Below are 72089 nucleotides of genomic sequence, written 5' to 3'. Positions count from 1 at the left end.
CAAGATGCTCCAGAGGAGATTGATTTGGATATTGGGAAAAATTTATTCACAGAAAGAGTAGTCAGGCGCTGGAATGGGCTGCTCCAAAAATGGTTGAGTCACTATTCCTGCAATTAGTGAATAGATGTATACATGTGGTTCTTGGTTGCATGGTTTAGTGGTGGACTTTGAAGTGCTGGGTTAACCACTGGACTCAATGATCTTTTCCAAGGTCTTTTCCAAGCTAAATAATTCTATGATTCTGATTTAGTGTCCATTTAATAACATTTTGTATCTTAGTGAGAGACTTCAGTCTCCAGTTCTGTAAATGCAAGCAATAAATTAACAGATATACCCAGGAAAAACAAAATTTGATTTACTACTCCAGTTAATTAGTAATTATGTGCTCCTAAGTAGTCCAGTGGATTTTAAAGGAATATAAGGTGGTATTGCTTCAGTCAACCCAGTGAACTTGCTTATACATTCCAATCAGGCCTTAATTTTCAAGATTAATAACTGTGTATACAGTATGATGAGGGGATCTGTGCAGCTGTCTAGACAGTATATCCTGTAAATGTTGGGATTTTTCCTCAGATAATGTCAGTTTTCACGAGGATAATACTTATTTGCAGGCATGCCATTGTATTGACCACATATTTGGGAACTTCTTGTCAAAAATTTGCTCCATCACTTGGAAGAGAAGGAAACTCAATTGTACTGGCTATCAGGTTAGGTAGAGTCAGAAACTGATAGGTCTCAAGTAACTGTCCTAAGACTGAGCTGGAAAGGCAATCCCTTTCCGAAGATCATTCTTCCCTCAACCAGTATAGTGACTAAAACCTTTATGTTTTTCACTAAGAAACTAATAATATTCCCCAGATATGAGGAAATTCAAATTCATTTTTCTACTATTCATTATACTGAATACTTAATTTCAATATAATTCAGAGGCCTGGGAAATACATTCTTTACCCAGGTTTTCATTGTTTTGAGGTAAGACAGTATATACCCATATGTGCCACATCCTTTTGAGGTGATCAAATTTGTCTGTTGAGAAATACAGCTACATGACCGAACTTTGCAATGTTTTTCAAATATTTCTGGTTCTGGCAAATTTTAATTATTTCTGTAATAAATATAAGCAACAGTCTTTTTTGCCACAACATTAAACTTACCTAAGTGTTATTTGCTCCTGCACTGGGAGGTGATTGAGTTAAAGCAAAGGGAGAGATTAGATTTATTCTAATTTCCAGGAAAATAGAAAGAAACTCACATTCCTATAGTTGTGTTGCAGTTAACAGCATGTACTGAAATAGAATACCATTATTTACACCTTTATCATGGAGGAGTGGTGTGATATACTACTGTTTGTTTCCTGCTCCTGCCTTCTTTTTGTTACTTATTCAAGGATTTTCTGTTACAACTGATGTAAGTGAAAAAGGAAAAAAATACCTTCTTTTAGTAGAGGTTGAGCCAAAGAAACAATGAGTTTGTGGTAGGAGCTTGTAAGAAATACTGATGTTTTTAACACAACTGAACGCCAAGTGACCTCTTAAGAATAAAGAAGAAAAATTTCAGCCATCCAGACTGTAAGAAAAAGAAGAAGGGGCATCACAGAAACTCTTAAAGTCTTTGTTTTATTCATGTAGGCATGGTTGCAGCTTTTAGTCATGATTAATGCATGTCAGTGATGCATCACTTTTAACATTATTTTTTTATTTAAGGAAACTAAGTAGTAAGTATTAAAAGCCTCTCAGTTCAGATTTTAAGTTTGAAAAAAAAAAGAAAATGGAAGCTAAAAGCAAAATGGCTACTGCTGGCATAGAAATGAAGACAATGTTCAGATGCATTACAGAAAGATTAACATGAGTTCCAGAGCACTACTAAGAACACTGCTAAAGTATTTGCATTGTGGGGTTTTTTGTTTGATTGGTTGTTTTGTTTCTTTTTTTTCCCCCCTGTAAATAGTGTTTATTAGTCAGAGAAAATATCCAGGTTATTTTCTTCCAGTGTAGAAGATGTGGAGAAAAGCAATCTTGCCTCACCTAACAGATGTGCTTTATGAAGGAGTGTGTAGGTTTTAGTGCTTGCTTTGTTCTATTAAGATAAACAAAGTGAGGATTTCTTCTCATAGATCCAGTAGAATAGCATATCTGAAAGAGTAAAACATTCAGTAATTTCTTCTCCATTACTTTATTCTAGACAGTCTGCATTTTCATTTCCTAAATGGTCAAGTTATTTTCTCTGCTTTTCCTTTCATTTCTTCTTCTCATCCTCCTTGGTCCTCTTCTGCTTTATTTTCCTCACATTTTATCCTTTTTCTGTTTTCCCCTACATTTCTTACAGAAATCTGCATCTCCCTGCTTAATTTTGTCGGGACCCAGTACATCTCTGGATGCACTGGATGTCTCAAAGCCCTGGCAGGGGCTCGGAGACCCTGGCAGGAAGCCAAAGACACCTGGAAATTCGACCTTAATTCATGGAGCAAATTGCCAACCTTAAATAAAGAATTACAGGTCACAAAAGTTTAAGTAGCATAGTAGTAGCAATCACAGGGTGAAGGGAAAAATTTTGGAGCACTGTACAGGGGGGTTTTGTATGTTGTACAGGGGGTTTGAAATTCTGTACATGGGGGTCAAGGGTTCTAAGATGGAGGAATTTGGGCATGCCCTGTCCTTCTTTCTTCTCCTTGGCATCCATGTTCAGGATGATGTTGGCATGTGTGGATTGGTTCATAGAGAAAGTGCACTTGCCAACAAGGGCAGAAAGTATTGGAAATTAAAGGTAAATATCTAATACATAGTTTTCACTATAAAAGAGACAACCGCCCCGTGGGCAGGGGAGAGTGCCCTTGGCTGTCTTGTTGATCAGACCTCGACTGGACAGACAGAAAAACTTTGTAGATAAGGAACAATAAACTCAACTGAAGACCAAAAGCAAGAGTCCAGACTCCTTCTTCGAGAGCGCGGCCTGCCCAGAACCACCTTTTCCCATGCTGGGGCAGAGACAATTCACAGCCGACCCCGGCAAATTTGGTCCTTTAAGTGATCTCCAGTCGTTTCCACCCTTATCTTCTCTTTCCATGACCTATCATGCTGAAGGCAATTAGACCACACAAGATGCAGCACTTTATCTTTATTTATTTATTTATTTATTTATAATATTGCAAGTAAAAGACCAACATATTAATATAGTCCACTGTGCAGAAAAAATGTGTTAAGTGTTATTATAACTCACATGAAAAGTCTGCACTAAAGACAAAATTTATTTCCCTTTGAAGTAGTTACAGAGTGGAAGTGCATGGCAACTGCGACTTCAGTAATGGTGATGAGCCATTCTTGAGAACAAGATACCAAAAATTAGATACTGGATAGCAGCTTTTAAGCTTGAAATCAACGCAAACCTTCTCTGGCAGTGAAAAGGAAAGCCACTGCTACTTTGGTCAGTGCTACCTTATTCTGTGAAACTGTCTTTTCTGAAGCTGAATGTGGGATAGTCCCTTCTTTGTGCTGCTACTTCAACACAAAGCAGAAGAAATAGAAAATAATATATACTGTGGCTTAAGTGGTAGAGCTACTTTTGCTACAGATTTCTCTGGTCGAAGTAACATTCCAAATACCTTCAGGGTAAGAAGGATTCGAGGATTCCTGCAGGAGTGTGCTTAGCTTTGCCTTAACCACTGCCACAAACTAGGTCCTTGCAAGCAGACAGCTCTTGAAGAATGACTGTCAACATAACACTAGGGAGTTCATGTCCTCACTATACCCCTGATAGCTTATCTACATGCTAACTCTGCTGCCAATGCGACTATCACAGAAGTGAGGTTTGCCCCTGGCTGTTTCTTACTCCTTTGAGGACACAAAATACATGAGCTTGTGTTCCTGAGCAGTAATGATTTTCAAATACTTGTATTCAGCCCACATACAAGAAGTTAAAAACCTATATAACTGTTTGTAAGTACCTGGAGACTTACGGGTTTATACCAGTTATTAAAATCAAATGCATAATTGCTGTTCTTGTGGGAGAATAGTCACAGAGTGGGAGTCTTATAAAATGGTCATAGAAACCAACTGCATATGTCGAGGGAATAAGATCCAGATCAAATTTAACACAATATAGACACTCAATCGTGGCCTTTTTATGCATGCAGTAATTGAAGATTAAGACAAAAGTCATGGTCTTTCAGTATGTATAATGTACAGTTTAAAAAAAAATGGAGACATTTCTTCAACTCCCACCATGGTGACAAACATAAAATGATTTGTCAATGTCACTGCAATGTCCCTGAAATTAACTCTTCATTTCACCCTAAATTCCTACTTTTCTGAGTTGAGCATAACAGCTCCTACAATCATTCCAGCAAACTGTTCTAAGAACTTTAGCATCCTTTACCTGTATGGAGAGAGAACATTAAATATTCAGTCACATTTATATCTTAAAAAAAATAAAAATTACTACCTTGTAATTTAACTGCAGCTTAGTGTTTGTCCTAGTCCTTGGTTTTGAAAAACCTTGTATTTAATGTTTGTATATAGAACAGAAACTACAGGTCAGAAACCTCTTCAATCTGAACTCTCCTTGTTTTGGCTGTTGGAAGTGGGATTTCCAAAGGGAAGTTTTCAAGGGAAGTTGTTCAGAAAAGGCTCACAAATACATTAGAGTTCATGAGAACCCCATCCATCCATCCATCCATCCATCCATCCATCCATCCATCCATCCATCCATCCATCCATCCATCCATCCATCCTCTGTTTCTTTAGTTTATTCCTCCCTTTCTTTAATAATCTAAAAAAAAATTAAAATAGGCAGGGATAAAAAAAACCTAGAACATGGATGGGTGCAATGCATTTGATGTCTCTTTTTGCTTAGCTTTATTTATTTGCAGGTACGTGTCTTCATCTGCTTATGGGTCATGACTTTTAACTCATTCAATCAACCAAATTGTAAGTTACCTTATTTTCCAGTCCAGAAAGTACAGGATTTATTTTATTTTATTTTATTTTATTTTATTTTATTTTATTCTATTTTATTTTATTTATTTCATTTTATTTGTTGCCTTTAGTTGGTTAAAATTGTAAGCTGGAACCAAGACAGAGAAATGTGTTTGTCATATCTTCCAAAGAATGGGAAATTAAAAACCTGCTGTCCTTGCATTCCTGCAGATAATAGATAGTTCCTTCTCTCTTGAAGAATTTATTAGCCATTACAAGTAATTTTAAAAATAAATATATGATATTTTGTCTGTGCAGTACTTCAGGACATATTTTTGTTGAGTGTCCCTAGGTTATATTATTAAAAGTAAATGTGGGAACCAAGCACAATCTGTCAGCTGCTGTGGGAATAAAAGAGAAGGGGAAAAAGGTGCTACAGACAATTCAGGGGAAGGAATGTTAATGAGGTGTTTTGATGTTTTGGAGCTGCAGACTTTCAACTACAGTCATTCAATTTCTCTTTCTTCCCTTTCCTGGTGGCTTCTGGCATTCCTTGACATAGGGACACCCATCTGGCTCAGCACTCTTCTCTGCGGTACAGTTAGCGTTGTTCTGCATGCACACCTTCTTTGTCTCAAAATCTCTAGGCAGAAAGAATGCTAAAGCTATTACTTCTCTGTCATTTAATACAATAGTCTTCTTCACATAATTTATTTTGCAAGCAATTATTGTCACTACACATCATTAGGTTCCAATCAGCTTCAATGTCCACTTTGCAAAATGTTATGTTGCCTTCCAATGTGGCAAATCTAGATTAATCCCATGGACTATGCAGTTGGAATAGTCCTAGATGCAGTATGAAATAAACAATAATATTTACCACTCTCTTTTCATATTCAAGACCTATTCTTCTCTTTGTGCTTGTGTAAGTGATGTTAACAGCTCATGAGGCAGTTGTAGATTTGAGCACAGAAGCAGCAAACCATGCTTGTGAGGACCACAAACAGAAGCAGTAGTGCAATTTAATACTGGGCAGTGGGATATTTATTTTTGTTCAATCTGCTGAACAAAAATTAATATATTAATATCTGTCTATACATGAAATCATAAATGTGACAGTCTTTGCAGACCAACAAAAATATTAAAACTGTGCCATTTGCCTTTCTGCTTTCCTTGTTCTGTCCCAGGCATGATGAAACCAAGACAGAATTTGGCATAGATGAGTAAGACAATTTTAATGTTTACTTCTTTTCAGCTATTTTCTCAGGGGACCTCCTTTACAAATCTGAGCAGGAAATGACACTTGCACAACAGGACATCATCATTAAACCATTGTTCTAGATATTGCAGGTTACTCACTCTCCCAAAGAAACTGAAACTCCTGCAGCTCCCTCCTAATGCTTCTTGGGTAGGGTATATATTACATTTTTCTTTGTGGTTTGAAAATCCAGACTTTGACTCCTATTACTTTGCTGTTTATCAATTAGACTTTTTTTTTCTTTTACCATGGGAATATTTAATAATTATTTTTTCCTCTACTTGTTTGCACATCTGGGTAATCACCATAGCAACTGATGTATGCCAGGTGTCTGCTCCAAAAGAGCTCCATCCTCTCAGTCTCTCTTACTAAATTCATTACATTAATTGCCAAACAGATATTAAATCAAACCCATGAGTGAATAAGAGATTAAAATTGTATAGTCCTTATTACAAACACTGTAAGCCTTTTCTAGATAATATAAAATAGATTGCAAATATTGAAATCACTTCAGTACAATTTTAACTAAGAAAAGGCTAAACTTGTACTTTGGAAAAATGCTACTGGACTTACTTGCCTAATATCTCTTTCCCACTCTAGTGAACTATTTAATTTTATTTTTAAATATCCTAAACTAACATTAAGATTGTACAGTTAAGAACTGAAATGTCAGTCAAATAACATAAAAAGCATTTAAAACATAATTAATCACAGAATCACAGAATAGTTCAAGTTGGAAGGGACCCAGGAGAATTATCAAGTTCAACTCTTAATTGAATGGCCCAGAGGGGATTGAACCTGTGATCTAGGCATTATTAGCACCATACTCTAACCAGCTGAGCTAGTCTTATGTTTCTGCATGGAAATTATGTGCTTGTATAAAAATGAATGTTAACCACACCATATACGGTTAATTACGTATATTCATTATTTTTAGCACTAGCTTCTATATGAACAGCATTAATTTTTGCTTTATTGTCTATATGTACAAATTAATTCAATAGAGTATTAAGATTCTGATTAATTTTAATTGTTAGATTTTAGTCCAGCATTTTTCAAACATTTATTAGAATGTTTGGTTTTCTTCTATTGTTTATCTATTTTATCTTTATTAGTGTGCTAATAATTTTATTTTCAGCTAACATCAGTTTGTCACAAATGTAATTCAAGAAGTTCAACTAGAACTTATGATTTCTTTTTCCAGTTTCTTATTGGCCAATATAAAGCCCTTGAAAAAGTTTCTTTTTTGAACATGCTATTTCCCCCCCACCCCCCAAACATGGTATCTTATTGTTTGATATACTAAGAATTTTATGAAATTACAAGATTATATGTTGCAGGCAATTATCCACATAACAAAATAAATCAGTTGTTTCTGCATGTCAGAAGGTAGCTTTGCATTTTTAACACTCTTGCTTTGTAGCTGCTATTTCTAATAATAATTTCTTATTATAAATTACAGAAACAATAATTTATAGTGATCTTATGCATTCTGACACTTTCAGATTGCATCTGAATGGTGGGACAGGCAGATACCACAGTCCACCCTGGTCACTGTGGACAATCAGTCATTCAGATCAGAGCGTTGACTGAACAGACCGTGTGCTCAGCCGTATCATTTCAGAGGCTGTGGGAGGATAACGCAAAGGTAGATGTTGGCTCTGTAGAAACAGGACACAATTTGAGAGTCTTCTGGATTTAGGAACTTGAATTCTTTAAAATGACTCATAAGATCATTTGATGAAAAACATTGACATTGATAAATAATGACCAATTAATGACATGAACGAAAAATACACTTCTGTAGACTCCTGATCCCAGTGAATTTATTTTTTTTTTTTTTTTAGCAAATGGTTTGATACTTATGGTGGGTATTGTAATACCTTTAAAACTTCCAGATTTGGAACATTTAGTATCATGGTTACAAATGTTAAATGTGTTCCACTTTGGACCTGAATTTCCTGAATATATGTTCTTCATACACAAAGAAATGACACTGATTGTGTAAAACAATGTTTCATTGAAAATGTCAACAAATTTACATACTAGACTCAATAAAAAAATTACTTCTTAGATCTGTATTAAACAACTCTGCTGAATGATTTTATAAAGGAACAAAATTTTTGTATGTTTTCTCAAAGCCTTCAACATGAACTAATTGCTTAGATATGATAGATATTTCAATTCTGGACAAGGTAAATCTTAAATGGTATAAATTCAGGCTAGTACTGAAAACCACCATGATACATTAACAATAGCTGATTTCATAAAAAGGCTCCATTGGTAAACAACTGTTCAAAATACAAGAGAATAGAAAGAAAAGAGTACTGATTACATTGGAAAATTAGGCTGATAGTGATTCAGCACTTTTGATTAACATAAAGAAATCTTTGTCCTTAATGACAGGTATTTATTTTATTATCAGTATTCCAGAAAGTCTCAAATACCACTGTAAAAACTTTACTTAACTTTTGAAATTATTCCTATAGTCATATATTACATAAATGTGAAGCCCTTTTAGCTTTTTGTCATGCTTATTTTAAGACAGGAGTACAATCCCTTAAGCATATAGGAAGATAATAAATGCATAAGTATTAAACTGTATTCTTCATTTTAAGTAGATGTTGGTTCATCAACAAGAGTTTTCTTTATATTGGCAAAGAAGTTTTAGTGAAATTTCATATGAGATTTTGTAGCAATACATAATCCCATTTCAAGTCTGAAGCTATTGATAATATTTGGTTTTATTAAATTTGTTGCTAGGCTTTTTTTAGCATGTTTAGTTAATGAAGATCATTGTCTCTCTCCCTTATCCCTCTATGATTCTATAATATCTACCTTCTTCTCTTTCTTACTTTTTTCCCTTTTCTTTCCCTCTCATATCCTGCCCAGTGAACAAGCTTGCGCACACAGAAAGTTGACTTTGCAAAAGAGTAATGCAATTTGATAGACAATCATAAATGAAATTGAAAGGCATTTCTGATTATCCCCACTCCTTTAATAAAAGTTAATGTCACATGTTATTCTAGATTTATAAAACTGTAAACAGTAGCAGCAAACTGCTTCTATTATGTGCAGTACATATTCTAGAAAATTAAAAATTTTATTTTGATTGTCATGTAATATGATTAGGATTAGTTTAATTAAATGGTGTTTGTTTTTTCTTTGCTTTATAGAAAAAATATGTCATTTTCCAAGGGATCATTTAATTCTATCATCTGCATCCCATAACTTATCCTTCTTTCCTAGATTTGGAATAACTTAGGGACTGAATTTTCCCTCTGACAAATTCAAGATTATCTTTTAGTAGAGACACAATTTTGTCCCAAACACAACTTTTACAATAAATTGCTATTTTGTCACTGTAAGAAATTTGTATTACACCACAAGACAATATTTCTCCTACTAAACAAATCACAGGCTGTTTTGTTTGGGGTTTCTAAGACATGTTTAGAAAAATACCTATAAGGTCATAAATAAACAAATCTATTTCACAGTAAAACAACTTAAATTTGTATATTTTTTACAAATGTCCTCATTTACTGCAGCATAAAAGTGTCCATACAGGTATATATCACACAATAGCCATAATATCCCATCTCGATTTCCATCCTAATTCCATTTCCATACAGACTTATCTTCAGAAACCTTAATAGTATGTCCATTTTAGTAGAATTATTAATGGGTTTCCCCACAATATTTCTATGAGTCAAGGATATTCTTACAAGAGTAGTCTGACCTGAAGTACATAGGACTGCGATCTAAGATCAACCATATAATTTTTGCTGTTCAAAACTAAACCCAAGCATGTTTTTCGTGTTAATACTTTTTACCTCTCACATTATTCTTGATATTACCTCAGGATCTATGAAATCAGTAAAACATATGTCTTTGAAAACTAGAACTATACACTGCCTAATTATTTTAAACTCTCTAAATTAGTGCATTAAATGAAAAATTTCTTTCATTTAGTCTAATGACACATGGATAGATTTTGAACAATTGATTTTAATAGTGAAAAGGGTGAAGATTTCCTTCACTCCACTGCCTCCTACCAACATCAGAGCATGTTTTATCTCACTTCAATGCAATGAGCACCTGGCCACAACAAAAGTTAGTCTAAATTAAGGGGAATGGCTGATCATAGTCCTTGGTTTTGGCAGCATTTCTGGGGACAGGGAAGGAAACTGTTTGAGTTTGAAGATCTATTATCCATAAAGTAAATGAAATTTGTAATTTATTTTAATTTTCTGAAAGAAAATGGTGGAAGGAAGATATGTAGGGGATGGGTGCAGAAAATACCACCTACAATTCACTGTAAGACTCCAAGGCTGAGAATATACTTTATTTATCACTGCCATTGTGTCAGATATGGTTCCAGAAAACAGCAATTTAATGAACTGTGGGTTTGGTCCAGAAACTCAAGAACTCCTGTAATAAGCAAAGCCCTAAATCCATGTCAGTACCGCAGAGAAAACAAATAATGACACATAGGAGCCCCTATTTGTATGCATATTGCTGTTCAATGTTAGGCCTCTGTCTAGGGAGGGATGGGAGATTGTGAAAATGAATGAATTAATCATTAGACTGTGATTTTTGGTTCTTTGCAGAGACAGAATGGCTGATCTAAATAATCCTCAATAATTCATCTTTGTCAACTCCCGTTTGTTCTTTCTTTGTCTCCCTTACTGGGGTTCCCCATATAGCTTCAAAATGGTTAACAGAAGACAGAGTGAAAAAATGAAGATTTTGATAATAGAACTTGTCCAGAAAACAGAAACTCAAGGATAGAGACAACACAGGTCTGTGATGTGCCTACAACTATAGTTTTGCTACTCTTGATTGCAGTGCCAAAAGAGATTTTCCTTTGCCTTTGCCCAGGATGTATAAGAAAGAAGACTGCTTTTTCTCTTCATATTAACATTAAAGCTGGACAATATTGCCCCTTACATGCAATATAGGCCATGCATAAAATAACCTAATGCACTATAAATTTCCTAGATGAAATTTAAAGCATAAAGAAGTGTTCAATAAAATTTTAATGACATTCTAAGCATTAAGCAGACTCAGAATAGACTTCAAAATTCAACCTAGCTGTTTTCTTCAAGTGCAGCAGTGGAAAGAAGAAGTTATTTACTTTTTTTGTTTTCATTCTTTTTCTCCTTGCATAAATGAGGAACTGCCATACAGGATCTGTTATGAGACTGTGCAAACCTAATTATTATTTTTCTGAAGCAAATATGAATATCCCAAGAAGCTGCTATTTTGTAAAACTTATCATGTAGCGTCTAACAAATAGCCTTGAGGGGCTTCATAATTACTGACAGGGATATTAGAACTGACAGATTTCAGGTGTATGCTACAGAATAAAAAGGAAATATTATAGGCTTGGTTAACGATTTCTCATTTATATTTACACATTTGACAAATCCAGCAACTACTGTCTTACAAGAAAGATCTGGTTTTGCTACCTTTCAAATGAAGAAGGATGGTTCAAACTATTTTGTTTTCTCTACTAACAGGAGGGTACCTGACATCCTGCAGAGAGAGGCTTGTAAGTCTTATAAAGCTATTCCTTAAGAGGCTTCCAATGCATTTGTTGAGATACATTTCTAACTAATGGTTGACATAATGTTGAAACAACTTAGCATTTTATGTATAATTTTTATGGCAATGAATGTAAAACAGTTCTTCTATCCCACACAATTTTCTAGAATTTTACAGGAAGAAAATCATTACATATGCAAAGCATATCAAGTTATTTAATTTCTTATGTGACTGTTACAACACTACCCCTGCCTGCTACTTATTAAATAAAATGCAAGATAAAAAACCAAAAATAACCAGATTAGCTTGCCAGATGAACCTTAGCTTCTTTGCACTCAATATTGCACTGACCATTGGACTAGTAATTATTTCAGATCATTTCCAAAACCTTTTATTTAATGAGTTTTTAGTTTCAATAGTAATAATATTTTTCCCCATCTACACTATTTAGAGAGATGTTCCAGAGACTGACATATATTATTCTAAAACAGTTATTTCCTTAATATTCCACAGGTGCTGATCTGTGTGTCCTGCATGTCTTCTTTGCATTTTATCAACATTTGTAGTCTCAGTCAAAAATAACAAAATTTAACTGACTGTTGTAGCTTAGGACTAGCTGGCTATAGGATTCTGTGAGACAGTTAAACTTTTTTTTCAGTTTTTATTATTATCAATTACTTCCTTTCTGACTCAATATACCACTTTTTTATTTTCTAAGACTTTTTTCCTGTTTTTTGCATTGTTTGGTACTTCTCACTGCTTGTGAAAAAATACCAACTTGTCACACAAATGCATAATACAGTTGATCAAAGTAAAGCAAATTTTAAAGGTAAGTAATTTATATATAGCTTTGTCTATTATATATCTAGCTCTTTATCTATTAATCATCATATTAATAGAAAAAGAATGCCAGATGAAAGACCCTAATGAGTTGAAGTTTCCCATGGATCAGAAATCCCAGCTCACTATCCTTCAAAATCAGTATCCTTTTAAATGCTTCTACTGACTATGTTAACCAGCTTTTCCATTATAAAGAAATCTAAATATAAGGCTCAAGAGCATGAACTAGATCTCAGCAAGCAAAGAATTTACATTTTCCCTGATTAGCTCCTGGAATTTTCAAGTACTTTTCAAGGATAATGTGATTAGTTAAATATAAATGTGAATTACTGTTTCCTTTAGTATAGTAACATTAACTAAGTGCCCTGAAACTTACTGTGCTGGTTTTAATACCACCTGGAAGTTAAACTCCAAATAAGCCACTTCCCTAACCCATGCCTCTTCTGTTAAGGGAAGGACAAAAGCCAAGATTATGGCTTGAGGTAACAGGTTACTGAAAGCACAAAGAAATGGAATAAGACACTGACAATAACAATAGCAGTATTAGTAGCAAAAAAATACAAAAAGAGAAGGTGTTTTACCCCCAAAGAGGTGTTCACCCTTGGGAACAAAATAACCAAGTTGGTGAATGCCCCCCCAAACACATAGTCCCGTGGTTTTCCCAAACAAAGATTTCTACCTACTGTGACTGCTCCTACCTACTGCCCACATGGCTGCTGGGAACTAAAAGGCAAGAAGGGGACTAGAATTTCTCAGATATAGCCTGAAATAACAAAAATCAATGACAAACCTGTGCCTCAAAACCTGTTTCTGCTGAGCTGAGTTGCTCACCCTGTGCCTGTGCTTGACTGACACCATGATCTCTTCTTCCTATGTTGTTTACATTACTATGTATTGGAAATATATTTCAGGTGCTAAAATTAAGGCTATTAAATTATAACAGTGAATTACATAAATTTTTAAAAAATGCTATTTCATCTGTACTCAGATATGTGATAGCCTCATCTAGATATTTTCAGGATAATCCTGGAAATTAAACCATAAAAAATAGTTATGTTACAGGAATGCTAAATAGATACAGAAGTATTGCCTTTATATGTCAGCCATGGAAACTGTGTCAAAGGAAGCTTCAAATGAAAGCATAATTTTTATTTTCAAAGTATGAAGAAATGAACTAAACAAGTCCTGTCAAAATGTTGAGAATTATGCTATTTTTATGTTCTTCTGAATTTCTGTGAGCTCAGATTGTACATTAATAAAACACAGAATCACATTCTCCAGGCATTTCCCTGTTTTTTGAGCAAAACAGAAACTTTACAGCATGTCAGAGCAGAAAGCAGAGCTCTTTAATATTGTACTATTTTATCCTCCTCTCTTAACGTTAGGTCCAAATTCTGCAGGGACATGCACAGGTTTAGCTTTATGCACTGCGAGTTATTTCTTGGATTTGACAGGAAAGTGAATTCCCATTACATTAAAAAAGGCTTTCTCTTTTTGAGGTTCAGCTTGCCAATCTCTCAGACACCCATATTGAGTTTTCTGATCAAGGATTCATGAGTGAAAATAAGAAATAAGTTTTTTCTTCACAGTGTCCAGCTTTGGTGTAGAATTTAAAACTCCTGGATATCCAAAGCAGTCTGATTCAGCCATTTTGACCAGTGATGAATTTGCATGTTTCACAAACATCCTCTCTTGAAAAATAGGTTGATTATTTTCTCAAAATACCACACTGACACTTACTTGTGATTTCAATGAAGAAAAGGTTTTGACTAAACCTTTCAGGTTAGTTTCAGGTAAGCCAATATTACCGAGATTTATAATTAATATTACACTATTGTCAAACTTATTCCAAAATCAAGATGAATCCTGATCATCTTTAAGTAGAGACCTATGAAAACATTGATGTTAAATGGCAACCCCACACAGAACTTTTGATTAAAAATTAGGGACAAATATATCCATCACCCCAAATGTTACGCCTGGCATGAAGTGTGAGGACAGCTGACTTTGCAACACAGTGGTGCTTAACTTAAACTCATCATATTTTTCCAAGATAAAAGCACTGGCAATTTATTTTTACTTTTTCATATATGTACATTACTTTCCCTGTTCTCCTTTCTTTATTTTGCATTACAGAGTAAACTCATGCTTCCTGTTAACTTCTCAGCAGTCCAAGGAAGAAAATTATCTTCCAACTGAAAAATATTTTGATCAGTATTGATGTTGTAGTGATCCAGAGGTTTTTCCCAAACCTTTTTTCAAATCTGGACTTCACGCACTCCCTTACCTTGTATTTTTAATATGGAAAGTGTTTGTTTTCTGTATCTTAGGCTACTTGAATGATGATTCCTAGACTGGAAAACTCATATCAGTACAATACAATAACATAGAAAGATCAACATTATGCTGAAGAATCAGAAGAGCTGTATGCAAAAACTGTGTCAACAGAGACAGAACCTATATTTCTCATAACACAGCTAAGTTGAGGAAAAGTCCAAATGAAAGCTGGTAACATATGGTGTCCTTCAAAGGTCCATACTGGGACCCTTTAATGTATTAATTTATCACATACATAGTGAGATTGAGTGCACCCTCAGTAAGTTTGGGCATGAAACCAAGCTGAGGAATGGGATGCCATCCAGAGGGACTTGGACTGGCTTGAAGAGTCAGTGCATTCGAGCATCATGAGGTGTTGCTCGAATGAAGACCAAGTGCAAGTACCTGCACCTCAGGTGAAGCAATCCTCAGTATAAATACTGGCAGTGGGATGAATGGATTAAGAGTTTCCCTTTGGAGAAGGACTTGGGGAGTCCACTGTAAAAAAAAAAAAAGGATATGAATTGGCAGTGTGCTTTTGTCTTGAAAATAATCAGAGGGCTGTCACACATCTTTTATGTAAGAAGGTTTAGAGTGGCGGAGTTTAGTCTGGAGAGGAGAAGGCTTCAGGAACACATTATTGTGTCCTTTCAATACATAAAGGGAGTTTATCAAAAAGACAGGAATGACTACCAAGGCCTGTAGTGACAGGACAAAGGGGGAGCTTTTTTAAACTGAAAGAGTGGAGGTTTAGATTGGACATAAGTAAAAGCATTGTTATAAGTGTGGTGAGATACTGGAACAGGTTGCCAGGAGAAGCTCTGGATCACAGGAAATGTTCAAGACTAGGTTGAAAGTGCTTTTAGCAACCTGATCTAATGGAAGATATCCTCACCTTTATCAGGATGTTTGGCCTAGAAGATTCCCTTCCAACCCAAATCATTCTATGATTCTAAGTTTCTCTTAAATAAAATTAAGGAAATGGAAACATTTCTTTTACATTTACTACAATAAATTAATATGTTTAAGAAATCAAATAATAAGTACATCCAAAACTAAGCTCCATGTATGCCTGCTGTGAAAGAAGCCTACTTCTATGTAGTACACAAAAAAAATTTGAACACACAAAAAAATTCTATGTTTGAAAAACATTTTTCTTCTGTCAAGGTTAGTGCTCTGCACAGGATGTACAGAAGGATGAACTCTTTTCTCTGCAGTCAAACTTATTGTAAAACAAAGTTCACAGGAAAAAAGAAAAAGAGTTCCTTGAGGCTCTTCCAAAAACTTTCACCTCACCAAGAGGCTTCTCAGAAAGTAACACAAGTGACAATATCTGTGGGTCAGGACAGCATAAAGAGCATCAGAACAAGTGAGAAAAGAGTCAAGGAAAGATTAGACTTCAGATATGACATTTGGATAAAAGATATATCAAAAACCTCCAAGGAAACCACACACAGCCTTGACAGTAAGTAGGATTTTTTTTTACCTGAGTTTTCTGTTTATATTATTTTTTTTCACTGAAAGGTACTATTTTCATTTCCAGAGCAGCATTGACTATGACCGATGTGTTCTGAAATTATTTCTGCCTTCTAATTTGAAGAATTGATCAGCACAGTACATTGTTGCTGATAATTCAAGCAACCAACTATTCCTATTCCTATTACTGAGCTAATTACATAACTTTTGTCATTGTTCTCTTAATGAAGAAGAAAATATACTGATATTAGAGCACCTACATCCATCAGAGGACAGCATTTTCACATTTTTCATCCCCCTTTTTTATTTGATGGCTCAGCCTCTTTTTATTCTTCTTTCTGGTTTTCTTTTTTAGTTGTGGTTTTCTTTTTTCCTCCCCAAGAAAAATGGTTTTCATTCTTATTCGTGCATATGGAGCTAAGTGTAGTACACTTAATTATTTGCATAGGCTTTTGCTGTCACAGTTCATAAACAACGGATGAGCTATGACTCTCAGGCCACTTTTTTTTCTCACCTACACAAGTTGGAGAGCAAATCAGAAAGACAAATAGAAGCTACAGAGTCATGGCTCCTCTCCCTCCCGCCACACGCTGCCTGTTGTAACAGAACACCACATGGAAGGAGAGCTGCTGTATGGCTGTGTCAAGTAATTTGGCTTTGTTCTTACCACTGAACCATGAGAAGAAAAACATTCTGGGTGAAAATAGATTATCAGTGAAGCTTTGATGTAGTGCCACCATACGAGCCCGTACTCTGTTTATTTCTTGGTTGTCTCAGTATCTCATTCTTTTGGCTGCTGGTGCACAACATTTTACATAATACTGCAGTTTTTCATCATGTGGTAGCTTCTCCATCATTCCCTCTAGCCCTGGTGGACCAATGCAAGAAGACACATTGAAACTCCTGTGCCTGGGGGAAGCTGTGAAGGCTTGTTTCTCTTGCGTCTGTACGTAGTGCAGCACTTGGTGGTGTGCAGCAGCTGTCTCTCACTCCTGATTTGATAACCCTTTTTTATTTTTTGTAAAGCTACCTGTTTTCTTTGTTCAGATCCCTGGAGTAAAAACTTATACAACTTATATATATGTATATATATACATATACTTATCTATACTTACCCAGACATACACATGTGTGTGTGTATATATATGCATATACATATATATGTGTGCATATATATATATATGTGTGTGTGTGTATGTATATATAGATATAAGTTTTATATTCTTGACAGAGGACAATTGTTTAAACTGAACTTTCAAAGTTTTCATCTGTAATAGAAAATTTCTGCTAATTTTTGATCCTGTCCCTTTGAATAAATTTACCATTTTGTTTTATGTTTACATAAGCAGCTTTTTTAAAGCTCTTTCATTATTATGTTACATTATTTTCCTTGGCAACTTATTTTAAGTTTGAGATGCTTTTTGTATACTTATATACTTTTCTTATAGTATACTTTCGTATACTATATTCATAGTATAATATACTTATATTTTACTATGAATATAATATAAATATAATATTTACATTACTTTTTCAACTGTTTATTCTTCCTAAAGTGCTACCCAGGTAAATAATTCTTTCAAAACCCTATCCTGTCTTGGTTAACACCTCTGAAATAACGCAAAGTGCTGGAAGCACATTTCTAGCACAGTCTGGCTACTATATTGTTTTAATTGCATCAGGAAAAAACATGATGAAGAAAAGGAAGAAAAATTCAAAGTAAAACTGATACAAAGACTTTAATCCCTCTAAACTTTCCAATCCTAGTTCAGCAGGGGTGAAGCGATTTGACTAAAGAAACATGTATAGTCCTAATATTTGCTTTTCAGGCTGAGTCATAGCTGGATTTCCTTGTGGATTATCACTTATGGCAGTGTAAATTGGAATAATCCTTAAACTATCTCATGGGATACAATGAATCACCTAGTTTTATAAAATTTTACTGGAATTAATATAGTGCTATAGTGGAATTTAAAAAATGGTCACTTATAAACAAAGAACAAACTTATATACTATTAGAGTTAAATAGGGATGGGGAAGAATTTGCCAATATTAATGCAATTATGAGATGAACTGATGAACTGCACAGTTGATTTTTTTGGTTGCACTTTCTTTACATTTCTCTAAGAAAAAATTAATTAGAGTTAATTATTTCTGTAGCATACTGATGTCTTCTTTTGTATCCAGTGATCACACTGCAGGGTAATAGCATATACTTTGGATAGTGTCAAAGGATCGAAGGGTAGAGTTGGTAGCTATTTGAAATCAGGCTTTGGCCATCGAGTTGTAGAGAAGGTAAAAAAGTGAAACATCATAAGCAAGAATAAGAGTTTGCTCTAATTTAGTGACACTGAACTAACTGAGACTAAGCCCAAGAGCCTAAGCAGGAACCTGGTCTTCATGGTCGCAATAGAAAAAAACCCCTGTGTACAAAGTCATCTTATGTTAGTTCTGACCTAACTATTTAGAGGTTCCTCACAAGCTAATCAGTCTTTCCTGTAAGCAAAGCTTAAGGTTGCTTTACCTTAAGGTAAAGGTAAAGGCTGAGTCATATCTAGTTCAATGATGTGGTGATTAAGCAGATGTTACAAAACCGTACTTAAAAATACTAAAAAAAATTAATAAAAAGACAAAAAATAGAAAGAAAACAAACCTTTTAAATATTTTGCAATTTTCTTTCTCCTAGTTATTTCCAGTCCACTTTGTTCATGTGAGGCTTTGTTTCACTACATAATTCCTCAAGTCATTGAGAATCTATGGGAAATCAGGTTAATATGAACAGACTGCAGTCATTAAGAAATCACACTGTTGTGTTGGTGTAATCCAGGAGCAACAAATGTAGAAGAGTAAAACTCACTAAGTTCTGGTTGTAGGATGAAATGGGCTTATGCAGAGTCCCGTATTTGATTGCTGGAATTCCATCTAAAGTACTGTGTAACATTTCAGTCACAATTATGATAATCTATCCAGAACCCCTAAAAGGCACTTTTCAGTGGAATAATGAATGTGTAAACTGAAGTTTCAATCATCACGAGCAAGGAAAAATATGTACCAGTTGCATAGAAAATAGGTAAAAATATGAAAATAATCAAACAGAAAAATAGGTGAAGAAATAGTAATTTAACAGTACATGTTTTGACTGACCCTATACAATACTTCTCCACCCATACTTCAGATCAAAACCATGCCTTAAGGATAATACCTTCAAAAATATTCTTCCTTAAGGTTTGTGTGAATCTTAAATGAAATGCACATCTAATTCTTCCATCTTCCTTGCTTCATCTAGCCATCAGCTTGCTCATGATTTTAGCAGGTATTTCAGCTTTTGGTTGCAACATAACTTAATGAACCAGGTTTTTCTCTCCTTCCTTTTCATCCTCCAAGGAGCAAATGCATTCATGAGCAAATGCTTTGCTATACTTTGGAAATTAATTTTGCATGTTTCACCCGATGTTTCCATCACAGTTATATGGTGAAATTTCTAGTTTTAGTACATTATTTATGAGACTATCTAAATAATTTAAAAAATTTGAGATTCGGAATGGTATGACCAACAAGAGGACCCACTTTCAGTGATGTTAATTGCAAGACAAGTTATTGTCAAAGCTCTTACATGTTGTACCTCTGTTACACAGAACAAAATAGAGCTGGTCCTGGAATGATTGCAGTAACTTTTTAAGCACTGTTGGAAGTACCACATACCAGTAAAACACATTGGAATGAAGAATAATGGATCAATCATTTTGTGATTTGAACTTCTTCAGATGGTATTAACAGTTCCACAGTTACCTTAAGGAACAAACTTTTATAGTGACTTCAGGCAGCAGAAATGCCATCAATACCAGATATTGAGGTAACAACAGGAAACAATCCTCTGAGTTGTGTTGTTTTACATCTGTTGGATATTTATATCTGTTATTGCTTTATATCTGTTGGAAACCATGCATAGATGTTCAGATAAAATACTTCCAAAATACATTTGTAGGGAAACTGCTATAGAATTTTCATTAAAATATTTATTTGTTCAATAGGTTTTCCAGAAGATTTCACACCTCAGGTCTCAATTAAACTAACAAGAGCTAAATATACACTTTTTTTTTTTTTTTGGTACTTTCTGGTGATTGCAGCTCTTATCTTGCTAAACTCTTAAAAACTTGGATCTATTTAAAATCTTGTTATTTTTTTTCCACAGATACTGAAATGTAAAAGACATTAATTCAGACATAGTTCTATTTGAGGTAGATAAGTCTGTTTACATAAACTAACCAGAATAGGTGCTAAAAATTTCTTGTCTAGTCTAAGTAGCAGCAGTGCTGATATCTCAAGGGCACAACTACTTGACTGAAGGAGAAGAAAGAGTCTGAAACACTTTAAAAACTAGCCTAATTAAGTAAATTGGATGCAGAATTGAATTTAACTCTTGATGAATATTAAAAATAATCAAATGAACTTAAATATTTCTGAATCTTGTATAATCTGTAGAGTACAGAAGTCAGGTACAGCTGGCAGGAGGCTGGGTGATTACTGAAGATTCCCATGCGGATGCACATCATGTTTGCTTTGTCCTGTTGGGAAAGAAAGGTGGTGAGGTAACCCAGAATTTTCTGCCTGGAATGTCTGTGTTGAGTAGTAAGCAGGACAGGGATGAGGACCTTCTACTGACTGTTCTGTACAATCTTATTGAAAAGAATGAAACATACTTCTTTCAGTTTGTTGCTTTAGTTATTTGGTTGGGTTTTGTTCGTGTTTTCGTTTTTGGGGTTTTGCCAGGGTTATTTGTCAAATGGGTAAGATTTTTCATTCTGGTAAAGAATTTTGAATCTTTTACTAAATTTGCGTTCTGATAGATAGTCTGATAACATATGAAGGATTCCTTTTAACTTTATGCAGGAGTCAGTGCAAATCCATATGAAGTCTAAACTACTGCTGCCATTAACAGCACTATTAGAAGAATTCACTATAATTATTAGAGTAACCACATGTGCAACCATTGTAAATACTCTATTTTTTATCAATTATAATATTTGCAGTGTAATTCAAAACCACTACAACTTATGATAGTTTCATATTCAAGCTGAGGGATTCTTCCTACACTATATTAAACATATAAGTCTAAAATTTTGTACCAATTTGAGAGAAAAATGGCTAATCTACAAAACAGTTTCAATCTCTATCAATTCAAAATAAGACTAGCATGCACTCCTATTAGCATTCAATGTTTAGCTTCCAAATTTTAAAATTTTAGTCAGTATTTCTGCTCTTCTTATTTGCCAAACTCTTTCTGTTTTGCAGATGTCTTTCTGTAGGTTTTGTAAATTCTTTCTTTTTTACTTTATAATCTCAATAGTATTGTTGAAAAATCAGTAGTAGTATTAATAACTTTCTCTACTAACTCCCTGCCAGTTCCTACGATGCATCTGAGATGTTCTGATATTGATTAAAAATACTCTTTCTTTCATTTGCATCAGATTTGTCTAATGTTGTGTTTTTCATTCAGAAGTTACTACTAATCTATGTAACTTTTCAGAGTGTGTGATGATGATTAAAGATGTAGATAAAAAGAATAATGTAGTGCTTGGTTACAGCTTAATCAACAGAATCTAGTAGAAACATTTTAAATGTTGTGATTGATATTTTTTAAAACATATTTTAATTGCTGTTAGTCATACCGACTACAGAAGGACTGGCAAGAGCAAAGTTATACTAAGCCAGACACTGTACAAACTCAGAGACAGCCCTGATTTCAAAATCTTCCATATACCTGTTTTTCTTGGAAGTTTCTCATGATCAACTCTAAGCACAGTCTTAGGACATGACCACACTGTTGCATGTTGACCATGAACAATTTTATGACACTTCTAAGTGTACAGGCCTTGCTTGACTCATCTGAGAGCACAGAATGCTACCCAGAAGATGCGGAGTCTTAGTGAGTGATTAGGCAAGTAATGCTGCATCTGTGGTGGTGACAACACAGAAGTAAAAACTGATGCTTACAAGCACTTACATTAAGGGAAAATTAAAAACCTCAGGGTTTTTTTGTTGTTTGGTTGTTTTTTGGTGTTTTTTTTTTTTTTAACAAGGGTATTATGTTCTGTTAGTATAATTTTACAATGCAACAGAGAGCTGATCCTTAGAGTCTGAGCTTGTAAGCAAATGAAGCAATAAGTAGGAAAAGCACGAGACTTCTGAAAGATGTGAGAGGCAAAGTTTTAAAGGAATATTTAAGCATTATTGGCAGACATCCAAAAGAATGTGTTTGTGATGAATACATATAAATCTGGCATGGCTGCAGCATTAAATATGCTCACCTGTTATGTTTGGTTCTCAAATAAAAGAAGGAACAAGGGTTGAAGAATAGGACAAGGGTTTGGTACTGATTTGCAGACAACTGGTAGAAACTGAGATCAGTATAAAACAGACCCAGGAGGCAGACATAGTTTATGAAGTAAGAAGAATAATGATACAGATAATTAGGAGAATTATATTTGTTCCTCTTTCTCTAAAGCAGCAGATGCCAGCTGTTAGAAACTGAATATTAAAACTGGTGTCCCAGTAGTATGATCCTGTACAAAGGAACCTCAGTTGTAATATCATGAAACAATGTTCTTAAGAATATGAACATTCTTATATTTCTTCTTCAATACTTTGCTAAGCTTTTACCACAGCTAGAGGCAGACTACTGGATCCCAGCTGGGTCAGGCTTTGGTGAATTCTTTGAAAAGCTAAATTAGGATGCATATGGCTTTTTCTTCCCCCTGAAAAAAATCTTTCTTCCACAAGGAATTCTGTCACTTACAGTTTTTCTGGCAAACAAAAATGTTTTAACAATCCATATTTTAATTACTATTTGTTCACTTCATAATATGTATAATATAATTTTACTGTCTGAGAAAGGCATTTTTAAAATCCAGTCAGTAATAAATTCTTGTTGTATTCACTTATTGCTTGATAAGATCCGTTGCTTAAGAGAGAGAATCTCTCTTCTCTTCTCTTCTAATAGTAGGATTTCCATACTGAGAAAAAGGAAATATTAACTCATTTATGTGTTCAGGGATATATAAGACTCAAGCAAATATTGTATGTTCTGACAACAGAGCTTGAAGTATTGTGTTAAATCTTTGATAAGTAACTGTCTTTTTGAATCAATGCATTTCCAAAGTAAGAACTTAAAGAAAAGTAATTTTTTAATATACCTACATATCTGTATATACACAGAATATCTGTGTAGTGTGTCTTTCTTCCTATGGGTAATTATCTGTCTTGAATAAGATACATATGTGCACATATGCAGATGCTATTAATGTGTATGTATAGTAAATTTACCATGCTCTGATTAGCAATAGTTTCAAAGAGCCATAATTAAACACTGTCCTGAGTTCTATCCAAAACTCAGAGAAAACTAGACCAAACAGATTGATCAAACTAGACCTTTGCTGTCTCCTCACAAACAGTGAATCAGGTCCCTGTTGTGGAGGATGGAATGGAAAGAAGAGAGGAAAGGAGAAATGTAGGCTGTAATAATACCTGTTTTACCAATTAACATGAATTTAATGTATTCTTTCTTCTTTTATTGTGCAGAACCTGTTAAGTTAGCAATGTTTATCTTGCAGCAGTGTTTGACTCACTGCCAGCTGGTGAGTCAAACCTCAAAGCCCTGGGCAGCTCCCACCTCTCTTGTCCTCTGCGCAGGAGCAGGTCTTCAGCCAGTCCCTCACTGACTGACGTCATTCTTCAACATTTCTTCTTGCTGGTCAGAAGCAGGGCACAATAATGACATTTCTGGTCCTTAGAGAATATCACAGAATATCACACTACATAGGGTCTGCTATCTACACATTTCACAAGTGGCATTTTCTTTACTTAGGATGTCAGTTTACTAAATTTGAAGGCTGACATTTTTTATTAGAATGAAGGCTTGTCACAAGGTCTCTTTCACTCAAAACCATTTTTTTTCACCAATAAGAGTATGAGTTTTCTTCTACAGTTTTTATGATGACTTACTGTTTTCTCCTAAGTCTTCGGCCATTTGGTTTACATATTTGCATTGCTGCTAGTCCCATCTTGATATGGGTGGAGGCTGAGACTCTCCTGGGATAACTGGGAAACCCTGGAGTTCATTTCTCAAAAGGGTCATTAGGGCTCCTGTGTCTGGCACCGTGCTCTCTGCTCCTTCATGCATATATGTGTGTATGTGTAGGAGATTTTAATCACATAAACTGACATACCGATCTCCTTCTCAGCTGTTAAATTAAACTTTTTGTTTAGAAACCATTCAGATACAAAATAGAGGAAGACATTCCAAATGGTCTTACATAGCCTTGCAGTATCAAGGCAGGTGAAGGGTCCTGAGAAAGATGCTAGAAACAGATGTCAGAAAGAAAAGTATGACATGTCAAAATAAAAAAGTGAAGTGTTATGTTTTGATAAATAAGCATTATTTTTTATGAAAAGTTTTGGGAGTGCTCATTACGAAGCAAAAAGTTCCGGGAGTAATATTTGAAGGAATGCTAAAATGAAGGCTGAGTTGATGTACTTAGAGAGTATTAGTGTTTTAGTGGGATTCACCAGATAATGAAATATTCACAACGAGGCTTAGGAATGTCAGTCTGTTGGTTAAAGGTCAGTTGTGAATAAGTAGATAAAGGAGGCTAATTTGCAGTGATGGGATTAATTCTCCATGACTATGATGACAATCCACTGTTGTCATTGACTTAGTTATCTCTATGAGAACAATTTAGGAAATCTCTGATGAAAATGTTACACAGAATTTATAATAGGCATTAAAACTTTGAAAAGATTTCCAGGAGTGCTTAAGAGCAAATCCATGGCACCTTGATCCACGTTTGTTTCTTGCTTTGTTTTTCTCTTGCTACTGTTACAGGGCTTCTTGACTCAGCATTGTATTGTCACCCCTTAACATGCTAGTGAGCTGGCTCCTGTCACTCTGATGAGTGGTCAGCTGAGGATTCAGCTATTCTATTTAAAAGCAAGGCCTTCTTTTAACTTGCTGTCATTCTATATCCCCTCAAATATAATTTGAACGAATGCTTGTATGGTCTCTGTGCAGTATCCAATTCACTAGCTGGACTCTTTTTGGAAGATTACCATGGATCCAGAGGCTACAATGTACAGCCAGCCGGTTTTGAAGCAAAAGGTGCAAAAGAATTCTTATAGCTACAGTGAACTGACTACAAAATGCACAAGTATTTTGCAAGTGGTCTTTATTGTTCAATAGTGGAATAGAGGGAAACTAGGGCATTTGCCCGTGATTTCAGTCTTCCAATTTATGACACTATCTGTAAGCATTACTAGCTATACCAGTTGTCTTCAAGCCCTGTTCTTGGGGCACAATGACAACTCCATTTTCTCTTTTCCTTGCTGCAGTGTTCCAAAAGTCAACCTTTGCCATTCTTTCATCTGCTGTGAAGCAAAGGGTGTCAAGAGTTTGAAAGAGCACAGAAATATTCTCTTAGAACTTTCTTATCTCTGATGGCAATCTGAATTTCTGCTTCCCATTTGTTTTTTAATCTGCTGTGACTTCTCCATTTCACACTACTTTGAATTTCAGAGAGAATGTCTATTTGTCTTTTAAATACATCTGTTTTTCCTCTTGAAGTTTGGTAATTTATTTTCACTGTGAGAGTTAGGCAGACTGTTGCATATCGCATAGGGCTTTTTTTAGATGTGCATGTATGTAAGGCATTTTGGGAATTTGTTTTTTGTGGTGAATTGTTTAGATTAATTCTGACCTGACTCAGAGATGTGGGGTTTCTTTCCTTCTAAATTATTTATGTATATGGGTATGTACCCATTTAACACAAAAGATATTAAAGTCCCTCTAGAATGAGAGCTAGAAAAATTCAAGTAAATGTGGTTACTCATTTCATATACATGCCTGATGGAAGAAAATACTGGGTTTGGTTCTACTGGAAATATATAAGTTTATTGAAACTATAAGTGATCAAGCGATGAGAAGGTAAAATCAGATGCGAAATGCAGCAAACATTTTTTTACATTTATATTTTTTTACATTTATATTTTTTTATATTCTTATCCATGTGAGTTAATAGGGAACACCTATTTCTTTTTAACCCAAATTTCTATTCCCACTTGATTTACTACCATGATGTGATAAACCTTATATAGTGCTTGATATCATCACTACCATAAAGGTAGCCTTTTGTTTCTTTCATACCACAGGAGTCATAAATAAGGGACATTATTATTGGTCAGAATACAGGTTTTCTTCAAGAATAAAAAAATGGGATGTTATCTGGATAGGACATGTATCCCATGTTTGATGGTCTATTCACATATGAAATCTTCAGAATGGTCTATGAAACAGACCTTGTAAAGACAGTATACATCTGAATGTGAATAAAAGCTACTGGTCTATTATATCACTATTGGTACTGAATACTAAGGTGTTTGAAACCAAACAGACCCCCCAGGTCCTTGACAGCAACATACAATTGCCTTTGAGAAACTATGTAATTCTTATAATGCTGGTATTGCCTCTACTAATGACTATGCAAATGTGTTCTACAACAACAACAATAAGCAACAACAATAAAAACTCCTACTTTAACAAGAACAAATATTCTTTCTAACTTTTCTTTCTATAGTGCTGTAAATCTTTCCAAGTACACCAACATACACTCTGAATATTCTGGTTTTAGCTAGTGCAAATACAGATGAGCAACAATAATTTCATTTTACTGGAGTTTCATCACTTTACAGGGGCAGAGATTTTCATTCTCAGAGTTTCATAAAAAAGAACATCAGATTCAACATTGTGCTAAGCCTTCTGGTAATAATCACATAGAGCCTACCTGTATTTCTGTAGTTCGGAGAAAAATACACCTGCTTTCTGTAATATTTGATAATGTCTAACTTAAAATCAGCTAACAGGTTCATCTTTCTCTACGAAATTCTAACAGTTTATTTTTTTAAAACCTTAAATAGAAACAAATACCTTGCATGAAATATTTTTTGTGAAGAACAAGGAAATGAATTACCTTGTATTTAAACATTTTGTGAAATCTACATTTGCAGCAATAAAGTTAAACCCATTTTGATTTGCATCATTCTGATCTAATGTTACTTTCATGGGTTTTGTTCCCCATATATGTTGGTAATATATATTAAATATGGGCCATTGGTGTATTAGTATGTTAAATTCAGTAAGCCTTCCCATTAAGTAAATTTAAAATGAGGCATTTGTTTCTTATTTTCTTGAAATCTATCTTGTTGAAGAGAAGTGTTCTTTCGTAATTTATGTACATATTGTGAAAATTGATAAAAAAGCTGATAATGCAAACTGTATTTTTAAAACGGTCATACTGAGAATTTTGTACCCAGTTTTAATTTTTTCTATTAAGAGTGGTTGCCTTTTCAGCAATCCAGACCACTCAAGCTGTTTTGCTCAGTATATAATTACAGATACTTGTTCTCTGTATATAAAGTTTTCTTCAAGACTTTGAAACCCTGTTCAAATTTTTGAAAACATTTTTAGTTGCTTAAACCAAAGTTATTGATTTTTTTAAAAACTGAAATTACTCACAGAAACAGTCAGTCTGACAAGTTCTAATTTAAACTCCTCTTAAAATTTTACAAAATCAATGTATTTTATTGAGTTCTATCAAAAATGTTTGATTTCTATAATTATTTTCAACCTGACCAAAAAAAAAAAAATATAAAAAAGGTAAACAGCTGCACTATTTCTGATGAACTCCTGTAGTCAGACCAAGTTATAGTAATAATGTGATGATGAGGACAGTGTTTTGAAAGATGGTGCACATTTTTCGACATGGAATTTCTGCCTCTCAAACATTATCTTTGTGACTGCTTTGACCACAGAGTCCAATACTGAAGGAATCTAAAAACCCCACATACTACACATATACTCTCCACAAATTTATTATCAGAGATAGGATAGGTAGAATATTCAGGAAGAGGGAGATCTAGCCTGTTCCATGCTGGAGACTAAACACCCCTATGTATATTGGAGTACTTATGATCACTGTTCAGTGTAGTGTGGTCAGGTAATGGCAGCCCAGCTGCGCAGCTGTGTACCTTCCCTTTTTTCTCATTCTGTTTTCAAGCCCCGAATCTTTTAAATAGTACAAGTGCTGCTTTGAGACACTGCATAGCAAGTTTGCACTTCTGCTGTCTGTATTGGTCCTGTGCTGATCACTTGGCATCTTTTTGCCAGGGGCAGATATAACCAGAAATCAGTAGAACAGAAAAAAGGAAAAGGTTGGTTATGAACTTTGCTGTTACAGTACACAGTAATGCAAAACAATGAACAAATTTATAGTCTTTCTAAAAAGAAAGTTCTGTTTCCAAGCTTATTATGTTTTTCAAGGGTTGGTGATTTTGGTTTATTTTCTGTGAAAATGGTAACGCAAAAACCTCAGCATTATCACCCTCCACCTCCCACATGACGACAAGACTTACTGTCATGTACTGTCAGGACTTAGTTTGTCAACTAAAGAATGAAGGGAAAGATGGGGAAAAAGAGTGGTGATGTAGGCCATGTTGCCATATATTCAGAAAGGTTCGCTTTCTGATGAGACCTGAGTTCTCAAGCTAACATCTGCTCTGAACCAGTCTCTCAAAGAGTTTCAGTCTTTGTGGATTATGTAGGGTTTCTTGGAGCTAACCACCTGATCCAAGCAGTGATGTTCACTGAATGATATTTCTGATAGAGGAACGGGACATGTTGTTCCCAGGTAGAAAATATGTTGAGGGAAAAAAGGGAAGATGCCAGGAGTGTGTGTCTTCTCTGGCACTCCTCTTTAGCATCTACATATGGACCTGTAACTCCTTAGCAAGGACAGAAAGTCATACCAAGAACTTAAAAAAATAGGGACGACAAATTGAAACTTAGATGACACAGTATCAAGTTCCCTTGTTCTGTCACGTTATATGTATGCCTTAGACATGAGAAGGTCAGAGAAGGAAGTAGGGGCCCTGTGGATAACTAAGAGTTGCAGATCCTTAACATGACTAGCTCATGTTGCTTAGCTGACAGGAGGTGGGAGTCACGCAAGGAATAGAGGTAGGTTGGTATCAGATATATTATTGCCAATATTCATTTCAGCTTTTGGATGTTGGATTCTTGCACCTACCTTGAAGAGAGATGAGGTCAAATTTGTCTCTGCCTGACAGAAGTCTAGCAGATGTCCAGACTTATGTTGTTATAACAAAAAAATCTCCACTAATTTTTGTTCCTTTTGAGAAATGTGGCTCCTAGTGTAAAGCTTCTGAGATGCAGTTCACTTTTTAAATCCACATTAATCACTGAATAGCTTGCTGGTAATGAATTAGAGTCCTGTTTCCCACTGGAGCTGACTCAACCCTCACTGAGTGGTCTCATGCAGAGGACTGTCTGTGAAGGTCTGCTATTTCTACCCTTCTCTTGATCTGTTTTGATCATTGACTGGCTGAGATGGGAAAGGGATTTGTCATTCTATGTAGAATATTAAGCTAGATAGAACAATGGCTGGGTATGTTTCATTGTATTAGCTGCTGAAGCAGAAATGGGAACTGTTGTAGAGGAGAGTAGGGTTTAGAAAACCTATGTATTTAGAGGAGTCATTGAAGATATAAACATATGGGTTTGGACCTTGTGTTATGAACAGTTAAAAGGATTTCTCTGACCAAAGACAATGAAATCATACACCCCTAATTTCAAAGTGAAGCTGTGAAAAGTAATGACTTGGGATTATTTTTTTCTAAACTGTAGCTGATATGATATGCTAACTTCTTTGACAAAATAATTTATCTATTGCAATGACTTTATTTTTTTAATCTATTATATTTCAGTTAACTTATTAAATTTTAAATCTCTTACCTCCTCAACCATTTCTTCCCTATAAACTCATTCTATGCTAGAAGATGGAACCTCTGTGCTCTTTAAAATAACCATTTAGACTGGCAATGCAGAAGGTGCACTAATTAATATAATCAAACCCATAAGCCATTACTGCAAGCTTGAAATGGACAATTTAATGGACTGAGTTTTATGCACTTTCTAATGAAAGTTGACCCTTTTGGTTAATCAGAATTCATAGTAACTCAGCAATGTCTAAGTGTTGCATAAAATTCTTTACCTGAAGCTGGCAAATAGACTGCGGTTAAAAGAGGAGAAAAAGGGAAAGCACTAAAAGAGACCTCATAATAATAAAAAAGCCCTCATAAAAGTCCATCATATGCATTTATTCAGGTTAGATATGTGAGACTATTCAATATGCTTTAGAGAAGGAACTATTTCTGAAAGAATAAGGAAATCCATAGTTAGAAAGACACGAGTGGTATTTTAATATAAGTGCTGCAAGTCGTTAGTTCCTGGCCTATTAGAGCCTACATAATTCTTCCACTTAGACTTCAACTAAACAGCCATTAGTTAAGAAAAGTGTCCTAACAGCACTTCACATCCAAGGCCTAATTTCACGTCAAAGGTATAACTGGTGATATAGGAACATAAAGGGTTCAATAATGATTTATGCCTTTTAAGTACATTCGGTCATTTTTCATTTTCATTGTTGAATTTACTGGATGTTAAGACAAAGCATGATGGCCTTGTATTTTAAAGTAGTGGCATAAATATCGCCAGAAAGAAGTAACAAAAATGAGATAATCTTAAAAGTGTAGGAGGTTGCCCACAAAATTTTAAGATAGAAAAGCAATGAAGAGACTGAATCTGTGTTCCATTGAGGCAAAAAGAGGTGTTAACAAAGATCTGAATTTACTCATATTTGTTTATAAGTCTAAGCTTAACTTCCTTGCTATTTTCAAACCTTTATTTTCATCTGAATTAAATGAGATTAGTAACTTCTTTCTATTTTCTGTAAATCAAGATTTGTAAATGATTTATTTTAAGGTTTTGTTATTTTTTAATGAAAAGCCTAATTCTTTTATGGCCTTAAAAATGTAGGGGCAAAAATAGCCTAATGGTAACCATTTTATATTTTCAGATGAGAAAATAAATTAAAATAAAAATAGTTCTTTACTTCCTGATCACAGGAAAGAATCTCTGTGTTAAGAACACTATAATAATACTCAGACAGATGTTTGAATTTATAAGTACAGCTGTGGGTGATTTTGTGAATAATGTCATTTATACTGTGGTTCACATGCGACATGCACTTGACAATATTCTTCAAGATTTCCTTCACAAAAGTGATACCTGGTTTTAATAGAAAGAAAATTGAAAAAAACACACAATTATACCTTATTTCAGGATTACGTTATCCATATTTTCAATGACTTTGATAAATGGAAACTATCACCAACCCTATATGTAATGAGTATGTGTACAAAGAAATAGTTACTGACAGCCTGAGAGTGTCTTTTAGCCACTGCTTAAATGTTACAAAAATTTTTGTAGTATTGAATTTGTATTTTTGTTATATAAAATATTGTTAGAAGGAAAAGTCTTAGTGGGTTTTTTTGCTACTATTTGTGAAATAATGCAAAGAATTTACCCATTATTGTAATTGCAATAGTGAGAGAGTCCTGATGAATCTTTAATATTTCTTTAATCTTTCTTTGTAATTTTTAGGTTCAACTTATATCCATTCTTGTTTGGGGGGTGGGGGATCAGAGGTGGGTATACAAATAAAGAACTGACTTCTGAATTTCAGGGATTTACAATTTTCCTGCAAGTGGTTTACATTTCTGTGAGTTATTTTCTTAATGATTAAAAGTGTTTCAAAATTATTTACTTTTACTGAACCTAGATTCAAATTCTGAAAACTGGTGATTTGAGACTGATTCATTAGCCCTTCATATACAGTGTAAATAGAATTTACAACATTCCATTCCTCTAATGCACTGCTGTTGGAGGGAAGGTTCTAATAGGCTTCATTCCTTTGAAAACAGTGGTATTTACAGACTGTTAAGAACATGAGATCAATAGAATTAAATTATTAATCACCAGTGCTTAGAACAAGCACAATCAGATGCTTCCTCTTACTTTAGATAGTACTCATCACATTTATGCCAAAGACTTCTACACAAATAATGCTTTCCAGGTAATTCAATATTTCAGTTTATTTCCACATGAGAACACAAAATGCAAGAGGACAAACTGTCCCCTTATTAACCCACTGGATATGAAATATCTCTGTTCTTTTAATGGACTTCACTGATATTAGCTTTCTGTGAGGAAAGACAGATTTTGACCTCTTTGCTTTCCACAATTCAGAAATTACAATTAGTCAGGTAAGAAAGCTGTTGGGTAGAAAAGCTCTCTGACAGTTTGTGTAGAACCTGCAGACATCTTCAATAGCATCTCATAGTTCCTGAGGGTTTATAATTTGCAAGCAACTTAAGTAACTGCCAGTTCCTCCTCCTGTCTTCTGTTTCATGGAGTACTCATAAATATATGGCTGTAGAGTCAAAAGATATATGCAAGCATAACAGGTATTATCCTTTAGCAGTATTACTTTGTATTAGCCTGTTTCAATGTATTTTCATAAAGGAAAGGCTCTGTTTTAATTTTTAATTTTGTTTAAATGCATTTTTATTACTATAAAGAGCCTTTTGTGAATGCTATGTAACCTCTTTCCCTAAATAAAAGACCTGACAAACAGGACTTCTCTACGTAGAGGGCTCCTCAGCAAACAGATTGATTCTCTGGGCTCTGTGTTTGTGCAGGAGAGAGACAAAACCAATCCATTTTCAAGGAAAGTCAGCACAACCACTCATCTTGTTACACATTTCCTTATCTCAGCATAATTTCGCTCTTGGTCTCTATCAATATCTGTATTAAAGAAAACTGGCTAGTTTGTTCTTATCCAGGAGTCTTTTAACAAGTTCATTGCCAGCCCTGGCCAATCAGCACTTCAGGCATTCCTCCACTGAGTAGTTTGAGGCAGCAAGTGATATACCAAACCAGACATATTATTGTTGATTCCTGAGGAATCTGGTCAGTGTTTATTTAATTTAAAATTGTATTCCTAACAAACAGTTCATTTCATTCAAGTCCTAGAAGTAATGCAGGATAAAATATTAAGGAATGCAGGAGCAGATGACTAAAATACACAGCTTTGTATATGTTTTAATTCACAAATATATTTTATACTCCCTTCTCCACAGCAACAATGAAAGTATCTTTTTTATACATACATTTTTTTCCCCCAGAAATAGGTATCTATGGTTCCTTTTATAAACTCTTGGTGAGATAAAGCAGTCAGTGCATGAACCAGAAATGACAGTGATAATGTAGTGGGAAAAATTGAATTTTGAAGAAATGGATGCTTTCTCAAATCTGCAAGGCAAAATAGACCATCAAGCAATGCAAGTGAAGGGGAACAAAGCCACACACTTACAAGTAAATAAGTCAATACTGATCTAGTTTGTTGCTTTGTTAATTTAAGTATGTTACTTCATCTCTTCCTACCTCATTTTTCTTCTATGTATAAGAGTTGAATATATTAAAAATAATATGAAATAGCAATATAAATTGCTTTTTCAGGAAATCCTTTTCCTTCCTGAACTTTCTGTTTATGAAAGCTGTTAGGGCAGTGAATTAAAAAAGGATTAAATTCTGTCACAGTATAAATGAAATAAGAATTATATAATTAAAACAGTTGATCCAAACATCTGAGCACTGTGGACAAATTCTCAGATGCAAAATGCACTCTGAAATATAGATTTTTTTTTTTTTTATGTGAATCAATAATATTACTCAATGCAATGGTAAAGCATATTTAGAAAGTCATGCAGAAGCTGGGATTCCAAAGTACATCTTAAATCTTGGAGCAAAGTTAAGGACATCATCACACAGACTGAATTGCCCTGTTAATTCTAGAGAAGCCAGATTGTTTCCTAGCATCTTCAAGAAGAATTCAATCCTACTTATAGCTCTGCCATACAAAATGAGAATTTCTCTATAAAGATTGAATTTTACCAAAATGTGAAATTTTCTGTGGGCTAAATTTTGGTCTCCGACACAAGGTTAAATCCTCAGCAATAACGCTAAGATTGAGATAGGTATTGTTAGAACTAGAAATTTTGAGATTCAGTCAGAAGGTAAGTCTTCCATTCAGGTAGTTTTGAATTATTTTTACACCATGCTTTCTCCTAGAATTGCTGACATAAATTCATTAGCCTCTTTTCCTGGCTCAATTTATCATATTCTGTCTTTATGAGAAGCTGAGTGTGGCTTTGTTTGGTTTTGTTTGTGGGCTTTGTTTGTTTGGGTAATTTTTGTTTTGTTTTGTTTTGTTTTGGGGTTTTTTGTGGGGTTTTTTTTGTTTGTTTGTTTGTTTGTTTGGGGGTTTTTTGTTTGTTTGGTTGGTTTTTTTGGGTTTTTTTTGCTTGGTTTGGTTTGGTTTTGGTTTTGTTTATCTGCTTACGTGGTTTTGCTTAGGATTGTAAGAGACACTTCTAGAAAAATACTGTGCGGACCTTTATATAGTATCTCTTTCCTAATATATTAATCTTCAATCTTCTAAATGATTGAACTATCTGGAAGAATACTCACCAATATAAAATAAATGGATGTACTATGTGAGGAAGAACTATTGTACATTCTCTGTCAGCTCCCAACATCCAGCTGTTCTGTGTATCTAAATGATGAGTGAGTGGTGTTTGTGAGTACACATCTCTGAATTTCAATTTACTTTACAAAAATGTATAATGGGAACATAATGGGATGTAGATTTATTATGCAATTAGCAATTTTTTCTCTTAATGAGCTAGGAGAAGAGAAAATTCTCAAAAAATTTCTGTGAAATCTCTCAACTGCAACCAAAATTCTTATGAACACACCCAAATAAAGCATAGTATTTCTCTTATGCTATTATTTAAAGGAAACTAATTTACTAATTAACTCCAATGACTAGATTCTATTTCATGTATTATGCTTTAATTATTTAATTTAATTTAATTATAGTTGCTTATATATTGTATTTATTCAGGGTATTTTTCTTAATATCTTCTGTTCAAAATGTATTTAAATATTCCTTTAAAATTAAAATAGGATTCTCAGGCAATCTCAAAGGAATAAAATTATCAGGTATCACATCTAGTGTTGAAGAGGTGAGGTTAGAAGTTTTATAGGAAAATGTTAGTTGAAAATTGTCCAGAGTTTTTTATTCATATCTTATACAGAAATTCCTTAACTTCCATATTTCTTCAAAAAAAATTTTTACCCTCTCAGGACTGCACAAAAATGCTTAAAACTGATCTATAAAATGTGGAAAAATGTGAGGGAAAAAAACCCCTTATAATAGAGCTTTTGAAGACATCAAGTTTTGTTCTGTGCAGGCAGGGAAAGCATAATACTGAATGACGATTTGTTGTGTCAAAGAGACATTTTTGCATGTCTTGTTCTGCATTTTCTTTGAATTTAAATAAATGGGTGTTTGTGGGGCTTTTGGTGGTGATGGTGAAGGTGGTGACACTGGTTTTCTTAACCACCAAATAATTTGAGCCACAGAATAGTGAAGGAGCATGCCATTGATACTTTGTGATTTGCTTGGAAATTGTGCATTGATAGAAAGTATATCTTCCATTAACTGAACCCACACTGTGCATTACTTTGAAAGAAGATGTCTATAACCCATCAAGATGTTTTGCAAGGATTTTCTGAATATACAGTGAGATTTCTTGATTTGATAATCTGTGAAAGCTTGAAAAAAAGGAAAAATTAAAAAAATGAGGAAGACAAAATTAATGGCAAAGTCCTCATGCTTTAGGGAGACATTTTTCTCAGAATATTAATGTGTAAACTTTGTTAAATTAGTATTTTTAAGTGCTGGAAATATACATCAAGGTGAAAATATAGGCTTGAACACCAAGATAATAGATAATTTTGTTCAACATTAAACCTCCCAAAATGTGCAAGAATATTTGATGCCATGACAGTTTTAAACAACATTAGACTAGATTTATTAATCTATGTAGCTAATTAATCACTGCAAGTTATTTTTGAGACATTGATTTAGATAATAATAATAATAAAAATTAATAATAATAATAAAGTCTTTCAGAGTATCCCAAAGGATACTGAGGATATTGATATAGGAGAAATTACCCAAAACTTATGGCAACCATGTTCCTTAAAAATATACCAATACGTGTGAAAATTTTCCTTTAAAGGGCAACTCTACCTGTGTGCATTGCTATTTCTACTGCTGGTGCCTTTATTATCTTAAATTATATATATATATATATATATATATTAGAATGAGAAATTACTGATATGGTCATCTGTTCTTTCAAGTCCACTTACATTTTTTTAATAGGTTCCTTCTGTGGTATGCCTTGAATATTTTTGTGATAATAGCTATTTTGGCAGGTTATTCCATTATCTAATTGATGTAACCGTTTTACAGTGCTTTTTTACTTTTCGGTCTCCATAATTTCAGTCCTTTATTTATTCTATTTCTTACAAGGGCAAATTAAGCTAAAAATGCCTTTTTTATTATTTTTTTTAATAATTCCTGGAAGGTACTTATGTTTTAATCACCTCTTACTTATCTCCTTTGTAGGCTGTAAAAACTCCTTACTCTCAACCTCTCTTATAGTTCATGTTTCCTAAGCCTTTCAGCACTTTCACTGCTTTTGTGTCTACCCTAATGATGTCATTTTTTACAGTGCAGAGATGAGAATTACAGTGCTCCAAAAACACCCTGTGCAATTTTTGGTAGTACTTCTATAAATTTAAAAGAAATATTTGCAATTATTGGCAGGTAGTATTTTAATGTGTTTTAAAAGTATTAGAAAATGGCCAGTTCAAAATTTGCTGAAGGCAAATGTTGTCACCCTACTTAAAAAATTTACTTGAAAGCAATGGAGAACAGGTGTCTTGGTTTCCATTTCACTAGGTAACTCTTGTTGAAAGTGCTGTTTGATATACTGATCTGTTTCTTTGGGTGGCCTTAAAAAAAGCCAACAAACACCAAGTAAGAAAAAGCTTTCTGTCATAATACAGTTGCTTTGACGGAGCTTATCTTTCTCATTCATAGCTAATACATAAACCTCCTTGTTCATTACTGTATGAGGAGCCTTTGCTTAAAAAAAGACTACCCAATTTCATTGTCACAAATCAGGATTATTATAACTTTCTACTTGTAACAAACAGCCATTTACAGTGTTTTTACTACTCTTTAGACTTGCTGTGTTTTTATTGCTATCTAGGCTTGCTGATATCAATCCATATGGTGCTGTTCTTTTATCTACATGCTATATTACATGGGAATAAAGATGCACTTTCTTCCTATTTCTGTGCTGTTTGTTTTTACAGCGCCATTTAATTGTTGGTCAGTGTAAGGGACTGAAATGAAAGTACTGGTTTCTGATGTTTAATTGTTTTGCTCCTCAATCTCCTTACACAGCACATTACTAAGCTCTATTGAAATGAATCTTGTTTTGTATTGAATTAGCACTTTTCTGCAAAGCTGTTTCCCACCTGTGGGGAAGATGCCCCAGGCGTATAGTGCTGCATGGGGTTGTTCCTCCCCAGGACCAAAAATTTGCACTTCCTCTTGTTGAGCTTCATGAGCTTCCCGTCAGACTATTTCTCCGGCTTGCTGTGGTCGCCTTGGATGGCAGAATGACCCTTTGCCATGTCAGTCACTCCCCCCAGTTGTGTGTTGCCTGCAGACTGGCTGAGGCTACACTCTACGCCATCATCCAGGTCACTAATGAAGATGTTAAGCAGGACTAAACCTAACATATAGGCCAGGGGTACCCTGTTAGCTGCTGGCCTCCAATTAGATTGTGTGTCACTGATCACCTCTGGGTTCACTTTTCAAACAACCTCACTCATGTAGAAGAGCTACCATGAAGGGAGATCTGAAACACAGTCTTGGATCTCTGTCTAGAAATTTGCTTAGAAAAACAAATATCTTGGCTTCTTAATTTGGTTTAAAAATCTTGGTTGTCTTAAGGCTTTTTAGTTGGCTAATGAATAATTTTGGATTTCAAGTCCAAATTTGTATGTCAGATCAGTTTCTTTCCAAAATGACTGAATTCAAGAACAGATTTCTCTTGAATGAAGATTCAAAACTTTGGTAATATTTCTCCCAAGGTACTTAAAATTTAGGCCTCTTTCAATCTTTCCCTCTTCATCTAATGGCTCACTGTTTGTCTGATACTTTTCGCTTGTGACCACAGAGAAATGATTGAATTTTGTCATATTTTTCTATATACTCACACTATTTTCATTTTGTCTGTAAGTCTGTCTTGTTATTGCTGGTCCTTTCAATTTTTTTCCACTTAATGTAACATTTTCTATGTTGAGATTTCAAGTTCCTGATGGAAAAAAATCAGCTGAAAGACAAGTGTAGTAGCACCACAAATGAAGAAATTCTTGTTGGTGCCATTTCTACTGAATTTGGTTTGCATTGTAAAAAAATCAGAGAAAGAAAGTGAAACCCTTAATTCTGATCTGTACTTCTCATAATCTTCTAGATATATAGGTATTGAAATATCTTCCTTCAATATTGTTCCAGTATCTCCTATTTTCTTCAGTCTGGATGGGGCCAGACTTAGACAGAATGAAAAAATTATTTGTTCCTGCCCGTTCAGTTCTTTAGTGTACAATTTCAGGCAAATGTAAGCCTTGGTCATAGCAATGATTTTTTTCCCTTAACAGTTACCCCTTCTGCTCTCTAGGAAAAATTGAATTAATTGCAGAACATCTTAGCAAAGTTCACCATAAGACATGCAGTAGAAGCTAAAGCTTATATGGCCCATATGTAAAAATATACAGTTTGGGCTTACGTTTAATGAAGGCTGTTTTAACACAGTGGATGAAGAGACTGAAGCTGTGCCTGAAGATAAACAGTAGTGCACCTATATGTCTGTATCAGGATTCTCTATTTAAAACACATAACCAAGACAGTATTTCTAATGTTATTGGACAATATTTTATACATTTTATTCTCCCTAACAACATCTTTATGCAGTTAGCAGCATAAATTTTATGTTGCAGGACTGTATGCTAAGAGTGAGGGAAAAGGACAAGCAAGCATTCTCTCCTTTAATTGGTAACTTTCTGAAATCCTGAAATCTAAAGATCAGAATGCCTATAATGAGAACATAGCATACTATGTTCCGATTATAATTACTGCAGTTGCAATTGCTGTTCCAATAACCAAACATGAAAATGATTGATTATGTGTCCAAATGCAGATTTGCTTCCTCTAGAAGTCAACTTGCTTGATTCCAGTAATTAATTGCATGGGTCATTGAATATGAACAGGCTGCAAAGTGCTATAATTTTTAGTTGGTCATAGTTTTCATGAAGTATATACGTCTGAGACAAAGGTCTGAGGGTGACTACCCAAATACACCAATAAGATATTAGATATTTAGAAGTTTTGGCGTAGCTGGAATGATTACTGTAAGGTCATTTTTATGTGGGCAGGCTGAGTGCAATGAGTGCAACCTCTCCTTGGGTGTAATTTTCATTTTTTAGTTTTTAAAGCAGTTTTCAATGTGTAGATTAACCAAAAGGTGCAAGATATTACAATATGAGGCATTAAACCATTTTAGAGTAAGTAGCTGGCATAGTATGAATATGAGAAGTGTAAAATTTCAGCTATGTCTCCAAGGGGAGTATTATTTTATTTTAAAACAAAGATTTTTTTTCTGCCAGTTGAACAAGAATTCTCATGTCATGGAAGTGAGGCTTAGGCCTTCCAATTTTTTTATTCAGTGCAGACTTAGTTAAAAAATAATCAAAAAGATTTTTTTAGAAATCATTGAACTTCTATAATCAAAGGAGTTAGCTTTTGAAATTCATTATTATTTTCTTATTTTTCCCTCTCTCCACTCTCACTGCTCTTTCTCTCTTTTCTTTCCCTCTGAATTTTGAGCCTGAAACAACATTAAAACTTATATAAACAAATCTTATTCTTTCTCTGACATTTATGGAAAAAAAACCTTATAAAACACAAAGAGGATTTTCATTCATATCCATTAAGAATACACTTGCAATTCTTTTTCTGAAAAACATATAACATTTAGAAGACAGGTCTCCCTGATGAATACATTTTTGATTCCTTATCAGCTCTTTTTCATTCTGTCAGATCACAGAACTGCAAAAGCCCACCAGGGTCATCAAATTCAGTATTGTGCTATCACAGGCAACAACATTATACTGACCTTTTTGTGAGTCATTGAACTGGATCTCAAAATTAACTAGGTGGGATTTGGGGAGCTGCTTTTATCTTTTTTTTTTTCCCTTGTTGAGATACAGCAGTAAGAACTGTTTAATCTTAAAAGTGATCTGCTAATGTTACAGATTTGTGATTTTGACCTAAATTTCTAACCTGGCCAACAAAATGTCTGTGGGGCCTGATGACATGCATCCCAGGATCCTGATGAAACTGGCTGATCCTGTTGCCATGCCACTTTCAATGCTATTTGAAAATTCATTTCAGTCAGGCAAAATCCCTGGTGATTAGAAGAAGGGAAACATCACTCCTATTGTACAGCAGGGAGAAAAGAAGACCTGGAAAACTACAGACTAGGGAGGTTCACCTCTCTGTCTATGCAAATGTTAAGAAAAATGCAAGACAAAGAGGTGATCCAAGACATCCGGCATGGCTTCACTAAAGGCCAAATAAACCTGAAAATTCTGGTGCCCTGCTGTGATGGAATCATTACAATGGTCAACAGAAGACCAGCTCATGTAATCTGCTGAGATTTCTGTAAGGCTTTTGACACAGGCCTTATCGTCAGGTTGGAGACACATGGATTTTTTAGGGTGGACTATTCAATGGATACGGAACTGGATGGAGAGCCAGAGAGTTGTGGTCAATAACTCCATGTCCAGGTGGACACTGGTGACAAATGCAGTCCCTCAGGGCACCCTTCTTGAGGCTGGTGCTCTTTTGTGTTTTCATCAGTGACACAGACAGTGAGATCAAGTGCACCCTCAGCAAGTTTGCAGATGACATGAAACTGAGGGGTGTGGTTGATGCACCAGAAGGAAGGGATATGATCCAGAGAGGCCTGGACACACCGAGAAGTAGGGCTGCAAGAACCTCACAAGATTCAAAAAGTCCAAGTGGAAGGTGCTGCACCTGGATCAGGGCAATCCCAGACATGAGTACAGCCTTGCAGATAAGAGCTTGGGGTGTTCTTGTGGAGGAAAAACTGGATATGAGCAATGAGCATTTCCAGCCCAGAAAGCCAGCTGCATCCTGGGCTGCATCAAAAGAAGAGTGGCCAGCAGGTCAAAGGAGGTGATTCTGCCCCTCTACTCTTCCCATGTAAGGCCCCACCTGTAGTGCTCAGCTCAAGAAAGATGTTGGCATGTTAGAACAGATCCAAAGAAGGCCGACAAAGATGATCAGGTCTGGAGCGCCTCTCTCCTACAAAGACAGTCTGAGAGTCGGGATTGTTCAGCCTGGAGAAGGCTCCAGGGAGAGCCTCATTGGCTTTCAGTATTTAAAGGGGGCTTATAAAAAGTAGGAGAGGAACTTTTTACAGAGGCAGACACTGATGGAACAAGAGGGAATCACTAGAACTGAGAAGAAATTTAGGTCATATCTCAGGAAGAAATTCTTTGCTTGGAGGATAGTGAGGCACTGGAACAGGTTGTCCAGAGAAGTTGTGAATGCTCTGTACCTGGGAGAGTTCAAGACCAGATTGGATGGGGCCCTAAGCATCCTGATCTAGTGAGTGGCTTGCCTGGCCATGGCTGTGAGGTTCAAACTAAATAATCTTTAAGGTCTCTTCCAACCCAAGCCATTTTTGATCATATTAAAAAGAAGGCTGGAATGTCTGCGTAAGTACATTGTAGTTTTGCAAGGTTAAACAGGTGCACAATAAAACCTCTGTGTAAATATTATAGCAGTATCAGGTAGCTGGTGGTATTGCAACTGTGGCAAAACAAAGATAAATTACTAACAAAAAGATTTGTTTCTCCTCCTTTTTAAAAATTGTTTTCTTAACTTTATATGCCAGGTGTTGCAGCTTTCAGTGGATTTTATATAGATAAGTGTCAAAGGATTTTGACCATTATACATCTGAATAACAATCAGACGAAATTTGCATCCATTTTATAAATATTGATTGTATTCAGACAGTTGGACATTCATTTTACAGGATCATGTTTATGCAAAAAATGACCCCAAACCCAACAGGAATTTTTGTGGTATCAGAAATTATGTAATAGAAACAGAAGTGGCATATCATATCCATTAACTAAAGCACTCAGGGAAAATCAGTAACTGCACCATTTGTGGAGCTTGCTACCATAAAAGATGGCTTCCTTACCAATGTCTGCTCTTTCTATGAGTTAAACCTCCTTTAACCTAAACCACAGTAGCTGTAAGGTGATTCTCCTGTGTATTAGCAGTGTATTTATCCCCCATTTTCTCTTTCTTGCCTGGAGAAATACAAACATCAAATGAGGAGTCAAGACCTGCTAAAAAATACATGAAAATTGGAATGGAACTGAAAACCGCAGTATTCTGGGTGAAAAGATATCATAGATATGTCTGATAGAAGCCTGTGTCAGTCAGAGCAGGGAGTTGGCTTTGTCTACATTTTTGTACTCCTCAAAGTATATTTTAAAAGAAGAAAAAAAAAAGAGGGTCAGAGAAAAATCAGTTTTCAGCAGAACGTAAAAAAAGCAAGTCAAGTTTCTAAGACTAGAAAATCTACTTACTGGTAAGAGAAATACAAACAGTTTATATGAGAAAAATCTCTCCTTTCTCCTGAAAACCTTGCAGGAAGATTTCAGTATGCTCAGTAGCTTTCAAGGTTACAATAAACCTTATGCTGCTCCTTTTAATTCTTACACTGCTTTAGTCTCCATTGAGACCCAGCTGCCTATTCCCTGCTCCTCAGTGTCTCACTATGACAATCCCTTCTGTCTGCTTTATCAAGTGTTATCTTTCATGTATGAGTCCCAAGGGAAGAATCACTTTCTTCTCCTTGTAGTGTTTTATCTGACCTGTTCCTTGTAGAAGGTTGTCTTTATAAAAGAAATAGGGATCCTGTCCATATTTGTAGCCAAATAAGAAATGAGAAGAAGGGGAGTAAACTTAGAGAACCACCCCTTCTCCCGACACAGGTGTTTAGCCTTTTGTTGTACAACTCCCCATGGGTTATCTGCTCTGGCAATTTGACAAAAAAGCAACAGAATTTACATTAGAATCATACAGAAATGAAAGGCAATGCTCCTGTCCCTTTGATGCTGTAATACAGCTGTAAGAGTAGTAACCCAAGTGGAATAGAACTGGATTAAATTTTCTGAGAGATTTTTAGATTTCTTTTTCCTCCAAGGTAAATACTCTGTCAGAATGCAAAAGGTTTTGGTGGAACTGAATTATACCTTTAAATTATTCTGTTTTCTAGGATAATAAATATTCAGTAGGTCAAAGAATACTTGTGAAGGTTCACATTTCATGGTTTAATTCTTGCCAAATGCACAAGTTGGAGGAGCTATCTGAATCCATGGTGAGACAATTTCAAAGCACTGCAATTTTCACTGCCACCTCCCATTCCATGGGAAAATGTACATGTGCAATTTGGATTTTTTTTTCTTAAAAATCTTCTAGCTTTTTTGTTTAAGAGGAATACTCAGTTTGTATTCAGCAATCAGCCTAAGCAGTTCTGGTCATGCCTTGAAAGGTACAGATTCCTATTGAACTATTTGATAAGTAGCGGTATTTCCTATGAATTGTAGGTGTTTGAAAAATTCTGTTTATTTAACAGAAGAATCTGCAGAGACAATTTGATGACTCAGAGGTTTCTGAGTTCTTTTATGGATCCTGCCTAAATATGGTTATCTGGGTTATCATAACTTTTCATAACCACCAGGGCTGTGAGTGTACTCTTCGTTATATGTGTATATAATTCCAGTTTTCTCTTCATAATTCACCAATTCTGAAATAACTAATTTTTAAAACTCCAAATCTAGTGCATGGATTTTATGATTCTGGCTCCTGATATGAGGAAAGTTATTTTGACTTATCAAAAAGCATGTGTTGTGATAAAAAAAAAAAAAAAAAAAAAAAAAAAAAAAAAAAAAAAAAGGAAACCAAACTCATATTCTATGGTAGTTAAAAAGGGTTGGACAGAGATGTATGACTGGGGATTTTCAGATCATAATTATATCCTGCAAGAGAAAACATTGTGGGATAAATCCTTGATTAAGTAATGTATAAGGGAACACTTATACCAGAAACTGCTGGTATTAATGCTGCTTCTGATTAGGATTGGCCATGCACCTTTTGTCTTAATTTGAGTATGATTGCCATTCAAAAAAAAGGCCAAGGGGAAAAAAATTTACTTCTTATGAGTCTTACCTCCTAAACCAATCATCTATATGCAATATAATTTCATGTTTATATATTTCATTAAATTCAGATTAAATTATTAAATTACTATAATTATGTGAAAGATAAAAATATAATCACTATGCACAACTCCTACACAATGCAGGTCTCCTCTTGTAGTGCATGCCACTTACAGAGTTCTACTTTAAGATCAGTATCTTTAGTGACTAATCTATCCTTCTGTGAGATTTAGATTATGATGTGAATATTAATTAATAATTAAGAAGTGAATATTTCAAAGAAAGTTTTCTTTGCGATGTCACTTGCAATATACCAACAAAGCCTTGCAAAGGCTAAATAAAGATCTTCACTGTCTTAGACACCAACACTCATAAAAGCCATTGAAAGTAGTCCTTAGTATGTTGGCATATCTTCTGAAAAACATCCTCCACCTTCTGAAAGTGGCAATATTCTGAAAATTATTCTCTTGCTAGTATTATTTTCACTTTTCCTCTTCCTTCTTTACTTCTTGCTGCTGAAAATCTCTGATCAAAATATTTAATTTATTTTGGAGATCAGTATTTAAGTTGGCCATAATATTCAAGTTGTTGTATTGTTTTTTTTTCACTGCACCATTAAAAGGGGGAGAAGGTAGGCAGGGAAAGAAAGCAAGAAAGCAAGAAAGCAAGAAAGCAAGAAAGAAAAGAAAGAAAAGGAAACTCCTAGTGGTGCATAATCTGTTTCAGAAGATAATTGCAAGAAGAAAGGAGAATTCTAGTTTCAGACAGTAGCTGTACTCATGCACTCAGGGATTTGTGAGCTACAGATGTGTAATCTGTCCAAGATGTATGCCTTCTGCATACTTCAAAAATGTTCAAGCTTGGTAACACAGGGTGCTTCTCATCCAAGCAGATAAAAAAAGGGAAAATACAAGGTTCTTAAAAGTTTTGTATGTTTTAAAACATAAAAACAGTACTGTCAATAATGACTACTTTTTTTTCCTACTTCCTTTTCCTGATTTTTGCTGCAATTAGTGATTCCTGGAGTTAGTAATGAGTGTTATCTACTCAAGGGTTCATTAGATGCACAGGTACTTTTAGGATAGAAAATTACTGTGCTTTGCTTTTTTTGCACTGAAAGGTAAATAAATAGGATATATGTAGCTGGCATGCCATAGTCTTTAGAAACTTGTCTATTGTTAAGCACTGCTAGATTCTAGTTTAAGTCTTCTCAAGGAAGTGTGTGTGTGCATGTGTCTGTGTTTTCTCAATTCAATGACAAGACTAGGAAATTGAAGAGTAGATTAATTACCATCATCTCAAAATAAAGTTTTGCAATTGTTTTCACTGAAGTCAAGCACTTGATTTGAATCAAGACATACTTAATTTGCTTAAAAATTAAAAATTAAACCAGTTCTATTTTCTTTTTATTTTTTTTTTTTAAGTTATAGGAAAAAGTAGAAACCAGTGTTTTAAAGGAATATTTACTTTTCAGTCAGAAACTAAAAGGACGCAGCTTTCCTTTCTCCTCATATCCCCCAAACCAATGGTTAGGGAAATCATTTAGACTACAGGACATATTTAAATATCTGACCTCTGTAGTTTAGAGGAGAGAATTGAAACAGAGCCCTCACTCTACTGAAAAGGGAGTGCTTTACCAAGAAAGACAATTATCCAACAAATATTGCTTTGTCCACCCACCACTATATTTTCCTTCTCCAAAAATCTGTCCATCTGGGGCCACTTGTCTGAAGACAGCACTGTCTATGCTTTGCCAAGTAGAAACCAAATGTTACAGCCATTATGGCCAATTATCTTTACGTCCCCTGTGAATGTGTCACAGTCTTAACAATCCTTTCTAACTTACACTTCTGTAAATAAATAACCAAGGAAATGAGCCAAGAAATTATGAAAAATTATCCATGTCATCATCTCTTACAAAAAAAAAAAAAACCCAAAAAACAAAACAAAACAAAAAAAAACCAACAAAAAACAAAAACAAAAAACAACACCAAAACCAAACTCTAAATTGATCCTCTCTCCAGGGAGCCCAATACCCAGGAGTGGGGGCATCCTGTGTGCTCAGCACACAGCTCTCCCCTATTTGAAGAGTACAGCTGTGCTCCCTGAGGCCTCTGAAGGCAGACACCTTGCTTCTCCATGTACATGCACAGTACCTGTACCAGAATAAAAATTGTTTGTGGTATTGGAATATCCCAAATATGGTCCTACTGAAAATAATATGTTTAATCGCTACTGATTTTGTTATACTTTTCAAATTTTATACTAGATTCTCACAAACAAGGACTGTCTCAGTCAGGGACTGTAGGTCAGCATTCACTTCTTCATGTAAAATCTCTTTCACAGAATCAGAGAATTGTAGAATTCTTGAGTTACAGCATGGTTTGTGAGCAACCATGGGCATGGGCACCTTCCACTAGACCAGAATACATTCACTCTTTGTCAGCTCAATATTACATCTTCTGTTCTTTTTCCTGATTCTTATGCTTCCCCAGTAGAGACGACATGTAGTAAGGGACAGTAAGGGATGGTCCAGACACGTTGAGGTTTTTGGGTTTGTTTGTTGGTTTGGTTTATATTTTGGGTGGTTTGTTATCTGGTTGGTTGGTTGGTGTTTGTTCTGGTTTTGGTTTTGGTTTGGGGGTGATTTTGACAAAAATTTTATAGTGAGGAATGAAGTTTAAGCTGGAGTATTTTTAAAACTCGGTGTGAGTCCTTCAGAAGGCAGACTTTTCCAATCTCTAGAAAGAGTGTTCAGAAGTTTCTGTTGTAATGGCTTAGAAAATTTGCAAGTGGTTTTTGGAAAGCTTTAGGTTCACTCATATATATCTACGGGTTATAGAAATGTTAGTTCAAATAAATTTGTTGTTTTCATTTTATCATCTGTTCCTTTGGCTACAAATCTTGAGAATTATCAGCATTAACTGGGATGATAAGCAAAACAATTGCTTGGTTATCTCCAGGATGGAAGATAATGCTTAAAAAAGAAAGCATGAGATTAATCTAAAATTTATCACATGTATCAAACAATCCATCAGACCTGCTTGTGTCTATCCTGACTGACACCACAAAACAGTGTTTGACTTAAATAGCATTGTCTATATCTCAATCAATTTTATATTCTTACATGGATCTTACTGCAATTTCAAAATTGTTTCGTAAACCCCACAAAAGGAAAAATAGCTATATTTTTGTATAATGATCAAGCTACTCCAAACTATTCTACTTTCTTGTGGTAACCAGTCTCCTGCTAGCTACTTAGTTATAGACATGTAAGAAGATGAAGCATTTAGTGTAGGTAAAAATAAGTACAATGGTTAAAAAGAAAATGAATCCAACAAAACCACTGCTCATATACAAAATTATGGAATATTACAAATGACTAAAAAATACATTGATTGTTTTGGATGTTGATATAAAACAAATGTGGTGCCACTAATCATTTGCAATTTGATTTAGGTGAGAACCATTGATTCATAGCTTATTAGTATGCTGTGTATAAAAAGAACTAGCTAGGTACATTTATTTATTTGTCAGAGAGGCTTACACATGCACAGAATAGTATAAATAGGCTCCAAGAGGACCTGGTTGTTTGCTAAACAGAATAATTAAGAACCCATAGACTCCCAAATGAATGCAAGGATTATCTTTGGCACTATCTTTCTTGAGGAGAAAAAAAAAAAAAAGTGGCACTTTTTTATTATTATATGAGTGTAATCTACATTAAAAATTGTTGTTTAAGAAAAAAATTACTATCAAGATTTTGTGAAATAAAACTTGGCATCATAATAGAACAGGACAGAATTAATTTATTGAGCATAAGCCTAATATTTGTGATTTTATATTTTCATACTCTTAATTACATATTTTAACAACTGTTTTTTCTCATGCACTGTCTCAGATTTAAATGTATACCTCCTTTTTTGTTGGTTTATACCAGTAAATTTATGCCTCTCTCAGTCATCACTGTCTGCATCTGAACACTGGACCTACAGCCTTATAGCATAAATCTTTTCCACTAAAGCTCTACTGTTACAATTATCACAGATGGAAACAGAAATAAGTGGTTATCTCGGTGGACCAGGTGCTTGAGAGAGATACTAAGCACAATACACCAGTGGATTACATATTTATGAGTAAACACATTTCACAAAGAACATAGATGACTACTGAAATGAAGGAGCACCTTTCTTGATGGCACTGTGTAGAACTGATTGAAAGGCAAATTATGAATCCATCATGTTACTGATTATAGCAGCCTCTCTCTTAAAGGGAACAAGTTCTAGCTTATGAAGGCATTGAAATGCACAATGAACAAAAAAATGTCTGGGAAATGTGATCCTTAATTCTTGTCCTTTAATGTTGTAAGCTTTTAAATTTGTTGTTGGCTTTTATAGGTTGATAGGTTTGTTCCCTTCCTCTCACCTCCACACTATCTACCACAATGGACATGTATAAAGAATTCAGAGATGTTTGTAGTGACACAGTTATTTCAGCAAGTGTTCTCTTTCTCGTGAAAAGAGGTTCAGTAAGAAAAGTAAAACAGGACTTGTTCACATATGCATATGAAATACTCCTAATTTTTCTTTCCATTCTTCCTCAGCTCTTGGGCAGAAGGTGATAAATACAGTTTCAGAGAACGAATTTCACAAAGTGTATTTCCCAAGAAACATGACTGCATTAACTAAACTCAGATTTAGCTAGCTCCTTATTATTTCAGTGTTAGAGAGCAATAAGTATGGTAGGTAAAGTACTTTTTTAATCTAAAAATTAATTACATAAGAGAGGAAACGCGAAGTGGAAATGGGCATGCAAAAGAGGTTTTGTTTGCTCAATAATACCCACGGTACAGCTGATAATATCTCCCACAAGTAGCTCAATATGGAACTGTTGTAACATTTGGTAGGTTAATGTGCCTTTCTCATATCTTTCCTCTGGAAGACAATAACAACTATTTTTTTAAAATTAATTATGGAAAACAACAATTTGACACAGAAATAGTGTGTAAAATGCTGTTTTGATCCTGGGCTCACTAAAATAATGAGAAATACTTTATACATCTACAACCTAGAAAATGATCACCCACAATTTGTTGTGATATTAAAGTAGTTTTTGTTGTTATGTAACAGTTACCTTTACATAATGTGAAATGCTATATTGATGTGCTTCCTCTTTATGGGTTTGTGTCTTAATAACCAAACTGAGTTATCAACATATATATTGTGAAGCCAAGTGTAAAAATGACTGTGTCACCACTCCATAATTTCCCATTGCACCATGTCGTCTGATGTCTAGCAGGACTTATGGTTGTTTATGACACCTGCTTCTTAGCAAAATGATGCAGTGGAAGACTTTGGGGGTTGTGGATGTGTAATGCAAGACTGAGTCCTTGTGCTTGTGTGTTTCTTTTGTTTCCTTCCCCTCACACAAAGACAGAGTATATAAATTTATCATTAGTGGCTTCTCACTAACCTTTTGAGAGCAGCAAGTACATTCTTGTGTTGCTCTGGGAGTGGTTAGGCAACAGTGCATGACAGAATTCGAAGCTCCATATTTTCATCATACTCATGCAGTTTAGTAAGAATTTACATGTGTCAGACTCCCAAATTATTGTAAATCATATGACACCTATCTGTTTTAACATGAAAAGAGCAGGTGTACTCTAACAGTAAAAATAGCAAAGTATTCTGTTATGCCCTGTTATTCCTCCTTGTTTCTGTGCTAAGACATCACTGCAGAAAGTTTTAACTAGTTAAATAGCTTCAACAGGGCAGAACCAACTCTGACAGTACAAAACTTAAACCAGCTCAAGCCAGAACATAAGCCAGCCTAAGTTATAGATTTGATTAGGCTGATGGAGCTATACTGTTCCATAATATCTGAGAATCTTGTTTCCTGTCTTATAGTTTTCAGCCTTTTTACCTGTGAAGCATGTATTTCCCAGGTCATGGAGAGGACCATGCTGGAGCAGATATCTACAGTATAACCTGCGGAGGATCCAACACATTAAAAGGTAGATTTGCTTCAAAGGAAGCTGCATCCTGTGGGAAGAAGTCACACTGGAGTGGGGGAAAAAGTGGGAGGAGGAAGAAGCAGCCAAGATGAACAGGTAGAGAGTGATCACAATTCCCATTTCCCATCCACCTGTGCTACAGAAGGTGGAGGGGGCGAGGTGGGAGGTGGAATAGCTGGGAACGAAAGAGTGAAGCTAAGTCTGGGAAGAAAAACTGGTGACTATGTAGAGAGAAAGTGGTTTCGTTTTGTTCAAGGATAGTTCATATTGATATCCTGATTGTTGAATAGTTTTGTGTCATTGCATAAATTCAAAAGGACGGTCAAGAACAAAACAAAATAATTAGCCAAGAAATTTAAGCCTTATTATAATGGACAAAAACCTGTAAAATGTAAAATCATGTGCTTAGATAGTATGTGATTCTTGAGCTTCAGCATAATCCATGCAATCATGAAATATATAGAAAACTAAAAGGACAAAGACCACCCAGTATTATTCCATTTTTATTGTTAGGGTTATAAAATTATATATGTTAGCTATTTCTCTCTGGAGACTCCTTTAATAATTTCTTCTAATAAATCATTGCTAACATGATGCTTACATTCATTTACCTTTGGCTCCTCTACTCACATTCATCTGCCTTTGGTTCCTCTGCTCTATTACCAGTAAAATAATTTCCAAAATTTAATTTTATTCTTATTTACCATTATAAGATATATGTTTTCTTTTAATAATAATCTTTGCTAATATTAAACCTTCTTTTGCTTCAAAGAAACAAATACAATACCCATTACTTAAGTTAAAATGGTAAAATACCATCTCAATAAACTGAAACAAATTATTGATGAATAACAATTGAGCAAGAAAGATGCATTTGTGGCTGTGTTTAAAAGAACTAGAATCAAAAGGCATAGGGCCAAATATTTCTCTGAGGGCTTCTTTGTAATGAGATCAAGAATCAGAACAATGATTACTGTAATTCACAGCAAAATACTTTCCAGAATTCCAGGAAGTTTACATAAACTGCATTAGTAGTGGCAATTAAATTCAAAATTCTACCATCCACTATTAGTTCCATCATAATTGGCCTCACCCAAAACTCTTACAGAAAATCAAATATACACTTGCAAGTGCTTAGTGGCTATCCTGTTCTCATTCAGATTTAACAGACACGGAAACAAAGGCATTCTGTCCTCCTGTCTTTGAAGCACAAATAAATACAATATTTTGGAGTCTGAAAGTCACAAAATGTTCCTCAGCAAGTCTATCAATATCCATTACCATATCAGTATGCATGCCTGCTGTAGATGTTAGGCTATGATTTGCCTTAAGTTTCTTTTTCTCCATCTCTCTTTACCCTAACGCAATCAGTTCCACTTTAGTACAGTAAGACAATACAATAAAATGGTCAGATTTTGGAGAGGTTTGGACCATTGGTATTGGTCTCCAGATAACTTTTTTTTTCCCTGCAAAATAAAACAATCATGAAGCCGCAAATGCATGCAAATCTGAGCAAATTTCTGTTCACCTAGAGTGCATTTCCTGGTTTATAAAAATAACTTCTGGTTGCTGGAAAAAAAAATTTTAAAAAGAAAAAAAAAGTGTTGCCGAGTAAGAAAATTGCTGACATTTATGTAAATACACCAAGTTTAATGTATGCAATAGATGAGTGTTGTTTTACTTTTTGCAAATTAGTACTATAGCCATTGAATTATTAAAAACTATTTCTATAAAATAAGGCATAATATTATATCATCAACTCTCAGCCAAAAGCTTAAACATTTTTTGGTTTTCTTTTTAGGAACCATCTTGAATGGCAAATATCTTTGGGTATACCTAGTAACTCCCATTTTAATACTGGGGCTAAAAAAATGATAAATATTTCAGAAAAATAAAGTTCTCTTACAATATTTTTTTTGTATTTTAAATTCCATATATGTTAGAAATCCAAATTGCTGTTGAGCAACTTTTTTACCATTAAAGCAATGGCTGGTATTCAAGTTGGTGAGAGTGAATTTTAAGTAACAGCATCTGGGAAGATGAAGGAAAGAGTGTAAGGAATAAAGAAAATAATTAGTAATGGACAGCTGTCCATTGTCCTTTAAAATACATTATCTTTATTACTGCCCATGTGAGGATTGATCACTCCTTAACTGGGCAGCTAGAAGCTGCAAATTGGCAGCACTAATAGAATAGATACTCTCTTCTCAGTGGGAAGATAAAGAAAGAATGTACCTCTCATCTCATCTACTTCTTCATCATGTTCATGTTGTGTCACTACAAATCTCTTTGAACTGGCAAGACCAAGACTCATAACTATATATTTTTAGCTATTTTTCTTCATACCTTCTCCTATATATTTTATTTAGTTTTGAGTTGTAATTATTATTATTATTGGGCCTCATGGGTTAGGAATTGTAGGCAAAGTGCTTTGCCTTTGAATCATGGAATATTATGTGATTGGAATGGACCTTAAAGATCATCTAGTCCCAAATCCCCCTGCTGTGAGCAGGGACACCTCACAGTAAACCGGGTTCTCAAAGCCTTACCCAGCCTGGCTTTGGACACTGGCAGGGTTGGGGCATCCACAACTTATCTGGGCAACCTGTTCCAGTGTCTCATCACCTTTGGAATAAAAAGAATTGTTCCTGATGTATAATCTAATCTACTCTCAATTGTAAACCATTCCCCCCTATCCTATCTCTATATTTCCTGATGAAAATCTCTCCAGCTTCCTGGTAAGCCCCATTCAGATTTTGGATGTCTTCATGTCTTCACACAATCTGTTCCCCAGGCTGAACAGTCCCAAATTTCATCCTTTTTCACAGGGGATGTGCACCAGTCTTCTTATCAAATTTGTGGCCCTTCTCTGGACTTGTTTCAACAGTTCCATGTCCTTTGTATGCTGGAGACACAGAGTCATCCTATCTTTCATTTATTATTGCATAAACAAAGACATGTTCAAAGAAAGATATACTCTCATGTCTGTGTTTGTTAAGCTTCAGGAATTCTGAATAAAACCCAAAGGCCAGCTGCAAAATAAGATTAGTCATTGTTCTAGGTATGAGGTTACTATGGAACAAAAAGAATAGCATAAAATTACTACAGATCTAAAAGAATAATGTGCCACAGCAGAAAACAAAACAAAACAAAACAAAACGAAAAAACCAACAATGACAAAAAAAACACCCCACAAAAAAACCCCAGACAGCCTTCCCCATAAATAGTATCATTCTTCTCTCCCTGTAGGAAGTACTGAATATGAACACAGTTATAAATACAAACACAGATGCATAGTTTTGTTGCTCAGTATATTTTGTGTGTCTTGCCTTCTTTTTCTTTTTATTAGATCTTCTTTCTTTCAAGATGCTCTCCTTCCCTCACCCCCTCACTGAGGTAGAATACTGTGTAGGCTTTCTTGGTTTGATTGCTCTGATCTTTACACATCTGGGACTGCTACCTCTCCTCCCAGAGCCATTGCATAGCATGCTCTGGCAGTAGTTTCCATCTATGAGCCTTTTCCCATAACCTCCAGTCTCTAATGGCAACTAGTACCTTCTCAAGCATCAGATGAAGAAATGATTTTAAGTGGAGGAACAGTATTTTACTCCTCCCTGGGGCATGATTGCTATGATTAGCTAGGTCTGCTAGAATGTTCAAGTGCATGAAGCATCTGCTGCCTGGAAAGAAAGTTAAAAGGAAATAAAAAAGGAAAACAACACAGAAAGCTGTTCAACCCTCACCGCCCCTTGGCAAAACAGCAAAAATTGTGAACAGCTTTGTAAATGTCAACCTGAGGTGTGGAAGTGTCTTGTTCTTTATTCATATACCATTACATGAGATTTGGAAGGAGGTGTAGAAGAGAATTTTTACAACCAAGTGTGTGATGTGTGCATGGAAGTAACTGTCTGAGATTATCCGTAAAGTAGAATTTCTAGCTGTTCTGTAGACATTGGCCAACGAGTTATGAGTACAGACAGCATTACATTTGAAAGACTGAACAATCTATATAGCAACTGGTTTATTTAATAAATAAATGAAGAGTATTCTATAGGCTTTCTTTATTAATTAATTGGAAACAGAAAGATAATATCTCTAAGCATGTACTTCTACTGATACATATTTTGTTCTAAATACATACATTATATTAATCTATGCAATACACAAAGGAGCAGCAGCAGTTAGTGCTGGTGTGGCATGAAATTTAACAAGAAATGCCAAAATCTGCACCTGGGACAGATTTATGTTAGACACAAGTGTGACTCTGAAGGGAAGTGTCTGGAGAGCAGCCCTGCAGAAAGTGATTTGGGGGTGCTGATCTGCAGCAGCTCAATGTGAGCTGTGTGTCCTGGCAGCCAAGAGGAAGAACTGCATTCTGGTGCATCAAAACACAACATCACCAGCCAGTCAAAAGAAGCGATTATGGCACTGTATTCAGTTTTGGTGCAGCCTCCTCTTCACCACAGTGTGCAGTTCTGTGCCCCACCATTTAAGAAAAATGTGGAACCCCTTGAATGCAACCAGAATGGCTAATCATAAGTGCCTTTATGTTATTGCATCAATGTATTTAATTAGCACATAAAAATGAAACTGAAAATTTTATTGTTGACAAAAGCTCTGGCACAAGCCCATTATGATGTGATTATATAGTTTCAAAAACATAAAGAACATTTTTCAAAGAGCTTCAAGTGTGTTGTTCATTTCAAGCAGCATGGAATCCATTTTCTTTTTTATCACATAACATTCCGACAGCATCTTAATGTCAACCTCTTATCCCTGAGATTAAACTTTTTCTTCTTAATGAGTTTCACTTAATAATTTGGTCAAAGTTAGAATCCAACTTGGCTCCTTTGGCACAAATGAAGAATAAATTAAGGCAAAAAGCTGCAAAGTACTGCTCTTTACAAAAGTATCTTTGATAAGGAAGAAATCATAATTTTATTTTAAGTGATTTTAATCACTGTTAAATAATGCTCAACCGACAGAATATTTGTTTAATTGAATAGAGACATAGAGTGAAGCAGAGGTAATTTGTCAGGGTAAGGAAATTTAGGTGTGATTCGATTTTCTTCATACAAAAAATCTACCCTCTATTGTCTGCAGAGCATGCTAAGCACATGATTTATCCTCCTGGCATTAGTGTTAACTGTATTATCATGTGAAGTAAAGCAATAAAATGTACTCTTTAGATCATTTCACATATAAAAGGTTGTGTTGCACAAGGATGCTGATTTTTTTTTTTGTTTGCCTTTCATGGATACCACACCAATCAAAGCTAGAATTTGCTTTAAGGTACTAGATTATTACAGAATGTATTAAAAAATCTAACCTTTGAAAAGTATAAAAGCCCCAGTAATGAAATTTAAAGCTAAAACAATTGAAAGAAGTTTAGAGAAACATTTGATACTCCACATTTGTAACAGTCTAAAACTAGATTACCTTTTTAACCTGGTCTGAAAAGGTGATCAAAATATTCCTGAACCTAAAATGGATTCTCACTCTAAAAGTTCCACAAAAAAGATCATAAGATATTCTAAAAGCTTTCAGTAACAGAAAGTTCATTTTGGCATACCCTGTCAAGAGATTAAAATCCAAATATTACCGAACCTAAATCCTTCAGACCTTGAAGTAACCCCTGCTGATTATTGCTGAAACATTTGCCTAAAGGGAGAAAAAAAGCTTGTACTACAAGGATAACAACTTCAGATTATGGCACTGTGAATTTGCTACCTCATGAGAGCAATACAAACACCCAAAACCAAAGTCAGGGCTGGTATTTATGCTCTTACAAAATTCAATGGTAACTGTATTTCCTTTTGTGGTGGTTTTTTTGGTGTTTTTTTTTTTTTTTTTTTTAATTGGTTGGTTGGTTTTGGTTTTTTTTGTCTTTTTGTTGTTTCTTTTCTTGAAGGGAAATGAATATAGACAAAGGTCTAAACAATGTAGAAGCGGTTATTTAAGTATTCTAGTCTTACTCCTGAATGTGTAGTGTATAAGGGAAGCAAAGAGAGCAAACTGTAGTTGTCATATTCACATACCTCTAAATGCATAACAGGAGTTAACTTCTCTTCCCTTCATGGAAAGACTGCAATCTAATTTTGCTTAATTAGTTCTACCCCAGCTTCATCATTTCCTCACAGGCAATATTGCACCAAAGGTAACTAAATTACTTTATGAACATTAAAAAGGGACCCACAGTACAATAAAGTTTTTAAACCAGAATATATGTGCTAACTTCTCATTTATAAGGATTATCATGGATTCCAAACACAAAAAGCCGTCATAATTTTATTTTCTTTCTTTATCTTCTTTAATCCAGTTCATTTTAAGAGCAAGGATATTCATAAAGCAGGAGGACATCACCTACACCTTGGCTGTCTTTACAGTCTCCTGCAGGTCTGCAAAATATATGATATAGAACTATTTTCATTCCGGAATTATTTTCATTCAAATCATGCAAATATTTGCTACTTTTGATCAATGCAAAATTTTAGCAACTCTAAATTGATGTGGTAATTATAAAGAATAAAATTTGTTTCATTATCTAAACTAATTTTATGATTTTTTTCATAATTCTTAGTAACAGGATCTTAGAACACAATGACATCCTAAATAGACTGATAAACAAGGATTCAACTGAGTATATTATACCAGATGGATGATTAGAATTGGAAACTGTTGAACAAGCCTGTCTGCTGAATTGTATTTCTGGTTTCAGTTCTAAAAGTTAATGCTGCCACTGTCTGATAACAATCAAACTCAAAGCAACAACAATGAAAAAAAAATAGAGTAATGAAAAATTCGCAAGTAAAATATGAAGAAATAATAAAAGTAAATTACATGAATGCTTTAAAAATTGTACTTTGTTTTCATTGTTCACAGAACTGTGAAAATAAGGAGTCTTGTCTGAAAGAGCAGAATATCTTGTTATGCAGAGGATCAGGATTGAACTCTTGTGTATAGGGAACAGACTTGAACATGACACCAAAGTGCTTTTAAAAGGATTTGAATATTTAAGACATAGCTGAGTTATATTGGACAGAGAACAAGAAAGCCTTCAGGGCAGAGGATAAGGAATTACAAAGCGGGAAAGAAGGTGAACTAGAGCCAAAGGAAGGAGTAGTTGAAGTGTTAGGAAGAAAGGAGTGAAGTACATGATAGACATGTCAGTGCCCGTGTTATGCCTCGGTTATTTCCTGAATCAGTACTCCTTCCTGAAAACAGAAATTAAATTAAAAGACTAGATTTTGTAGATGTTCTAAAAGGAAAATGACAGGATTTAGTAACGGCCTGAATATGGGAGATAAAGAACAGAAAACTGTCTAGTGTAATAATGAGTTACCTGTTTAGGGGATGAGAGGGATTACAAGCTTATATGCAATGATGGGAAAGGATGACAAGGTGAGGACACATGTGAAATGGTTATTTGCTTCCACCCTCTAAAAGGTCTACATTTCTGCTACAGAAACACAAAAAACCAACAGTGGTTTTCAGAACTGAAATTCAGTATGTGTCAAGCATTGAACAAATACAAATTTTAAGTGAGATAGGATGTCTAAAAATTATACACAGAAATTGTATTTTGGGTCTTTATGTGTAAACTATCTTACACAAAGCTATCAGGGATTGAAATACTGGATAATAGATAACAATAAATGTCAAAAAAATAAATTTACATTACAAGATCAGTTACAATGTGTTGATTAAAGCAATTTAAATGTGTTTTAAAATTAACAAATGGTGAAACAGTGGAGGAAATTGTAACTATTTAAATATATAACTATTTTAAACGCCATGAAAACAGAATTATTTTTCTTCTTTAATTTTAATTTTGTTATTTTCTACCCTTTCTATGCAAAAAATGTAGCCAAAATGTATTGGTGATCACAGACAAAGACTCTGTATCTTAAAAGGAAAAGAAAGTACTTACAGCAGGGTACCATCAGCTTGATTCCATGGTAAAGTCTAAATCCCAATGGCAGCATACCAGACCAGTTGTAATATCATATCAGATAATGGAAAAATTCCATTGCTGTTCTGAAAACTTGTTCTGGTTCTTTTATTTTAATTGCCTTCCTTCCTTCCTTCCTTCCTTCCTTCCTTCCTTCCTTCCTTCCTTCCTTCCTTCCTTCCTTCCTTCCTTCCTTCCTTCCTTCCTTCCTTCCTTCCTTCCTTCCTTCCTTCCTTCCTTCCTTCCTTCCTTCCTTCCTTCCTTCCTTCCTTCCTTCCTTCCTTCCTTCCTTCCTTCCTTCCTTCCTTCCTTCCTTCCTTCCTTCCTTCCTTCCTTCCTTCCTTCCTTCCTTCCTTCCTTCCTTCCTTCCTTCCTTCCTTCCTTCCTTCCTTCCTTCCTTCCTTCCTTCCTTCCTTCCTTCCTTCCTTCCTTCCTTCCTTCCTTCCTTCCTTCCTTCCTTCCTTCCTTCCTTCCTTCCTTCCTTCCTTCCTTCCTTCCTTCCTTCCTTTTTATACTTTTATATTTCCTATGCTATGTTGTTAATTGGATCAAGTCAGATTTAATTCCACTGAGACTGCAGCTCTAGTGTCATCACCATATAATCTGCTAAATCCCTCTGAAATCTTCAATTCCTTTGTAAGTGGCAGAGACTTTTTCCAGGGTCCTCCTTCTGCAAAGTGTGTGGTGGGTTTTGATCAGAGATGTTTTCTTGCTTTCTGTAAATTTTTATGCGTGTGTGGTGGTTGGATGGATGTGTAAAACTATTCCTACAGGGTGAGGGAGATTCCACCAATGACTATATGGAAGATGACCATCAATCCCATGTCTTTCAGTCTTCTACCAAATAAGTACTGTTGAAACTTCATGGGGGATTTTAATTCATTTTAATGCTTCATTAGAGACAAGCATAATCTTTCAGGTTAGTTTTTGGTTTTAAAGACAGGTCAAAATTTAAAATAAATAAAATTTAATAGAGTACACAATTGACCTTCAAGTAGAAAAAGATGCATTTTTGACCCTCTGTCACATGAGAAAAACACCTATGTCAAAATTCGTATTTCTCTCTAGGGAAAAATAGCTTCATTGCAATTAATTCATGCTGGTTTTTATTGCTGTCCTCAGTATGAGAATATTGACTTATAAGGCACCACCAGCTGGAAAAGGCTTTATTTTGGCAGTGCCCATGGTTTCTACTGGATTGCACTGTGCACTTTTTATGCTAAGGCAGTTTGAGCCTGTTCTTTCGATTTGCTGCTGCAAAGGTAATGGTACAAAAATTAGTTGAGTCACTGAAGACAAAATGTAGGTTTGAAAAGAAGACCAAGCTACAACTGTGTCTTATTTTATGTCTGCAGTTCTTTAAAATGCCACCTCAACACTGAAAGTAGTTTATTTTGCACTCAAACCCGAAACAGTAAATTAATCTATGCATTATTTTTGATTGCTGTGTTTAGGGTCTTTCTGATATTCAAAGCCAGAAAAGATAAATTTATTGACAGACAGTCTCTTTGGACCACGGAATATTTACAGTGTTCAGTAACTATAAATCTATATAGGTTTCTGTAAATCTGTACTCAAGTCAATAAACCACTTATGCTTGTGTGTGCATAAACATATTTTTTAGGTAAATGTATTTGTAAAGAGATTGAGTATTTGCGTATTTATACACAGATATAGAAATATACACAGATGAAGAAAATTACCTTTTATTCAAAAATACATTTGTAAATTCCCACATGTTTAGGATAATATTCATAAGGAATGAGAATTTACATTCTAAAAAAGAAAAAAAAATATGTTATTCCTATTTTTCCTTATGAAATAGAGCAGAAGGCCAAAGTTACCGTCAAAAAGCAATGAAAATTTCTTGTCATCAGAACAGTCAATTTTTTTAGTCTTGTTTGTATATTTCTTCTTTTGATCATTTGACATTTATGTACTACTATGCTTATAACCCTGAAGTTATTTTATTTTGAAGTAATACTAAGGGAAATGGAACTAGATAAGGACTGTCTGCATTCCAAACCATCAAAACAAACTTGCCTTTTCTCTCAAATTTATTCAAAATTGATATATCTCCATTTCAAAACAGTCTGTTCAATATTTTTGTGAGGTTCCCATACCTGTCAAGAAATCAGCAATCTGATTAGGCAATATGTCATATAAATAAAGTAAACTTAAGCAATATCAGTTTTAGTTAATATTATGTAGATTCTCAGTAGAACGTGTATTACTTTTAAACAAAATGTAAGGATTTTTTATTCTGGATTTGAAAAAAAAAATTTAATATGTGCGCTTTTGGTTTTCTTGGTGTTTTAAATAAATATGGTTATGGTTATCCTCATTCTATATGTAAAGTTATTTTTCCCAACTCTGAATACTAACTTCTGATTTGTGTTTTGAGATGATTATTTCACTGGAAGTTATGCCTAGCCTATTTTTTTTGTTTGTTTGTTTTTTGGTTTTGGGGTTTTTTTTGTCCATAGGTTCAAATTTCATTAAATCGGCTGTTGTTTGTTGTGGTAATTTCCTGAAGTAAAGGCACACTTAAGAATTTCATAAAACAAACCGTAATATTTTAAATGGAAGAAAGCAAGAGAGAAGCTCTCACAGGACTTTATGCCTTTCAGCAAGAAATTTTTCTGCTCAGTGCCAGGGCATGGAATAGGACACCAGGCTATAGGGAATGGCCAAGGCTGGACTGGGACATGATCTTGCTAGTGAGCAACAGGATCAGGACTGGCGAGAGAAAACAGGGTCAAACACAGCCCTGGAATGGCTGAGCAGGGCCATGACGATGGATGTAGGGAGGCTGGGCAGAATCAGTATGGACTGTCAGATCTGCAGAGCCATTAGGTCTTTTCTGTGAAAAAGGAAATAATAATGATACTGCAAATTTCATTAAGTTTGGGAAACTTTCTTCCAACTGTATCTAATTTTATTCTCCTTGAAATCCTGAATGTTTCTGATTGCATGGGCATACTATAATTTAACTTGCAAAACTGTCATGGCAGACAAAATCTGCAATAGCAAACTATACATTATTCTATACAACTATACAACTAAACTATACAACATTATAAGAAATTTGACAAAACTTTCTAGAACATAGACTATAACATAAAGATTTGTTTGTTGTTTTTTTCTTTATAGACTCCCCTATATCTGCTTAAGCAACATGGAATATGTGAAAAACCTCCCTTCTGGCTGTTTCAAAACTTCTTATTTCAGTTCGTTTGGAAACAGGAAGCTCAGGGTTGTGGGGAAGTAACAAATGATGACAGAATTTGAAAATACAGAGAAAAATATTTTTCCTTTTTGAATTTAAGATTTATTTATCTCATACCACCATGACCAATTCTCTTTCTCCAGTATTTCTTCTGGCATTCATATTGAATAGGTCTTCTGATGGAACTTTTTTTTTGTTGGACCCAGAAGAATAGGCTAATGTGGTGAATCCTACACTCACCTCAGTTGTTACAACCATGTCATAGACCTCAGTAAAAGAGTTAATAGATTTTTTTTTTTCAAATAAATGTTTAAAACTTGGTTGAACTGTTCCAGAAACTTTCCAGGCCACTTTTGTCACAGAGTTTAATGAAGATTTAAAAAGAAAAACAATTTTGAGGAATTTTTTGTTGTTATTGTTGTTTTGTTCATGAATAAAAATATAATTAAACAAAAAAAAAACCTACGTTAGATATTGGGTTGACCAAATAATTTTGCTCAGTCTTGGTTTTGACTTTTCGGTGTGACTTTTTAGCATCACCCTAGAAACAAACTGGAAGAATAATGACTTGGAAAGATAATTTTTTGAGACATATGCTACCTTCAGCATGACAGCTACAGGAACTTACTTTCCTGAAATAATATTTATCATTTTCTTTGTAGTGTCTTTTACAGAGCATTTAGATTTTTTTCTTTTTTTTTTCCCTACCCCTTTCCTGTAATTTCTTTGGAGAAAGTGGAAATATATCTCTTAAATATTAATAAATAGAATTGTTATACAACAGTCTTCTCATAAGAAAGTTTTTCTATTAAGCATCAGACAGAATTATAATGATAAAATATGTTAGGCTATGTTTTTATGGCTGTAATATTTATTGTATAGTTCTGGTTTTTCTGTATTCTTCTTAAAAGTGAAGAGAAAACTGAATGCATGGAAAAATCATAAGAATTCAAGTAAAAAACTTTAGTGTATGACAATGAGAATTAAAAAACCAGAAAGAGAGGTGCTTTTTTGGATGAAGAAACTGCAGTCAGAGCTCTGCTGTTGGTTATCTGCTGAGATGTATGACTGCCCCATGAAAACAAGCGTATTCTTTGACCAGACAGTATTTTTAAAATCACAGTTCAGTTACTTTGAATTTGATCAGGTTTTCTGCTGAGGGAGAGGTCTGTACCAAATTTATGTCTTTCAACCAAAGATGAAACATAGTAAAATAAAACCAAAGTGGATCCCTGTGTCTCAAAAGCTCTTAAAAGTTTTAGAAACTTTCTTGAAAGAATAGACTTTTGTTTCTCTAAACACAGTTTAAAAGGAACTTTGTGGCTAATAATAGCTTGCTAGCAGGCAAAGAGACAAAAGACAGAAGATGTCCTCTGATACTACAAATTCCTTTTATCAGACCAGTTTAATCTGGAAACTATTGGGATGGAAGAGTTAAATACTCCCAAATTAGGTTTTTTTATTGAGATTACAAATCCTATTATGATCTCTTAAGTTTAAGGTTCTATAATTGGTGTTTGATTGTTACCATATTTATAAGTCATGAGCCAAGAAATTCCAATAGTATAAAGACCTTTCACATGTGAGAAAGATTTGACCTCAGCTTATCTAAAAGTGAATAAAAGCTTGTCTTCTGCTCTTCTTTCTTTTTTCCATGTGTGAGTTATCTTGCTAATCCAATATTAAATGGATTAATGGTGTAGAAAAAAGGCATCTTCTCCTTTCATGATACAAAGGGTACAGCTGCATGCAGTGAGTTTCCTTCTTAGTACTTCATGAGTGTTGAGAACCTAATGAGCTCATATCTCCTTTCTGAAAGAGTAAAAAAAAAAAAAAAAAAAAAAAGAAAAAAAGAATCCTGACCTAATGATTGCTTTTGCAGCCAGCAGTAGCAGTGCAGTTAATATATTGCTGTGTGGGAATTGCTTCTAGCAGCTGTCACAACCTACATTCACTGCTAAGTGCTGGGGTGTAGACCTGACTCTTGCTCTTGATTAACTAGGGAGTAATCAGCGAAAGAAAGGTGCAAGCAATGCAAAGGGTGACCTGAAAGAAAGGCCTGTCTCCCAGCACAGTGACTACACTCCCTACCAAGATTTTTCTCCCAGAAGAATTGAACTTGCTAGAGCTGCTGAAGCTGGGCCAGCTAATGGACCTTTAACTGGTGTTGTAGTTCAGATCCTTTGCTGTAACACAGACTTTTCCCTTGTCATAAAACTCTTCTAAAACTTCTCAGAATCAAGATATATTTAGAGTTTGAATTATATTTTTTTTTATGAGCAAGGAAAGTTTCTGTGATATTTAGACTATTTTTTAATATGAATAGCTTTGTTTTGAGAAGATGAAAAACAGCATGGAAGAGATATATGTCTATGGCATAAAAATAGAGCACTAGACCTCCTTTATCCACTCTGTAGAAGATGAAAGGATTTGTGATGCTTGTCATCAATCTGCTTTGTTACAAACAGAAAAAGGTTTACACCGAGCACTGGTAAAAGCATTTAAACAAATCTAACCTGTTTTTAACACCTTTCAGGAGAAGGAGAGAGGAATGGGTACTGCCTCAAAACAGCTAGGGAGAAAGTGTGTGTGTATGGAAGAGGGAAGCCAGGAAGAGTGGTGCACTGCTCCACACCTGCCCCCTGGATGCTCTGGTCTGGTTCTGAAATGGCTGCCAAGCCATGTGGCACACTGAAAACCCCAAAATACTGCTGGCCAGCCACATAGTTTCCCTGGGGAATATTAAAGCAGAGGTTCACACCTGAGGGCGGGCTCTAGCTCTTTTTATATTCCAGAGAATATAAAAAACTGTGGCAAGGGTGTGTAGCAGACACACCCCACTGCCTTGGATTTACAAGCAGCTGAGTCTAAACTGGATCTGGGGTGGTCACTGTATATATCTTTCTGTCTCCTTTTTTTCTCTTGCTCTCTCTTTTTCTCTTAACCTCATCTTACTTTGTCTGGATGTTGCTTTAAAATTTGCCAAGTACCTTATTTTACCTTAATTTTATAAAGTTCTAAGCAAGAAAGAAATTATCAAACCTCCTGAGAATTTAGTTCTTTTGTCCATGCACCACCAGAGTTAATAGAATTACCTTTCCACTTACACTCATCAAACAGGCTTAGGACTTAACAAGAGTTAGCAAGATTGTTTCTTTTTTTTCTGTTGTGATTTAACCCCTGCCAGCAACAAAAGCCTGCTTGCTCACTCTGCCTGTGTATTCTCCTTCCAGCCTCCCAGCACTCCCAACTTCCTCACCCAACTTCATTACCCACCACACCTTTTCCCATTCTTTGCTATAATACAGATATTATTCCCTTAGTCTATGAACCACCCCTGCAAAATGTCAAAAAATGTCCAAAAATTATCTATTCAATTAATTTAATTAATGGCTTTGGGTTCCATTTGTTCTGGAGGTCACTCAGAACAGAGGAACTCGCATGTTGTGTGGGGTTGTGTGAGGTTGTGTGAGGTTCCTGGGCACCAAAGCAGCTCAGGTAGGATCACTGCTGCTCTTCAACTGCTTCTTGTAAGGCTTCTCCTCCGTTAGCTTCAGTGGGTCCTGCTGTAGTAATGCTTGTAACACACCACTTAAATCGTGGTTCACGAAAATTTAAAGGTTCATCCATTGCAGTCTCGACCCCATCATTTTTGGGCATTTCAATGAACTCCTCCCCATTTTTTCTCAGCCTGGCTGCCACAAGGGATTCCTGCTGGAGTCGACCATTAGCGTATTCCATGTTAAAGTCCTGCATAAGCTACAGGGGCACAGCCTTCTTCACCATGGGCTGCATCATTGGGCTGCAAGGGAATCTTTCCTTCCCCTGCTCAGGCCTGGGTCCCCTTCCCTGGAAATTGTCCTCTTTGAACTTCTCCAAAGCAGGTTCTTACCACAGGCTGCAGTTATCCAAGAACTGCTCCAGCATGGGTCCCCTGTGAGGTCACAAGGCTGCCAGCAAACCTGCTCCAGGCCACGCTTGTCACAGGATCACATGCTGGACTGTCCCTCAGGCATCTACTTGCTACAGTGTGGTGTCCTCCATGGTTTGCAGGTAGATTCTGCTCCATCATGGACTAACTCACAGGTCACAGTCCCCTCTGCTTGGGTTCACAGCAGAGTTCCAGTCTATCCAGTCTAACAGATCAGAAAACAGAAGCAATGTTCTGGCCACCTGCCAGTCCAGGCACATTGCCATGGCTGTTATCAAAGGAGATACAATTCAGTAAGGTGATAAACAGTGCAGCACCCCAGCAAGCAGCGAAATCATAAAAACAGTCACTAACAAGCACTAGACTCTAACATAGAGTTAGACAAGTGGGCCCATGGCAAGTACAGGAGCTTGCTCATTACCATTAAACAGCACTAACAGAAATAAATTCAGTACAGTATATCCATATCAATCAATTTATCTCAACAGTTTGATGTCTGCCGGGCTTACCAAGAAAGGACTGTTGTGGTTTTACCCCAGCCAGCAACCAAAGCCCACACAGTTGCTTCCTCAACCCACACAAATAAAACAGGGAGAGAACTGGAAGGGTAAAAGATAAAAAACTAATGGATTGACATAAGGACAGTTTAGGAGGGAAAGCAAAAGCTTCACACAGAAACAACAGAACACAAAATTAATTCACTGCTTCCCATGGACAGGCAGCGGTTCAGCCACCTCCAAGAGAGCAGAGCCCCATCCCACATAACAGTGACTTGGAAAGACAAACACTATCACTCCACATGTCCCTCTCTTTTCTTCTTCTTCCCCCCACATTATATACTGAGCATGATGCTGTATGGTATGGAACATGCCTTTAGTCTTTAGTCAGTTTGGGTCACCTGTCCTGGATGTGTCTCCTCCCAACCTCCCAAGCATTCCCAGCTTCCTCACTATTGTGGCAGTACAGAAATAAGAAAAGGCCTTGGCTATGTGAAAGCCCTACCTAGCAAGAACAAAAACATCTCACTAATATCAGCACAAATCCAAAACCTAGCCTCACACAAGCCACTGTGAAGAAAATTAACTGTAGCCCAGCTGAAACTAGCACAGTTGTGAAAGCATGTAAAAAAGTCACAAATAGAGACTTTTGATAGATGGTGCTTACTCCAACAATATTCTAAAAATTTCAGGAACATAACAGTAATTAGTGTTGAATTTCACCTCTGTTGCCAGTAACTTTTCACAGTTAGTATTCAACATTAAGTTACAACTTTTTAAGTGTTTCTAAAAGTAAGATGGGCTGTTTAAAAGCTGGAATTATTTTTCTTGTTACAAAATAGCATATATTTGTGTTTTGTGGATCTTTTACAAAGAAATGTAACAAAAATTCTCAAAATAACTGATCATAATAAGCATTCACAGCTGTATTCACCAGCATTGCTGCAGGTATATACATAAGCCTTATGTATTTTCAGAACTGCTATCTATAAGGCTCATTATGATTCCCCAGTATGCTTCTGTTAACAAATTATTATCCCATTAAAATAGAAAAAGCCAACTAAACACTTTATAATAATAATTGGTCTACAAATTGTCCAACTGTTGCAGTGGCTGTATTAACAACATGGATTCATTGAATGGACATATGGTTATATTCAATTAATTACTTGAGCACTGGACTGTGCTGTATGCATGTAGAGAGTCTAGAACATCTTGTCACTGCAGATGCTGTGATAGAGACAAAAGTAGTGAGTTTACTTCAGGGAAACATATTGCTGATTTAGGAGTGTAATGGCCCCTGAAAATCTCATTCGTAAGTGTTATATACTGTTGACATAATCGCACAAGTTCAGGAACATTTTCTTTAATTGCCTTTTCTGATTGTTGACAGATTTTGTTTTCTGTAACAAGACCAGGAAGAAAGTCTGTTGTTTCAAAATAAAGCAGATAGAAAACTTTTGCTAATTTTATAAAACATCCTGCTTTTATTCAGATGTGCTTGTACTCGTAGGTAAGACATTTGATTTCAGAATTGCTATCAAGGGAGTTAGTGGGCTGTCAAGCTCTAGGAGGTTGATGATATAGTTTCTAGAAATGGTTGAATTGTTTTTCTGTGAAAATAAATTATCTAAGCAATTACACCTTCTTCATTCGGTTAGACAATAATTTATCAAATAAGTCTCACTCCTTAAATGTGAATTTTATGCGTGAATGTAATCTGAACAGTTTAGATGGCTGTTTGCAGTCTAGGGGGTATGTATGAATTGTCCACTTAGACTATATATTATAGATTATTGGTAGTGCATGATTGAATTCATCTGATGTTTGCTTTTTGATCATTTGACTTTGGAGAGAACTGTATAACTGGCAGTTTTTAAACAGTGAAATAGCAAAATAAAAATGAACAAAAAAACCATTACTGCTCTTTTAGAACTAGTATCAAGTTGTTAGGATTTCCACAACCAGGGTAACGCTTTCAAAAAAAGATTTAAATATAGTTCTCCTTGTCCAAACTTTTGATGCATGTGATGGTGTGTGAAACGTTACTAATTAATTATCTCCCTAAAATAACTATCAAACTAGAGAGCATCAGTTTTAAAGGCATTGCCTCTGTCTGCTTAGTTTCTTCCTGAAATTCTTTGAAATGAGACACATAAACAGCTGATGGGAAAAGGTACATTGCTGCCCCGGTGTCTCCCAGTGTCTTGTTTGCAGATAATATTTTCTCAGAATATCCTTGTCTCATGATGGCCCAGGAATTAAAACATTTTAAGAGTTTCTGATATGCTGGTTTATGCTACTACTACAGCACATTTTTTGTGAAAAATTAATTCCACTAAATGGCCATTTAAATTTTGTGTTTTTATAAAATCTGTTTAAGTATTGCAAAGGTTGTTCAACCAAGCAAGTGATAGAACTGGCTCTGATTTTTCTTTAAATATTGTGTTATGCAGGTGTAAATACCTTATCTGACAAGCTCTAGTCATTAAACAGTTAATAAGGATGAGGAAGAAGTTTGGGATATATTAAAGATTTAATTTAAATAGCATTAGATAGAACTGTCCTTCAGAAAATCAATGCATTGCAAATGGCAGTAACAGTTTCAAAACAAAAAATTGGTTTTCAGTGAGAATAAAAGATAAAGTAACATAGAATCATAAAACAGCCTGCATTGGAGGGGACCTTAAAGATAATCTAGTTCCAGCTCCTGCTGCTGTGGGCAGAGACATCTTTCATTAGACCAGGTTGCTCAGAGCTCCATATCCATCAGGAGATCTCTCTTATTTGCTTCACAATTTTTTTTTTCAGCAACTAATGAGTTACAATTATCAAGTAAAAGTTTTTTGATTGAATTATTTTTCTCTTAGGCATTTGCAATATGGCATATAGAGAAACAAAGAGGGTCTTTCATCAAAAGACAAATCATTCAGACACATTTGCATTACACTGAGGCCACCAGTGAGCGGTCTGCATGTAGTCATGCAAAGTTTGATATTCTGTTGCAGGGACATGGCTCCCCAAACTGCTTTTTGCAAATATCTTTTAATGGGTTTCTTTACTCGATCAATCACTTGATGAATTCACCTCTTGAGAAACTTTTCCTGGTTTCCTTCTCAATAGAAAACCTTGTGTCATGGCCAAAGAGCTAAACTTGGATTGGAGTAACTAAGTTAAATTGCTATCTCCATCCATTTTAACAGTGACCATACAGCTCAATGGTACTTCGGCTATAGTTTTGGGGTTTTTTATCCCCTCTACTATTTCTGAAGAAAAATAGTAACACTTTCACTCAATTTTAATTTTTTTTTTTTTTTTGAGATCACTGGAGAAAGGATCATACACTATATATTACATTCTCTAAACTCTGAAGCAACTTGACTTACATTCCTGTACAGGAAATTAGATATTCACACATATAAATGTACATGAAGATTAGGTATGCTGTAGAAGTGAATAGTAGTGAATGAACTGTGCAGATGTGACTTGCTTAGTTTTAAGGAAGAAAATATGTTATCTTTAAAGTTAATCACATTACCAAAAATTTGGTCACAGTTGTTAATTTTTAAAAGAATGTGCAATCACTCCAAAACCCCTTCAGTTCTGTTATTTTTTTATAGAGTAATACCTAGAATTTGAAAGAAAGGGGTAAACTAGGAGAATAATTTCTTTGTGTATTCTGAATATCTGGTATTCTTTTATTCACTAAATGCAAGTATAAGGTCCTAGATATGAATTTTTCTTCTTTTTTATAAAGTAAAAGTTTCCTTCAACCTACATTCTCATTATAAATCTTCAAGAAACTGCCTTTCAAAGGTAATACATACTTTGAAATTGTGAAAGAACCTTGCAACTTGAAGAGGAAAAAAAAGAGGAACATCAGAAAAAGATCAGATTGTAATTTTCTGGGTTGTGTAAAAATCTTGGATGGTGTATTATTTTTCTAAACACTTTTATGGGCATTATGCAAAACAGACAGTGAGAACAAAAAGATGGCAACAGCATTCAGATAGATTAAATAGTATTTCTCCCATATGATTTTATTACTAAGTGCAATCTGTGAGGCAAGCATGAACAACCTATTTAGCTAAACATTTATATCTCTGAAGGAAGATTCTCTATCTAGAACTTTGTGTTCACATGAGAATTTTTGAAATATATATCAGACTTTTTAATGCTAAATCAAATAACTCCATGTCTATGTAAATACTGTATCACACTATCATATGAATTTTAATGATTTTATTACAGCATATTTCTCTTTTATTTTTACAATTATGAAAAATTAATTCTTGAAAAGTCTTTGCCAATTTCTATGGCCTTTTTACATCACTACTCTTTACTGAAGGAAAAGGGGGAAATGGAGCACTGCAATGAGATCAAAAACTCAGCCAATTTTGAATAATTCATTTTAAAACTGGACTTCATATTCTAAATATCCCACTAGACAAATGCAATAGTAAATTTCATTCAGGTGACAATAGAACCTGTCAGAAAAAACTTGATTTTATATCCTCTACTACATTAAGCACTGTAATGTTAAACCAAGAAACTCATAGGAAACCATTGTATTCCTTGAGCTCTTCACATTACTTCTTCTCTGAAAAAAAGTGAAGCTCTAATTGATGCCTATTTAAGCATCTGATGATACAATGGTTATTGCTGTTTGTGGTTTGCATAGCCTCACAAATTCTGAATTCCTTTTTTGATCAAAAGGGAAGCAAAATCAGGCTCTGAAACACTAAGAAGTATGTAATAAATCATCCATATCCTTCTCTGGACTGAAATAAGATAAATATGTAGGCAAAAGGTTGAACAATTTGTCTACTTATATCTTCAGTACAGAAGAACAAATCAGCACTGTATTTGTTTAGGATAGTCTTGTTATTTTCAAAACTGTGGCATTGAGTTCTAAGTACAAGTCAGATAGATTGACAAGTCAGGCACAGAAGGAGCAGACTTTATACAGTAATAGTTTTGGTTTCTCTCATGTTTGAAACCACAAGAAAACATTAAGCAAATAGTAAACTTCTAAGTGTGACATTGAAGAAGTTATGATTTAAGAAAAAAAAAATCAAAAGGTCTAAAAATACGCTATCTTCAATGATAAAAAGAGAGGACTGAATAAAGTGTCTCTTCTTCACATACAGAGCAATGAGCTGTGTAAGGAAAAGGGAGGGAGATTTTTTTTCCATTGAAAGTACAGGAGAAAAAAGAAGCAAGGATTAGAAAGGACTTGAGTGTTATAGATTATCTGCATTTGAAAATTTTTACTTCATAGCTAACCACAACCAGAAAAGTAAATGTAATATTCTGTAGAGTAGCAAGCAAATTAAATTTATTTGATCCATAGGATCTGTACAATTGGGCTTTTTATTTCTTTATCTGGTATTGTGATTAATAAATTGTCAATGTATTTTACTTAAGTTAAAATAGTGGGAAACAGAAAACTAAATAATTTTACTGTGTTTAATGCATGTGTATGGCACTAGATGAATATAATTTAATTGACTTTGCAATGGTATCCAGGCCATTTTTCCAATGTTCTTTTTTCTGAGACTGCATTTATTTATATACAATTTATTGAACTCATTATCAGTCAAATTTTTTTACATGAAAAATGTTAAGTCATTATAGGGAGGATTTATGTGACCATTATTCTGTGAGGAAAAGTTGATTTGACTACGTCAAATGAATAAAGAACACATTCATAACTCTCCTTCTTGTTTACTGTTTTATTCAAATTTCATGTAATGCTTTATAATTTTTAAGGTTTAGGTTATTTTTCTTTATATATATATATATATATATAATTTTTTAAAAGAAGAATGAGAAATGTTAA

This window comes from Passer domesticus, chromosome 1 (genome assembly GCF_036417665.1).
Source record: "Passer domesticus isolate bPasDom1 chromosome 1, bPasDom1.hap1, whole genome shotgun sequence".
Taxonomy (NCBI): Eukaryota; Metazoa; Chordata; class Aves; order Passeriformes; family Passeridae; genus Passer; species Passer domesticus.
Note: the sequence above shows the minus strand (reverse complement) of the source record.